This window comes from Chlorocebus sabaeus, chromosome 6 (genome assembly GCF_047675955.1).
Source record: "Chlorocebus sabaeus isolate Y175 chromosome 6, mChlSab1.0.hap1, whole genome shotgun sequence".
Classification (NCBI taxonomy): Eukaryota; Metazoa; Chordata; class Mammalia; order Primates; family Cercopithecidae; genus Chlorocebus; species Chlorocebus sabaeus.
Window position 1 is genome coordinate 47,763,513 of NC_132909.1, and position 69,736 is coordinate 47,833,248.

The 69,736-nt window shown below is 50.3% G+C and overlaps 3 protein-coding genes and 1 non-coding gene across 5 annotated transcripts; 1 reads left to right on the forward strand and 3 right to left on the reverse strand.

Annotated features, from left to right (window-relative positions):
* Positions 1–410: 410 nt before the first annotated feature.
* LOC119621876 (U6 spliceosomal RNA) lies at positions 411–514 on the reverse strand. The gene has a single exon (XR_005238491.1). It is a non-coding gene; the product is annotated as a U6 spliceosomal RNA (small nuclear RNA).
* An 18,219-nt stretch (positions 515–18,733) lies between these two features.
* Positions 18,734–30,204, forward strand: ILVBL (ilvB acetolactate synthase like). Its single transcript, XM_007995566.3, is given in 17 exon segments — positions 18,734–18,854; positions 19,445–19,589; positions 20,894–21,095; positions 21,227–21,354; positions 21,441–21,579; positions 21,667–21,778; positions 25,286–25,385; positions 25,839–25,936; positions 26,052–26,188; positions 27,351–27,485; positions 28,834–28,948; positions 29,035–29,204; positions 29,285–29,355; positions 29,448–29,519; positions 29,698–29,803; positions 29,915–29,967; positions 29,969–30,204. Coding segments are annotated over 16 exon segments (1,899 nt in total). The 5' UTR covers positions 18,734–18,854; positions 19,445–19,454; the 3' UTR covers positions 30,095–30,204.
* A 161-nt stretch (positions 30,205–30,365) lies between these two features.
* SYDE1 (synapse defective Rho GTPase homolog 1) lies at positions 30,366–38,641 on the reverse strand. 2 transcript variants are annotated; one of them, XM_073016849.1, is made up of 8 exons: positions 38,485–38,641; positions 36,615–36,755; positions 35,135–35,779; positions 34,751–34,965; positions 34,046–34,172; positions 33,692–33,852; positions 32,913–33,138; positions 30,366–31,779 (listed from the first exon to the last, which is right to left on the reverse strand). In XM_073016849.1, exons 1-8 carry the CDS (start codon positions 38,570–38,572, stop codon positions 31,376–31,378), a joined length of 2,007 nt encoding a protein of 668 aa, XP_072872950.1. In that variant the 5' UTR covers positions 38,573–38,641; the 3' UTR covers positions 30,366–31,375. The 2 variants fall into 2 exon arrangements, with proteins under 2 accessions (XP_072872950.1, XP_007993756.1); XM_007995565.3 differs by having other exon boundaries at positions 36,615–36,956.
* A 20,163-nt stretch (positions 38,642–58,804) lies between these two features.
* OR1I1 (olfactory receptor family 1 subfamily I member 1) lies at positions 58,805–60,113 on the reverse strand. The gene has a single exon (XM_007995564.3). The coding sequence runs from the start codon at positions 59,996–59,998 to the stop codon at positions 58,805–58,807; it is 1,194 nt and encodes a 397-aa protein (XP_007993755.3). The 5' UTR covers positions 59,999–60,113.
* Between the last annotated feature and the right edge of the window lie 9,623 nt (positions 60,114–69,736).

The following is a 69,736-nucleotide window of genomic DNA, read 5'->3' on the forward strand; positions in this document are numbered from 1 at the left end:
ATTCTTTTTGTTTCTCCCTCTTTTACTGTTTTTCTTAGTGCTTAAATGATTTCTTCTAGTGGTATGTTTTGATTTCTTCCTTTTAAAACAAGCTTTATGTTGGGATGCTTCAAGAATGTGCATGTCAGCTGGGTGCGGTGGCTCATGCCTGTAATCCCAGCACTTTGGGAGGCTGAGGTGGGCGGATCACGAGGTCAGGAGATCGAGACCATCCTGGCTAACACAGTGAAACCCCGTCTCTATTAAAAATACAAAAAAATTAGCCAGCGTGATGGTGGGCGCCTGTAGTTCCAGCTACTCGGGAGGCTGAGGCAGGAGAATGGCGTGAACCCAGGAGGCAGCGCTTGCAGTGAGCTGAGATCACGCCACTGCACTCTAGCCTGGGCGACAGAACGAGACTCCACCTCAAAAAAAAAAAAAAAAAAAAAAAGAATGTGCATGTCATCTTTGTGCAGGGGCCACGATCATCCCTGTATCATTCCAGTTCTAGTTTATGTGCTGCCAAAGCGAACACTGATTTTTGACTTCTTCCTTTTGATTTGTTGTGTATGTTATAGGCCTTTGCTTTGTGTGTGCCACAAGGCTTGCAAAATACATCTTATAGTGTTAAAAGATTATTTTAAGATGATAACCACTTAACTTTGATCACAGAAATAAAATATCTCTACACTCTTACTCCTACTTTGTATCAAACTTTTCATTTAGGTTATTATGGTTTTTCTTTCTAGGACTTCTATTTGTGGTTCTAATTGTTTGTACTTCTTTGCCAAACTTCTAATTTTGTTTATAGAGTTTTTTCAAATTTCATTTAATTTTCTATCTGTATTTTCTTTTAGACTCCTGAACTTTTAGAGAATCATTGTGAATTCATTTTCAGGCATTTTATAGATTTCCTTTTCTTCTAGGTCTGTTATTGGAGCTTTATTATTTTTTTCTAGCAGTGTCATTTTTTTTTTAAACATAAACCTGTGTCCTACGTAGTTGCTTTTATATTTGAGGAGATAGCCGTCCTTTCCAGCCTTTGCAGGTGTAATTTGGTTGTGGTAGACCTTTATTATTTAGTTTAGGAATTCTAGATGGGCTGGCTGGTTGAAACTCTGGACAGGCAGACTGTGCTGTGGGGTTCTCTCACTGGGCTGAGTTGCTTCCTGTTCTCTGAGGTTGAGTGGTTTTTCTGAATGTGCTCCACAGTCTTGTAAGGGCACTGGCTGGACTCTGCCATCATGTGTGGCTGCTGGCTGGGCTCTTCAGTTGTCTCTGATCAGGCATGGTTGGATGTTGTTTTCCCTGGCTGGGTGGTAATGTTATTAGGAACAACAACATGCACCGTGTTTCCTGCACATGATGCTGTTTGCTAGTTTCTATGGTGTGGCAAGTGTAGTAAGCCATTCTTGGCATTGCTATCAAGAAATACCTGAGACTGAGGAATTCATCAGGAAAAGAGGTTAAATTGGCTCTTTAACAGTGCTGCAGGCTGTACGGGAAGCATGGTGCCAGCATGCTTCATGGCGTCATCTGCTTTGCTTCCGGGGAGGCCTCAGGAAGCATTACTCATGGTGAAAGGCAGAATGAAAGCAGGCAATTCACATCACAAAAGCAGGAGCAAGGGAGAGTGGGGTGGGATTGCTCCACACTTTTAAATGACCAGATCTTGCAAGAACTCACTCACTATTGTGAGGACAGCAGCAAGCCATGAGGGATCTGCCTCCATGACCCAAACATCTCTCACTAAGCCCCACCTCCAACATTAGGGATTATAATTCAATGTGAGAGTTGGGTGGGTACAAATATCCTAACCATATTGGCACCTCTGTTGGTGGGGATGCAGAGCAAGCACCAAAACCCATGAACTGGTTCCTGTGAGCCCCTCGTCCGCTGTTCTTTGACCCAACTGACCCCTGGTGTCCAGCCATGCTGGCATTCCCAACATTTCAAGTGGGACGAGATAGGAGCAAGCTACCCGTGAAGCATCCCAGAATGGTAGAGAAGCTGAATGTTCACTTCCAACTCATCCCTTCTACTGCAAAAACCATGGGTCCAGGAGAACTCTTAGCACATGGTGTCCTGCTGGCCCCAGGGAGGGACAGTGTTGTCAGAGAGAACCATTCCTCTTACTGTTTCACCATGACTGTTTTTTTTTTGTTGTTGTTCTTCAGTATGAGGGGGCATCTCAGCCTCACTCCCAAGGTCTTGATATTAATGATAGAATTCTTGACTTTGAAGAGTTGCCAGCGGATTTCCGGTAGGTGAAGTAAGTAAAGGCAGAAAACTTCTATTCCACAATCTTGCCGACCTCACTCTCCTGAAAGTGTTATTTGGTTCATTTGAGGTATCAATTTTGCAGTCTTTGCCTTTGCCTTCCTAAGGTTTTTCATTTTTTTGAGACAGAGTCTTGCTTTGTTGTCCAAGCTGCAGTGTAGTGGCATGATCCTAGCTCACTGCAACCTCCACCTCCTGGGTTCAAGCAATTCTCTTGCCTCAGCCTCCTGAGTAGCTGGGATTACAGGCACACACAACCACACCTGACTAATTTTTGTATTTTTAGTAGAGACGGGGTTTTACCATGTTTGTCTGGCTGGTCTTGAACTCCTGGCCTCAAGTGATCCAACTGCCTTGGCTTCCCAAAGTGTTGGGATTACAGGCATGAGCCACTGTGCCTGGCCAGATATTCTTTTTCATATGGAACTATAGCAGACCCTGTAAAATTCTCACCTACATCCCCATGGCTCTTAGTTTTCTTGCTCAGCAGCCAGACTTTGAATTTTCTGTAGACATGGCCAGCGGCATGTGCTGGCACTTTAATGCCTCCTGAGAGAAACTTTCAACCAGTGGCTAATGGGACTGAGTGGATATATTCCCAAGCTCCCTCCTACCTCAGGTAGAAAAACACAGAAGTATATATTCCTAAACACGTCCCAGGGTTCTGCACGTAAGATTAAATTCCAGTGGCCCACGGCAGTACCTTCCTTGGTGATGTGCATTGAATTGGCTGTTTACCTTGCTTGTTTCACTTCCCACTTCCCTACGCATGTCATTTGAAATCATCTTCTACATAAAATGTTTTCTCTTGAATCCTTATCAAGCATCTGTTTCTTGGGAAATTCAGACTTACCATTTTCCTTCCACACACCAAATATCATTTTCTCATACATTCCTCTGATTTTCTTATCTGTGGAAGAGTCACTTGCTAGTTGTGTGACTCTTAGGAAAACAAAGGACTTATTGTTTCTGAGTGTCCCTTTTAGTTTTTGCAAAACAGGAATTACTACTATTATTATTTTTCTGAGATGGAGTTTTACTCAGTCACCCAGGCTGGAGTGCAGTGGCATGATCTCAGCTCACTGCAACCTCCGCCTCCTGGGTTCAAGCGATTCTCCTGCTTCAACCTCCCAAGTAGCTGGGATTACAGGTGCCCACCACCACACCCAGCTAAGTTTTTTGTATTTTTAGTAGAGATGAGATTCCACCATGTTGGCCAGGCTGGTCTTGAACTCCTGACCTTGGGCGATCCACCCACCTGGGCCTCCCAAAGTGCTGGGATTGCAGGCGTGAGCCACTGTGCCTGGCCAGGAATGATTTTCTTTCCCCACTGCTACCTGATGCATCGCAGACCCTTATGAATCACTCTGTTTTACCCATTCTGTTGTCTCCTCTCTGTCTCTTTATAAGCAGCAGGAAAATGGGACCCAGCTGGTGACAGAATTTCTGCTGGTGGGATTCTCCAGCCTCCCACACCTGAAGACCACACTCTTCACCCTATTCTTCCTCACCTACCTGGTCACCCTCGGTGGCAACGTCACCATTGTCATCATCATCCATACGGACAGGTTGCTCCACACTCCCATGTACCGCTTCCTGGCAGTGCTGTCCCTTTCAGAGACCTGCTACACGCTGGTCACCATCCCCAACATGCTGGCTCATCTGCTGATGGAGAGCCAGGCCATCTCCATCCTTGGCTGTCGGGCTCAGATGTTTTTCTTCCTGGGTCTGGGATGCAGTCAATGCTTCCTCCTTACCCTGATGGGTTATGATCGCTATGTGGCCATCTGCCACCCGCTGCGCTACTCTATGATCATGAGACCCACCGTTTGCCTCTGCCTGGGAACCTTGGTTTTCTGCTCTGGGTTCTTGGTGGCCTTGATCGAGACCAGCATGATCTTCTCATCCCCCTTTTGCCGCGGAGACCGCGTGGAGCACTTCTTCTGCGATATTGCCCCGGTGCTGAAGCTCAGCTGCGCCCAGAGCACCCACAAGGCGCTGGGCATCTTTTTCCTGAGCATCCTGGTGGTGCTGATCTCCTTCGTCCTCATCCTCCTCTCCTATGCCTTCATCGTGGCAGCCATCGTGAGGATTCCCTCCGCAGCTGGCCGGCGCAAGGCCTTTTCTACCTGCGCGGCCCACGTCACTGTGGTTGTGGTACATTTTGGCTGCGCCTCCATCGTCTACCTGCGTCGGGAGTCCGGGGCCAACCCCGACCAGGACCGCCTGGTGGCCGTGTTCTACACGGTGGTGAAGCCACTGCTGAACCCTGTGGTATACACTCTGAGGAACAAGGAAGTGAGGGTGGCTCTGAGGAGGACCCTGGCATGGAGCCGCGGTGTTTTTAAATAAGAACCTGCTTGGCAGGGCACAGTGGCTCACGCCTGTAATCCCAGCACTTTGGGAGGCCGAGGCAGGTAGATTACCTGAGGTCAGGAGTTGGAGACGAACCTGGCGAACGTGGTGAAACGCTGTCTCTAATAAAAATACAAAAATTAGCCGGGCGTGATGACGTGCGCCTGTAATTCCGCCTACTGGGGAGGCTGAGGCAGAAGAATCGCTTGAACTCGGGAGGTGGAAGTTGCAGTGAGCTGAGATCGCGCCATTGCACTCCAGCCTGGGAGACAAGAGTGAAATTCCGTCTCAAAACAAAACAAAACAAAACAAAAAACAAACAAACAAACAAACAAAAACCTGGTCTACGTTTCATGCTATTCTAGTTTTTTTTTCTTTTGGAGATAGGTTCTTGCTCTGTTGCCAAGGCTGGGGTGCCGTGGCACAATGATGGCTCACTGTAGCCTCCAACTCCTGGGCTTAAGTGATCCTCCCTCTTCAGCCTCACACATGGTTGGGACTACAGGTGTTCACCACTGTGCCCGATTAATTTTGAAAATTCGAATTTTGTACAGATAGGGGCTCACTCTGTTGCCCAGGCTGATCTCAGACTCTTGGCCCCAAGTGAGCCTCCTGTCTTGGCTTCCCTAAATGCTGGGATTACAGATGTGAGCCACTGAGCCCAGCCACTCTAGGGTTTTATTAGCATGTGTACCTCCACAGACTCAGTTGTCCCATCTAGTAAACAGGGTTCACTCCCATGCCTTAAATGAGATAGACTTTGTCAACTAATAGTGCCTGAGACTTGGCCTAAGCTCAGCAATGGATGCTTTTTCTTTTGTCTCAATTCCTGGACTTGACTGCAATGCATGGTGGTCTGCAGTGTCTGATGTGCACCAGTGGAGGGTGCTATTAAGGCAGCTCCTTGAGGGTGGACTGTGGAAGGTTGTGTCTAGTAGCATTGATCTGGACTGACACTATCCTCAGCATTCTTTTATTTTGTCACACTAATAAGTAGTTATTTTTTTTTTTTTTTTTTTTTTTTTAATTTTTTGAGACAGAGCCTTGTTTTTTTGCCCAGGCTGCAGTGCAGTGGCACAATCTTGGCTCACTGCAGGGTCCACCTCCCAGGTTCAAGTGATTCTCCTCCCTCAGCCTCCTGAGTAGCGAGACTACAGGTGCGTGCCACCACACCCGACTAATTTTTGTATTTTTAGTAGAGATGGGGTTTCACCATGTTGGCCAGAATCGTCTTGAACTCCTGATCTCATGATCTGCCATCTTGGCCTCCCAAAGTGCTGGGATTGCAGGCGTGAACCACTGTGCCTGGCCTATTTTATGTTTTCAAAAATCATATCAATCCTAATAGATGTAAAGTGGTGTCTCATTGTGCTTTAGTGGTTCACTTTTGTTTGATTAGATGCTGGTGTTGGATTGAAATAATCCAAAGTATCTTTGACTACAATGGAATAAAATAAGAAATCAGTAACAGAACAAAACTTTACAAATATGCAGAAATGAAACAACACGCTCTTAACCAGGAGGTCAAAGAAGAAATTATGTTAGATTGGAAAGTACGTTGAGATGAATGAAAATGAAAACAAAGCATACTAAAACTTATGAGATGCAGCAAAAGCAGGGCTCAGAGGGCAATTCATAGCTGTGAATGCTTACATTGAAAAAGAAGAAAGATCCTAAATCAATAACCTACCTTTATACTTTGTGGAATTAGAAAAAGGAAAGTTTGCTGAACACTGGTGATGAAGCTGACACCATAAAATTCTCCAGGAAAATATGATATGGGCAGTGCTTTATGTGCTGTGTTTTCTATTTGTCCCAAAAGGTCTACTTTGCTTGCTGTCTCGGGAGACAACCTATATGGACCACACTGATGGGCTTGGCACCCTCTGGTTTTCTGGTTGGGTTTGGCCAATTGGAGGCACTATCAGGAGATGGAGGTCAGAAGGAAAGAAATGTCAGGGAGACTATAGAGATACCAGATGCCTGGTTGCTGTAGTTGGCTGCTGTCTTCACTAGGGGCCATAGGCCCTTCTACAAAGCCATTTTCTCTGGGCATCTGTAAGCATTCTCTTACCTGCACCATTAGGCATTAGTAAGTGTTAACAGCTCCCCAGTGTTGCTAGCTCTGGGGTGCTGCACCAGCCCTTAACTTTGTGCACATTGTTACAAAGAGCCCCTTTGAAAAACTTCCCCCAAATTATCCAGGAGCAGTGTGTCTTCCACTTCCTGTTGAATCCAGTTGATACACTTACAAGTAGAATTGCCTAAGAAGAAAATAGGCCAAGCCTAAGGGAAACTCTCCCCATCGATACTCTTCTGATCATGCTGGGGAAACTGAGTCATTATCTCATATAACTCTAACTTTTCTTTTTTTTTTTTTTTTTTTTGAGACGGAGTCTCGCTCTGTCGCCCAGGCTGGAGTGCAGTGGCGCAATCTCAGCTCACTGCAAGCTCCGCCTCCCGGGTTCACGCCATTCTCCTGCCTCAGCCTCCCAAGTAGCTGGGACTACAGGCGCCCACCACCTCACCCGGCTAATTTTTTCTGTTTTTAGTAGAGACGGGGTTTCACCATGGTCTCGATCTCCTGACCTTGTGATCCGCCCGCCTCGGCCTCCCAAAGTGCTGGGATTACAGGCGTGAGCCACCGTGCCCGGCCCCAACTCTAACTTTTCATGTAGACATCTGTGCCTTGCCTTTATAATGTTTCTCCTTGCATCTCTGTTTTCCATTTCTGCTGCTCATTCTGCATATTTAAACATATACATAATTATACGACTCTCACAGGATACTATTTTGAAAATTCTAAACAGATTTTTTTTTTTAAGAGACAGGGTCTCACTCTGTCAACCAGCCTGGAGTGCAGTGAAGCATTCATAGCTCACTGCAGCACTCCTGGGTTGAAGGGCTCCTCCTGCTTCAACTTCCTGGGTAGTTAGTTGGGACTACAGGCACACAACACAACACCTGGCTAATTTTTTTTTTAAAAAAGATGGCATCTCACTACATTGCCCAGGCTGATCTGGAACTCTTGGGCTCAAGTAATTCTCCTGCCTTGGCCTCCCAAAGCACTGGGATTACAGGGATGTGCCACTGCACCCAGCCTAAACAGATGTGTGTGTTGAAATCGTTGCCACTTTCCCATAAATCACATTCCCTTGAAATGATTCTGTCATCATGGTCACATGGAAAGTGAGGGTAAAGCTTACTATAAGGATAAGGTGGGAAGAGAATGCCTTTCTAGTACTAGAAGGAGATAAGGTGATGCTAGAAGTTGGGGAAGCAAGTGGTCAGGCACTGGAGCCCTAAAATACAGAAGAGGAGACAGTATGGCAGGGAACCTCTAAGATGGCCCCCAATGATCCCACCTCCTGGTAGTCATGACTTCATATAATTCCCTCCTCTTGAGTAACTTGCTTCTGACTAGTAGAATATCAAAATGTTGAGTGGATGCCATTTCCATGATTGTATTACAAAGATCCTGGCATCTTTCTTGGCAGCAAAATCTCTCTCTTGCTGGCTTTGATGAAGCCAACAGCCTATTTGGAGAGGCAAGAAACTGAGTGTAGCCTACAGCCAACATCCAGTGAGGAAGTGGCCCTTAGTCCACCAGTTTTCAAGTAACTTAATTCATGCTAAAACCACAAAAGTAAACTAGAAAAAGGGTCCTTACCCACTTGAACCTTCAGATAAGACCACAGCTCTGGCCAACCTTTTGATTGCAGCCTGTGAGTAGCTGTGCCCCAACTAAGATTCCTGATCTATAGACACTTTGAGATAATAAACCTGTGTGGGTTTTTTTTTTTTTTTTTTGGAGTCTCACTCTCTATCACTCATGCTAGAGTACAGTGGCACCATCTTGGCTCACTACAACCACCACCTCCTGGTTCAAGCAATTCTCCTGCCTCAGCCTACCGAGTAGCTGGGATTACAGGTATGTGCCACCACATCCAGCTAATTTTTGTATTTTTAGTAAAGACGGGGTTTTAAATAGTAGCTGGGATTACAGGTATGTGCCACCACATCCAGCTAATTTTTGTATTTTTAGTAAAGACGGGGTTTTATCAGGAGTTTCCACTTTTGTGTCTTCCTCATTGTCTCTTGCCGTTGCCAAGTAAGAAGTGCCTTTTGTCTCCTGTTGTGATTCTGAGACCTCCCCAGCCACTGGAACCGTAAGTCCAATTAAACCTCTTTTTCTTCCCAGTCTCAGGTATGTCTTTATCAGTAGCATGAGAATGGACGAATACAGGTGGTTCCTCAAAAAGTTAAAAATGGATTTAGCATATGATTTAGCAATTATACTTCTGGGTATACATCCAAAAAACCTGAAAGCAAGATCTTGAAGAGGTATTTGTACACCCATATTCAGAGCAACATTATTCACAACAGCCAAAAAAGTTGGAAGCAACCCCACTGCCCTTCAGTGGATGGATGAATAAATAAACCATGGTGTAGCACATACCACCATACAACGGAATAGTATTCATTCTTTTTTTTTTTTTTTTGAGACGGAGTCTCGCTCTGTCTCCCAGGCTGGAGTGCAGTGGCCGGATCTCAGCTCACTGCAAGCTCCGCCTCCCGGGTTTACGCCATTCTCCTGCCTCAGCTTCCCGAGTAGCTGGGACTACAGGCGCCCGCCACCTCGCCCGGCTAGTTTTTTGCATTTTTTTAGTAGAGACGGGGTTTCACCGTGTTAGCCAGGATGGTCTCGATCTCCTGACCTCGTGATCCGCCCACCTCGGCCTCCCAAAGTGCTGAGATTACAGGCATGAGCCACTGTGACCGGCCATATTATTCATTCTTAAGAAGGAGGAAATTCTGACACGACATGGATGAGCCTGGAGGATAGTACGCTAAGTGAGATAGGCCAGTAACAAAACAAGAAGTACTGTATAATTCTACTTCTATGAGGTACCCAGATAATTCTACTTCTATGAGGTACCCAGAGCATTCAAATTCATAGAGACAGAAAGTAGAATACGAGTTACCATGGCCTGAGGGAGATAAGAATGGGGAGTGAGTGTTTAATGGGTATGGAGTTTCACTTTCGCAAGATGGAAGAGTCCTGATAATGGGTGGTGGTCATGGTTACACAACCGTGTGAATGTATTTAATGCCACTGAGACTTAAAAATGACTCTACTGGTAGTGTTTATGTTACGTGTACTTTGCCACAACTAAAAATAGAAATTAAGTTAAAAGAGATACGCAATGAAAGGCAGCCAGTTAGCAACATTGAGTTGGCAAGATAAGAGTTTATTTCTCTTTTAGATATCTTGGTTCTGAAATATCTAAATCACCTTTCTAAACAGGCAGAACTAGATGAACTAGTACCACTGCATACAATGTACGTGCACCTCCTTCTTCTCATACACAGACCATCCCTATCTAAGAGACATAGTCTAATGACTCATCCACTCACTGGTCCAGTTTGAAATATAACATTCCTCCATTGAGCTCTGGTATGGTTTCTCATGGTCTGGTGGCCTACAAACTTAGAAAGCTCCCTCTAGTCTACATGTAGTATAAATGATAAAACCATAGCCAAACAAACAAACAAACAAACCCCTCTGCCCCCAATTTCCCAAACAATAAAAAACCCCAACTTCAATGGAAGCATGGGAAATACACAAAAGTCAATGAATTGCAATATGAAATTTTCATTATGCAGAAATTAACTAGGTGTGCAGTGGTTCATGCTTGTAATCCCAGCACTTTCGAACTGAGGTTGGAGGACTGCTTGAGGCCACGAGTTTGAGACCAGCCTGGGCAACATAGTGAGACCCCATCTCTACAAAAGAAATAAAACATTATCTGGGTGTGGTGGCATGTGCCTGTGGTCCCAGCTACTCAGGAGGCTGAGATGGGAGGATTGCTTGAGCCCAGGAGATTGAGACTGCAGTGAGCTATGACTGTGCCACTGTACTCCAGCCTAGGTGCCAGTGGTTCATGCTTGTAATCCCAGCACTTTGGGACTGAGGTTGGAGGACTGCTTGAGGCCACGAGTTTGAGACCAGCCTGGGCAACATAGTGAGACCCCATCTCTACAAAAGAAATAAAACATTATCTGGGTGTGGTGGCATGTGCCTGTGGTCCCAGCTACTCAGGAGGCTGAGATGGGAGGATTGCTTGAGCTCAGGAGATTGAGACTGCAGTGAGCTATGACTGTGCCACTGTACTCCAGCCTAGGCACCAGAGAAAGACCCAGTCTGTAAAAAGCAAAACAAAACAAATACAAATTTTGTTAGGCAGAAATTGTGAAGACTCCTTGAAGGGCACTGTTGCCAGAGAGTAAGTCCTTTGTCCATTGTCCTCCATGGTCCTTGGTTTTGCCCTCTAGCAGGGCCCTTCATTGTTTTCTATGCCCAAGGCCATTTCTGAAGCTTTCTCATCTCATTTCTTGCTGGTACAATTTTGAGGGGGCTCATGACACAAATTTGGGGGATTTTTTTTTTTGAGACAGGGTCTTCCTCTCACCCAGGCTGGACTGCAGTGATGTGAATATGGCTCACTGCAGCCTCAACCTTGTGGGCTCAAGGGATCCTCCTACCTCAGGCTCCCATGTGTCTGGAACCACAGGCATACACCCCCATGCTTGGCTAATTTTTTAAATTTTTTGCAGAGATTGGGTCTCACTTTGTTGCCTAGGCCAATTCTCAGACTCCTGAGCTCAATTGATTCCCCTGCCTTGGCTTCCCAAAGTGCTGGGATTACAGGCATGAGCCATTGCTCCCGGCCAAGATTGTTTTTATTTTATTTTATTTATTTTATTTTATTTTATTTTATTTTTCTGAGATGGAGTCTCCTTTTGTCACCCAGGCTAGAGTACAGTGGTGCGATCTTGGCTCCCTGCAATATCTGCCTCCCTGGTTCAAGCAATTCTCCTGCCTCAGCCTCCCGAGTAGCTGGGATTATAGGCATGCGCCATCATGCCAGGCTAATTTTTGTATTTTTAGTAGAGATGGGCTTTCACTAGTTGGCCAGGCTGGTCTTGAACTCCTGACCTCAAGTAATCCACCCGCCTCAGCCTCCCAAAGTGCTAGGATTACAGTCACGAGCCATTGCTCCCCGCTGAGATTGTTTATTTAATGTCAAATAATCACAGTCAAAAGACTGTGCCAAAGCAGGCCAGGCTTACAGCCTCTATGCCTGGACCTTGGTATTCTCTCATCTTTTCTTTCTTTCTTTCTTTCTTTTTTTTTTTGAGACAGAATTTCGCTCTTATTGCCCAGGCTGGAGTGCTATGGTGTGATCTCGGCTCACCGCAACCTTCACCACCTGGGTTCAAGCCATTCTCCTGCCTCAGCCTCCCGAGTAGCTGGGATTATAGGCGTGGGCCACCACACCCAGCTAATTTTTGTATTTTTAGTAGAGACAGGGTTTCACCACGTTGGCCAGGATGGTCTGGATTTCCTGACCTCGTGATCCGCTCGCCTTGGCCTCCTAAAGTGCTGGGATTACAGGCATGAGCCACCGCGCCCAGCGGTATTCTCTCATCTTAGTGACAGCTACTCTTAGCTTTCTGAAAAGCAGAGTTGCGAGGGGAGGCAGTACTCTTGCTCCTGGGTTGACTCTCCGGTCTAGAAGAGAGTGCCAAGTGGGAAGCTGCTGAGAACCCGCTGCCTCAGCAGAGCCATCTTGCATGGATGCTTCATTTTGTGGGTGCAGGAGGTGTTTTGCTTTGAAGCCCTGTGAGGCCCTGAATCACCACAGTCAGTTCATTTCAACTGTAGCCTGCAGGGAGAAAGAGCCTCCCTTGATATAATTCTTTTTTTTTTTTTTGAGACAGAGTCTCACTGTCTCACCCAGGAATGGAGGGCAGTGGTGTGATCTCGGCTCACTGCTACTTCCGCCTCCCAGGTTCAAGCAATTCTCCTGCCTCAGCCTCCTGAGTAGCTGGGACTACAGGTGCCCACTGCCACGCCCTGCTAATTGTTTGTATTTCAGTAGAGACAGTGTTTCACAGTGTTGCCCAGGCTGGTCTCCAACTCCCTGAGCTCCAGGCTGGTCTCGAACTCCTGAGCTCAGGCAATCCACCAGCCTCGGCCTCCCAAAGTGCTGGGATTATAGGTGTGAGGTACCAGGCCCAGCCTCATTGATGTAATTCTATTCCTTTCCATCTCCACTTGCTACAGTACATCTCTCTCATTATTAATAGTAGCCAGAAGTAGTCAATACACACACACAAATAGTCTGAGTTCTTCCAATGACATCTCCAAAGCTTGGAGACTCCATCAGTACCTGCTCTGTTATTGAAGACATCACAGTTTTACCTAGTGGTTTTGCCATAACGTAATACTGAAAGCTATTCACTTCTCAAGGAATATTTTGTTTTTTCCAGTTTTGGGCTATTAACAAAAAGCTTCTACGGGTCAGCTCAACCCGGGATGTTGGATTTCAATTTCAATTTTTTTTTTTTTTTTTTGAGACAGAGTCTTGCTCTGTCGCCCAGGCTGGAGTGCAGTGGCGAATCTCCTGCCTCAGCCTCTTGAGTTGCTGGGATTACAGGTGCGTGCCACCAGGCCTGGCTAATTTTTGTATTTTTAGTAGAGATAGGGTTTCACCATGTTGGCCAGGTTGGTGTCGAACTCCTGACTTCAAGTGATCTGCCTGCCTCGGCTTTCCAAAGTACTGGGATTACAGGTGTGAGTCCCCGTGCCTGGCTTCAATTTTTCTTTTTTGAGAAAAGGTCTTGCTCTGTTGCCCAGGCTGGAGTGCAGTGGCATGATCATAGCTCACTACAGCCTCAAACTCCTGGGCTCAAGCAATCCTCCTATCTCAGCCTCCCAGGTAGCTGGGACTACAGGTGCACACCACCACACCTGGCTAATTTTAAAACTGTTTGTAGAAACAGAGTCTTTCTAAGCTGCTCAGGCTGGTCTCAAACTCTTAAGTAATCCTCCCGCCTTGGCCCCCCAAAGGGTTGCGATCACAGGCATGAGCACCCAGCCTCATTTTCAGTTTTAAGGGGCATGTTGAGCACATTGAAAGGTATGTAGGGTGACTCCATTTTTCTTTTAAATTTTGGGAACCTGTTCATTTATACATTACTAAGAACTCCTTTAGTAATGTTTTTGTGGTTTCTGTGGATTGTTTATTTTTTCCAGTGGCGAGAGCTTGTTGGTTTTCATTTATTTGCTTGAGTGGATGGAAATACCAGTTCCACCATTCCCTGTTACGCATTACCTGCTACAGGTGTGGAGCCAGTTATGACTCACACCTCATGACGATGGTTGGAAGCCTACGCAATGCTGTCCTTGGCCCAAGGAGATGAAAGCCAGGATTAGGGGCCTGCATCAGTTTAGAAGGAGCTCTAAGTGCCTTAGGAGCCTTCTCAAAGGCTGTAGAAGCGTTTAGAAACACAGGCATTTCATGCCCACTGGGAAGAGTCAGGAAATCTGGGAACCAGTTTAATTCTGAACCACTGGCTGGGACTTGCAGAGATCACCCGCCTCTGTGCCTCACAAGTCATCAAAGAGAGGAACTGACATTGATGATCGCTTCCCTCTGTGACATTTCCAGACTCTATACTTACTACGAAACTCATAAAAATAAGGATTGACGAGGATATGAGGGTGTGGTAAGTGCCTTGCTTCCCCAGACTTGAAACACTTAACAGTAGCGTTTCCTGCAAGTAACATCAAAGACGCCTTTGAACTGAACAGGCAGAAATTGAGTCCCTCTTCCAGTTCTCTTTCAAACCTTCTGGTTACTTCAAGGGACCACTTTGGTTTGGCACCAGTGTGTCTTTAAACAATATTATTTATTTATGGACGTTGTGTGTGTGCATATAATTATTTATTTACACATATATGTATAAAATTATATGCATGTAATTTTAGTTTTTACAGAATCATGCAATAAAATTGAACAGTTTCAGAGTTCAGTTCAATAAAAATTTTAACATAGGTAACCACTATCATAATTAGAATTGTAACACAAGCAACCACCACAATACAAAACAGTTCTATCACCCCCAAAACCTTCTATGCTGCCCCTTTTATTCTAACACCCTTCCCTAACCCCTGGCAACACTGATCTCTCCTCCCACAGCATGGTTTTGTCACTCTTGGAGAATATCATATAAATGGATCATATTAGTGGTACCTTTGAAATTGGCTTCTTTCTTTTTTGTTTTGAGATAGAGTTTCACTTTTGTTGCTCAGGCTGGAGTGCAATGGTACAATCTTGGCTCACTGCAACCTCTGTCTCCTGGGTTCAAGTGATTCTCCTGCCCCAGCCTCCTGAGTAGCTGGGATCACAGGCGCCCACCACCACACCTGGCTAATTTTTTTATATTTTTAGTAGAGACGGGGTTTCACCATGTTGGTCAGGGTGGTCTCGAACTCCTGACCTCAGGTCATTCACCCACCTCAGCCTCCCAAAGTGCTGGGATTATAGGCATGAGCCCCACACCCGGCCAAGATTGGCTTCTTTCAATCAGGCTACTTATGTTGAGATTCATCCAAAGTGTTGTGTGCTTCTCTGCTTTTCTGTTTTGTTGTATTTTATGTTTTTAGCAAGACAGAGGGTCTTGCTCTGTCTCCCAGACTGGAGTGCAGTAGCACAATCATGGCTTACTGCGGCCTCGAACTCCTGGGCTCAAGGGATCTTCCCGCCTCAGCCTCCAGTATCTGGGACTACAGCCGCATGCCACCATGCCTGGCTAGTTTTATATATATATTCATTTATTTGAGATGGAGTCTCGCTTTGTCACCCAGGCACGATCTCAGCTCACTGCAACCTCTGCCTCCCAGGTTCAAGCGATTCTCCTCCCTCAGCCTCCTGAGTAGCTGGGATTACAGGCACCCACCACCACGCCTGGCTAATTTTTGGTATTTTTAATAGAGCGGGGTTTCGCCATGTTGATCCGGTTGGTCTCGAACTCCTGACTTCAGGTGATCCACCCGCCTAGGCCTCCCAGAGTGCTGGGATTACAAGCGTGAGCCACTGCATCTGGCCTGTCATGTTTCAGTAGTTTGCCCTCTTTATTGCTGAGCAGTGTTTCATGGTATGGGTGAATCACAGTTTATTCCTTTCTTAAGGGATTTTTTTTTTCCCCCAGTGTTCAGCTATTGCAAATAAAGCTCCTGTGAATAAGCACGTGCAGATTGTGTGTGGGGTTGCATATTGTTCAAAATCCTCTCTGGCTTTCCAATTCCCTTAGAATAACATTTGCGGTCCTCCTGCAGTCTGTAAAATCACACCTGTCCGGCCTTTGTCCAGCCTTTGATAGCATTTCCTCCCTGCCTCCTCTGCTCTCTTTCTTCCAGCGATCCTGGCTTTCCTGATTTTCTCTGCACATGCAAAGCCCAATCCATTTGTAATGAGTTGAATGGTAGACCCTAAAATGTACATTCAGAACCTGCGAATGTGACTTAATTTAGAAAACGGTTTTGCAGAAGTGAGGGGTCTCAAGATGAGGCTATCCTGGATTAGGGTGGTACCTAAATGCAACATCAAGTGTCCTCATAAGACATAGAGGAGGAGGGCTGGGTGTGGTGGCGCTTGCCTGTAATCCCAGTGCTTTGGGAGGCTGAGGCAGGTGGATTGCCCAATGTCAGGAGTTTGAGACCACTCTGGTCTACCTGGTGAAACCCCGTCTCTACTAAAAATACAAAAAAATTTAGCTGGGTGTTGTGGTGTGTTCCTGTAAGCCCAGTTACTCAGGAGGCTGAGGCAGGAGAACTGCTTGAACCCAGGAGGTGGAGGTTGCCATGAGCCGAGATCGCGCCACTGTACTCCAGCCTGGGAGACGGAGTGAGACTCCGCTTCAAAAAAAAAAAAAAAAAAAAATACAGAGGTTGATGCAGGCACAGGGAATAAGGCCATCTGAAGATACTGCAGAAACTGGAGTGACGCAGCCACAAGCCAAAGAATGCCTGGAGCCTCTGGAAGTTGGAGGAGGTAAGGATCCTCCCCTAGAGATCTTCAGAGAATGTATGGCCCAGCTGATGCCTCCACACTGAACTTCTGGCCTCCAGAGTGTAAGAAAATTAATTCCTGTTGTTTCAAGCCACCCAATTTGTAGTAATGTATTATGGCTGTCAAAGGAAATTAATAAACCATCTCAGGGCCTTTATACGTGCCATCTCCTCTACCTGGATTACTCTTTCCCCAGATTCTTGTGGGGCCCATGTCCTCACTTCCTCCTGGTCTCTGTGCTCAACTGTCACCTACTTAGAGAGTCCTCCTGCTCGTCTTAAGAGAGGCCCTTACTGTATCCCTCTAACTCTATAATTTGTTGCACTTCTCTTTAAATATCAATCAATTTCGATACATGGTATTTGTTCCCTCTCCTGCCCCACCCCCGCCCCTTTTTTTAAGAGACAGGGTCTTGTTCTGTTGCCCAAGCTGGAGTGCAGTGGCATGATCACAGCTCACTGTAGCCAGGACCTCTTGGGCTCAAGCAATCCTCCCTTCTCAGCCTCCCAAGCAGCTAGGATAACAAGCACCTGCCACCATGCTCAGCTAATTTTGTTTGCTTTTTTTTTTTTTTTTTTTAAAGTTTTTAGACAGAGTCTTGCTCTGTTGCCCAGGCTGGAGTGCAATGGCGTGATCTCAGCTCATCGCAACCTCCGCCTCCTGGGTTCAAGCGATTCTCCTGGCTAAGTTTATTTACTTATTTATTTTTATTTTTTTGAGATGGAGTCTCACTCTGTCGCCCAGGCTGGAGTGCAGTCGTGTGATCTCGGCTCACTGCAAGCTCCGCCTCCCGGGTTCAGGCCATTCTGCTGCCTCAGCCTCCCAAGTAGCTGGGACTACAGGCACCTGCCACCACACCCAGCTAATTTTTTGTATTTTTAGTACAGACGGGGTTTCACCGTGGTCTCCATCTCCTGACCTTGTGATCCGCCCGCCTCAGCCTCCCAAAGTGCTGGTATTACAGGCGTGAGATACCACGCCCGGCCTGTTTTTTTTTTTTTTTTTTTTGAGAGACAGGGTCTCACTTTTTGGTCCTGGCTGGTCTCAAATTCCTGGCCTCAAGCGATCCTCCTGCCTTGGCCTCCCAAAGTGCTGGGATTACAGGCATGGGCCACCGTGCCAGGCTTGTTTCCCTTTTTAAAAAAATCACTTGTCCTCTGTGTATATTTGTTTCAGCGACTGTTGATTTGTTTCAGCCTTTGGCTGAGAAGGTTTTTGGACATTTCTCTAGCAACAATCTTTCTTTATCTGGGGAGAGATAGGACAGATAATTAGTCTTGGAGCATGTTAAAGCTTTGTCTCCCAAGAAAGAATTTACATCTATTACAATATCTTTCTCTCTCTCTCTGGAAAACTGTATCCTTGGTACTAAGGCTTTTTTTTTTTTTTTTTTTTAGCTTTACAGAAAAGCTGTAAAGATAGCAAGATAATTTTTATCTACTCTTTATCCAGCTTCCCTGAATGTTGACATCTTATATAACCATAATACATTTACTGAAACAAAAAGATTAACACTGGTTCATTACTGTTAACTCAATTCCAGACTTTATTTGGATTTCACTAGCTTTATCCGCAAATTTGTCCTTTTCTTGATTCCTGGATCCAGTCCAGGGTACTATATTGAATTTACTTGTCACATCTCCTTTCCTGCCTCTGGTCTGTGGCAGTGCCTCAGTCTTTCTTTGTTTTTCATGACCTTGACAGTTTTGGAGAGGCCTGGTTAGGCATTTTACAGAATGTGACTCAATTTGAGTTCCTTTGCTTGCTACTATATTATACAAAAAATATACACATATATATGCATAAATATTCATTTATAGTGTGGAAAATATACATAACATAAAATTTACCATTTTAAGTATTATTATTTTGTGAGACACGGTTTGCTCTGTTGCCCAGGCTAGAGTGCAGGGGTACAGCCCCGCTGGTGTGGAAAGCGAGCTGTGTTCGGACGGCCTGAACCTACGGGCTTGCATTATTTGACCAATTGACGGCTGCGGAAGGTGGGCCCCCAAAGGTCTGGGCTCCTGAAGCCGCCGGGGGGCGTGGCCTCCAGGTTTAAAAAAAATAAAATGGGTGTGAGGCCTGCAGTGCGAGCCAATGAAAGGCGAGGGGAGGCGGGGTCTGTGCGCCAGGCGGCCAGTAGAGGCAAGGCTCTTTCGGGTGGCCCTGGAGCGTGGCTCCGACTGTGCGCATGCGCATCGGGCCGGACTACGGGGCGCCGCTGAGCCAAGTGGGCGACCCGGGCAAGGACGGGCTCCCGGGTCACGTGACACGGAGGGGGCCGAATTCTACAGGAGGCAACGCCATAGCCTGGAGGTGAAAGTGCATAGCCTCGGGGGTCGAGCTGGTGTGGGAGAACCACATCCTGATGCGTTGTGACCTCGACCCGTGGCCCGGGGTCTGGGTCCAGGCTCGGGCCCGTGCGCTCTCTAAGGGAGAGGCGTGGCTTGCGTGGAGGGTCGCGCCAGCTAACCTGGGGGCGTGACCTCGTGCCTCTTGGTGACGTACCGTGGGGCGGGCTCACTCCTGGGGCTGAGATTTGGGGTCCCGTTGTGGAAAGAGAGGACGGGCTTCTGCCTGTCCATTGACAGGTAGGTAAGTGGAAGATAACTCTGTGGTGCTGTTGTCGCCGCTTTGACCTGTGGTGGCTAGTTTGGGTGGGAATGGTGGTGACATACAGGATTGGGGCTAGCCCCGCGAGGGGCGTGGCCTTGTCACAGAGAGGCGTGGCTTCACTCCGAGCCTAGGCGCACAAAGGGCGTGGGCTGGCAGGGTTGGGGGCGTGGCCGCACAGAAACTGGCGGCAAGGGGCGTGGTCCTGAATCCGGGCTGGGAGAGGGGGCGCGATTTCTTCCGGATAGGTTCCCTGTCGCGCCCAAATCTGGGAAGTGCCGTTTCTCTCTTAGGTGCCACCTCATGGAGACCCCCGCGGCCGCCGCCCCTGCCGGGAGCTTATTCCCCTCCTTCCTGCTCCTGGCCTGCGGGACGCTGGTGGCCGCCTTGCTGGGCGCCGCGCACCGCCTGGGGCTCTTCTATCAGCTGCTGCACAAGGTGCGGGACACAGAATGGGAGGTGGGCTGGGGGCAGTCAAAGAGGGAGGGACCTCGTGGTGCTGCTTCCAGCTCACTCATTGTGCAGGGTGGGAAAGTGAGCCCCGACTAGTCCAGAGGGACTGGTAAGAGGCTGTGTCCAGGGCCCTGTCTCCATTGCCACGCTGCGTATGGGGGCCTGGACTTTGCCACTAGTGAGAGAGAACATGGAAGCTGCCGCTGCCCGGGCACTTGCACCCCACCTACCTCCTTCCCCAGTGACTCTTTTCACAGAACAGATGGACAGCACCCCTAAACTGGATGGGATAAATGCGGCAGAGGGCAGGCACCAGCAAGGGGGTGGCAGTGAGTTTCATAACAGTTGCCCTCTGCTGACAGTACTGTAGACTTTCTTACCTACCCGTTAACCTTTTCCTTGAAAGTAGGTGCTGTTCTTTCTGCCTTATTTTCTGCAAGTGGAAGCTGAGGCTCAGAGAGATTGTGTGGTGGTTTGCCCTAGGTGACATGTTTGGAAAGAGCCGACCCCACAGGCTTCCCCCGAACTCCTTGCACCTGTTTGAAATTTACCCCTTCCCCAGACTTCCTTCTTAACCCTTTCTCTCCTAGCAGGGACCAAGCTTGACCTCTCCCTCCCCAAACCCTTCTCTGATCCTTCCTCTGCTAGCCAAGAGTCATGCCACTGACCTTCAGGACTTGCAGAGATTTAAAGCAAGCCTTGGATGTGTAGGGCTGTGAGGCAGCTGGAGTTGGGAGGCCTCGGCACAGTCTATGCCAGCAGTTCACTCCTATGCCAGGCACATGGTGGCTGGCAGCCTGTCAGCTAAGCCCTGGGGCCTGTTTAGCATCTATCAGGAGGGTATCAGGGAGGCTGGAATCAGGAGCCCAGCTGCCAGGCCCTGCAGGGATACTGGAGGACAGTCGGGAGTCACAGCAGATGGCTCCCTGCCAAACTGCCTGGGTTATATAACCGTCTCCTCTCTCCCTGATTGCCCTGCCATCCTGGAGACAGGCAGTGTAACAGTGGGGCACTTAAGAGCGTGGGTTCTATTGGACTTTCAATCTTACTTGGGCAGGTCTTGATGTCCTCAGCTGTAAGAGGGATGTAATGACAAGAGGATCTGATAAGATGTTAAGCCTTGCTTTGAGCCTGGTGTGTAGTATAATATATGCCTAACCAAGACCAAGCTTCTCTTGACCTCTCACCCTGCTCCTGCCCCCTTACCTGGGGCAGGGGGATTGCCCCCTTTCCCAGCTGCCCTCTGCCCCGACCTTTAACTTTATTGCTCCACCTGTCCTTGGGCCCAGGTGGACAAGGCAAGCGTCCGGCATGGCGGAGAGAACGTGGCCGCTGTGCTGAGGGCCCATGGCGTGCGGTTCATCTTCACGCTGGTCGGTGGGCACATTTCCCCGCTGCTGGTGGCCTGTGAGAAACTGGGCATCCGTGTGGTGGACACACGCCATGAAGTCACGGCTGTCTTTGCTGCTGATGCTGCGGCCCGCCTGTCCGGTGAGAGCATTGCGGAGAGGGCTGGGGAGTGGTTGGACTGTGGGATACAGTGTCTGTGAGGGTTGGGGTTTTTCAGAGGTGGGAGAATGGCCAAGAGAGTAGGCATGGCCGTGATGGGCTCTGTGTTCCAGGAACGGTGGGCGTGGCGGCAGTGACAGCAGGCCCTGGCCTCACCAACACGGTGACGGCGGTGAAGAATGCTCAGATGGCTCAGTCCCCAGTCCTGCTTCTGGGTGGGGCCGCCAGTACTCTGCTGCAGGTAGCCAGTCCTTGGGGGCTGGTGGGGGCCTAGGTGGGGCTTGAAGGGCTCATGTGATAACCCTACCACACCCCTGTCTTTGCCAGAACCGGGGTGCGCTCCAGGCCATTGATCAGCTGTCCCTTTTCCGGCCACTCTGTAAGTTCTGTGCGTCTGTGCGGAGGGTGCGGGACATCGTGCCCACCCTGAGGGCCGCGATGGCTGCCGCCCAGTCGGGCACCCCAGGTAGGTGGAGGATGGTGATGCTGAGCAGTGCTGGGGCCGAGGGGCTGGGGACATGTTGTGGACTCAGCGTCCTCCCTGCCCCTGCAGGTCCGGTGTTTGTGGAGCTGCCCATTGACGTGCTGTACCCCTACTTCATGGTCCAGAAGGAGATGGTGCCAGCCAAGCCACGCAAGGGCCTCGTGGGCCGAGTGGTCTCCTGGTGAATAGCCCCACCACTGCCATTCCCTCCTCTATCCCCCGCCCTCTCCTGCAGCTTCCAGCCTGTGTCCATCCTCCTTAGATTCAGTTGTGGAGTGGGAGGAGACAGATGTGGGGAGAGCATTCCTGGTAGAAGGAACAGCATGTGCAAAGGTCCTGGGGCAGGAATGAATTGGGTAGGTGGGGAAAGCAAGGTGGCCCTCATGGAGGCAGCAGAGGGGAGAGGCTCAGTACAGCTCTTCTCCTCCATCATCTCTTCTTCCTCCTCCCGCTTCCTTCCTCTTCTCCTCCCTTTCCTCCCCCCCTTTCTCCTCGTCTTCTCCATTTTCCTCCTCCTTAAGGATGATTTGAACCTCAGAAAGGAGGTTCATTCTTACATTTACAGAGGAGGAAGCTCAGAAAGGTGAAGTCACTTGCCCAAAGTCACACAGCTAAGAAGTAGCAGAGCCCAGGCCGGGAGCGGTGGCTCACACCTGTAATCCCAGCACTTTGGGAGGCCGAGGTGGGTGGATCACGAGGTCAGGAGATCGAGACCATCCTGGCTAATACGGTGAAACCCCGTCTCTACTAAAAGTACAAAAAAAAAAAAAAAAAAAAAAAACAAGCTGCGCATGGTGGCGGGCGCCTGTAGTCCCAGTTACTCGGGAGGCTGAGGCAGGAGAATGGCGTGAACCCGGGAGGTGAAGCTTGCAGTGAGCAAAGATCACGCCATGGCACTCCAGCCTGGGAGCCTGGGTGACAGCGCGAGACTCTGTCTCAAAAAAAAAAAAAAAAAAAGTGGCAGAGCCCAGACTCGAGCCCTCTCCTTTCCTCCTCCTTCCCTCACATCTTTGTCCTTTCCTTTTTTTTTTTTTTTTTTTTTTTTGAGACAGAGTCTTTGTTCTGTTGCTCAGGCTGGAGTGCAGTGGCGCAATCTTGGCTCACTGCAATCTCCACCTCCCGGGTTCAAGTGATTCTCCTGCCTCAGCCTCTGGAGTAGCTGGGACTACAGCTGCCCGCCACCACGCTTGGCTAATATTTGTATTTTTTGTAGAGACGAGGTTTCATCATGTTGGCCAGGCTGGTCTTGAACTCTTAACCTCAAATGATCCACCCTCCTCTGAAGGGGTGACCTGCCCCTCCACACCTGTGGGCGTTTCTCATTAGATGGAACGAGAGACTTGAGAAAAGAAATGAGACACAGAGACAAAGTATAGAGAAAGAAAAAGTGGGCCCAGGGGACCGGCGCGCAGCATACAGAGGACCCACACCCGCACCGGTCTCTGAGTTCCCTCAGTATTTATTGATCGTTATCTTTACCATCTTGGAAAAGGGGAAGTGGCAGGATGATAGGATCATTGTAGGGAGAAGGTCAGCAGAAAGACATGTGAATAAAGATCTCTGTGACATGAGTAAGGAAAAGTGCTGTGCCTTGATATGCATATGCGAATATCTCCATAAACCTTTTTAGTGCATAGAGAGCAGCATTTCCGCTAGCATGTCACACCTTCAGCCCTAAGGCAGTTTTCTCCTTTCTCAGTAAATAGAACATATAATCGGGTTTTACACTGAGATGTTCCATTGCCCAGGGATGGGCAGGAGACAGATGCTTTTCTCTATCTCAACTGCCAAGAGGCCTTCTTTCCTCTTATACTAGTCCTCCTCAGCACACCCGGGTGTCAGGCTGGGGGACGATTAGGTCTTTCCCTTCCCACGAGGCCATATTTCAGACTGTCACATGGGGAGAAACCTTGGACAATACCTAGCTTTCCTAGGCAGAGGTCCCTGCGACCTTCCGCAGTCTATGTGTCCCTGGGTACTTGAGATTAACAGAATGGTGATGACTTAACAAGCATACTGCCTTCAGGCACTAGTTTAACAAAGCACACCCTGCATAGCCCCAAATCCGTTAAACCTTGAGTCACCACAGCACATGTCTCTTGCAAGGACAGGGTTGGGGGTAGGGTTACAGATTAACAGCATCTCAAATACAGAACAAAATGGAGTCTCTTATGTCTACTTCTTTCCATATAGACACAGTAACAGTCTGATCTCTCTTTCTTTTCCCCACACTCCTCAGCCTCCCAAAGTGTTGGGATTACAGACATAAGCCACTACGAGTGGCCTGTTCTCCTCTTTTTCCTCCTTTCTCCTCCTCCTCTTCCTCTATCTTCCTACTTCTCTCCCTTCCCCTCAGTCCCTTCCCTTTGCCTGTCCTCGGCCCTTCCTTTCCATACATTTAGCGAGCAGCAGCCATGTGCCAGGTTCCCGGACAGGCACGGGGCATCACCAGTGGACACGGTAGTCAGGTACTCTGGATGTGTGTGAAGCCCCTGAGGGTCAGCTCAGGCAGTAGTGATTTTGTTCTATGGCCTCATTCTTTATTTTTTTGAGACGGAGTCTTTGTCCCCCAGGTTGGAGCGCAGTAGTGCGATCTCGGCTCACTGCAACCTCCACCTGCTGGGTTCAAGCGATTCAGCTCCCCGAGTAGCTGGGATTGCAGGTGCAGTCCACCATGCCCAGCTAATTTTTGTATTTTTAGTAGAGATGAGGTTTCAATTCCCAGTCAGTCCCCCCCCTTCTCCTCCTCCTTGCCCCTTTCTCGGGCTGCCTCTCACAAGGCTATCTCTTATCTTGCCTTTTTTTGTTTTGTTTTGAGACAGGGTCTCGCTCTATCACCCAGGCTGAAGTGCAGTGGTATGATCATAGCTCACCACAGCCTTGAACTCCTGGCCTCGAGCAGTCCTCCCGCCTTAGCCTCCCTTGCCTTTTCTTTACTTGCAGGGTTTCCCACGGTTCCATCCTTGGCTGCTTCTGTGCTGTCTCAGCCTGTCCTTGACAGTGAAAGCAGAGGCTTCTGGCTCTGAGCTCCGACTGTTTCCTGCCAATGCCCGTGCGTCTCTCTCTGGCTGGATAGAGCGTCCCCTGAGGGCAGGGCTGGGCAGGATCTATCTTTGTGTCTCCAGGGCCCTGCACAGGTCCTTCAGGAAAGTTGGGGCCCTGGGGCCCAATGAGCAAGGAGACCAGAAGGTCCTGTTTAAAGCAGGAGAGGATAGTGTTCAGAACTCCCATGGATCGAGTGTTACGCAAAGTGCCTCATGACCTAAATGGACAAATCCTTGAACCTGGAGAGGGAGGTTCATATTTACATTGACAGAGGCAAGAAGCTCAGAAGGGTGAAGTCACTTGCCCTAAGTCGCACAGCTAGGAAGTGACAGAGCCAGGACTTGAGTGCACATCTGTTGGACCCACAGGCTTAATCCTGGCATGCTGAGCCTGCTTTCCTTGCTTCTGAGGGTCTACGTGGAGTTAGGGTGGACCCCAGAGGCTACCGAGGGGAAACAGGCCGCTGGAGACCTGGCCACCAGGGTTCGTCTGCCCCTGAGGTTTCTTACTCCCTATCCCTGTCCCCATGTCACTTTGCTCCTGGCTTTTCTCCTGGCCCTTTTCCCGGCCCCTCTCCTCCCTCAGATCCTGGAATCCTTGTAGTTCATTCTGGAAACTTGGTTCTTTCCCCTCCCTCTTGCAGGTATTTAGAGAATTACCTGGCCAACCTCTTTGCGGGGGCATGGGAGCCTCAGCCCGAGGGACCGCTGCCCCTGGACATCCCCCAGGCTTCCCCGCAGCAGGTGAATTACCTCTCTTTTTTTGTCTGAGGACCCTACCCAGCAGGGCCCCCTGACCCTCTCCCTGAGTCAGTATTGGGGCCTTGATCTTGGGTCGTTCATGGCGACTCAAGGGTGGCCCTTTGGTCGGACGCGGTGGCTCACAGTGGTAATCCCAGCACTTAGGGAGGCCGAGGTGGGCGAATCACTTGAGGCCAGGAGTTCAAACTAGCCTGGCCAACATGGTGAAACCCTCTCTACTGAAAATACAAAAGTTAGCCAGGCATGGTGGCATGTGCCTGTAATCCCAGCTACTCTGGAGGCTGAGGCAGGAGAATCATTTGAACCTGGGATCTCAGCAATGAGCTGAGATCACGCCACTGCACTCCATCCTGAGCAACAGAGTGAAACTGTGTCTCAAAAAAAAAAAAAACCAACATAAAAAGACAATCCTTTGAGCCCCACCTCTCGCCCCAGGTTCAGCGCTGTGTGGAGATCCTGAGCCGGGCCAAGAGGCCCCTAATGGTGCTAGGGAGTCAGGCCCTGCTCACCCCGAAGTCTGCCGACAAGCTTCGGTGAGAAGCCCCAGCCCTGCCCTTGTTTTCACGTTCCCAGTTCCCGGTCCTTGGGTGCTCTTGGGGAGGCGGGAGGCCCCGGCCACACTGACTTCTGCTCTGCCTGGACTCCTAGGGCTGCCGTGGAGACCCTGGGTGTTCCCTGCTTCCTCGGGGGGATGGCACGGGGGCTGTTAGGCCGCAACCACCCCCTCCACATCCGGGAGAACCGCAGTGCGGCCCTGAAGAAGGCAGATGTCATTGTTCTAGCAGGTGGGCCTGAGCCTCTTCCTTTCCCTCCTTCCCCCATGAACCCCCTCACCCTGTTACCCAGCTTCACACAAAGGAGGATGAACATCTAGTGGGCACCTACTGTACTTGATACACATTTTCACATAGAGTGCTTTGAACCCTACCAGACACATAATAGGTGTGTCAGTTAGCTACTGCCCTGTAACAACCATCCCCAAACTCAATGGCTAAAAATGCATTTCTGATTTCTCAAGACCCACCTATAAGGTAGGTGGTAGCTGTGGTTTTGACTGGGCTCAATTGTGAGTCTGCTCTTGGGTTAGGCAGGAAGGCAGCTGTGCTGATCCAGGCTGGGCTCACTCACCTGTATGGGGATTGGCTGGCCCTGCAGCTGGTCTGGGATGGCTTCAGCTGGGGTCATAGAGTTCTTCATCCCTGTCTCCATGGCCCCCTTGTTTCTCATCCTCCAGTAGGCTAGCCTGGGCCAGCCGACTTGGTGAAGGATGAGAAAACTATGGGGCTGGGAGAGTGTGGTTATTCGAGAGAGAGAGTGGAGGCTGTGTGGCTTCTTGAAGTAGAGTCTGCAGGAATGGGGGAGGGGGTCCTGAGTCATCTGGAGGTGTCTTCACTCAGAAGTCTTGCAATTGATGCCAACTGTTGCTGGGGCTGTGGACTAGGGCAACTACACAGGCCTCTCCTTGTGGTTCGGGTTTCCTCCCAGCATGATGGCCTCGGGGTAATCAGACTTCGCAGACAGAGCACATTCCTTGGCCCCACCCAGGCCTCTAAGAGTGAACAAGAAACTGCATCTCTTCTGACCCAGCCTCGGGTGTCATGCTATGTCACTTCTGCCACCTGATTCAAGGAAAGGGGACCCAGGCTGCACCTCTCTCCATGGGAGGCATGTCAAGGTGACCTTGTACAAGTGGATGTAGGGTGGGAGATATTGTGGCCATTCTGGGAAAATACAACCCGCCTCTGCCCTATCCTGTTGGCCAAAGCATGTCATGAGGCCAGCCCAGATTCAGGGGGTGTGGGGAACTGCAAGGTCACTGCAGGTGGCACAGGTGCAAGGAGACTCGGTGAGGAACAGGGAGTCTTCTGCATCCAGTCCACCACAATGGATCAAGTAAGGTAGAGGACATGGGGCCTCTACCCACTGCATTCCTGTCCTCCACCCCAGGGACCGTGTGCGACTTTCGCCTATCGTATGGCCGTGTCCTCAGCCACAGCAGCAAGATCATCATTGTCAATCGTAACCGGGAAGATATGTTGCTCAACTCAGACGTCTTCTGGAAGCCCCAGGAGGCTGTGCAGGGTGAGCCCCCTAATCCCCCTGTACACATATGTGCTCCTCCCGGTCCCTCTCCTCCTGGTTTCTGCTGCAGCTGGCTTGAACCTGGTATGGTGATCGAGGCCCAGACCTTGCCCTAGGGCGCAGCCTATCAACCAGAGATAAATAATTGGCCCTCAAACTGATGAATGCTTCTTTTTTAAAATTTTTTTATTTTTATTTTTTAGAGATGAGGTCTTGCTCTGTCACCTAGGCTGGCATGCAGTAGTGCGATCACAGCTCACTGCAGCCTCCAACTCCCAGGTTCAAAGCAATCCTCCCACCTGAACCTCCTGAGTAGCTGGGACTACAAGTGTGCACCACCACGCCAGGCTAATTTTTAATTTTTTTTTTTTTTTGTGGAATCAGCATCTCACTATATTGCCCAGGCTGGTGTCGAACTCCTGGCCTCAAGTGATCCTCCTGCCTCGGCCTCTCAAAGTGCTGAGATTACAGACCAGAGCTACTGCGCCCAGCCTAATCGATGCTTCTGTAGGAACAGATGGTGGGGTGGACACAGAGGGAAGCTTGAAAACATGCATGTGATTACGTTCCCTCCCACACTGCCCACTGCCCTCAGGACAGAGCACACTCTTTGGCCCCTTAGCCTCTCTGTCTTCCTGCTGTATCTATGCCCTCTCCTTATTTGAGTCCCCTTGGACTTGAACTTGTTCATTGTTCTGAGGATGTTGACTCCTCTGCAGCCTAGGCCACAGGACGCTCTTGTGTTAAGCAGAGAAGTGGCACCGTTGCATCTGTGTTGGGAAGGTCCCCTCAGCAGCCGTGGACGGCAGGCCGGAAGGGGGCCGGGTGGAGGCCAGGGGGTCTGCTAAAAATGGCCAGGACAGAAACGAGGAGGCCTGAACTGGAGATGAACAGCGGGAGAACCTCACCTTCTCGGAGCCTCTATTTGATCATTTGAAAAATGGGGTGGTGAAAAATACATCACGGGCTATTTGTTAGTTCACTTCAGTAACGTTTGCCGTGCGCTTCCACGTGCCTGGAATTGACAGATGTGCTTGGTGGATGTAGCTCTTTCCATTGTTTCCCAGGCAGAAGGAGGTAGAGGGAGGGGACGAGGCCAGCTTGGGTTTGTCACCTGCCTTGTGCTCCTTAACTCTTGTTTCTTGGGTCTTGTCCTCCCTTTTCACCTGGACTGCCTTCCCCTGGTTCTGGGGTGTTTCACCTGTTTTTTTTCCTAGGAGCACCCCTGGCCTGCTTCCCATCTGCCTGCTCCGGTGCTGCTGCTGGCTTCCTGCTGTTTTGAGGCTTCTGGTGCTGGAAGAACAGGAGGAAGCCAGCTCCCCACAGCTGTGTCCTCTTCCTTCCCCAGGAGATGTGGGTTCCTTCGTGCTGAAGCTGGTGGAGGGCCTTCAGGGCCAGACATGGGCCCCAGACTGGGTGGAGGAGCTGCGGGAAGCTGACCGGCAGAAGGAGCAGACCTTTCGGTGGGGCCTGGGTGGAGTGGATGTGGGCAGGGGGTTCCCGGCAGACACTGCTGCCAACGCTGGTGACCTTCGCTGTCCTGTTGCAGGGAGAAGGCAGCGATGCCTGTGGCCCAGCACCTGAACCCAGTGCGGGTGCTGCAGCTGGTGGAGGAAACGCTACCTGACAACTCAATTCTGGTGGTGGATGGCGGGGACTTTGTGGGCACTGCCGCCCATCTGGTACAGCCCCGTGGCCCCCTGCGCTGGCTTGATCCTGGTAAGGAAGGGCTCCCGCCAGGGGCAGTGGGCACCATCCATCTGGACGCCTTCACACCCACTTGCTCTTGGTCCTCTTAGGGGCCTTTGGGACTCTGGGAGTTGGCGCAGGATTTGCACTTGGGGCCAAGCTGTGCCGGCCGGATGCCGAGGTGAGACACTGGAGTTGAGCACTGGAGTTGGGAGACTTGCTGCTCTCTGGGCCCTGATCCACCCTAACCACCCTGGGTCCCCTCCCCACCAGGTCTGGTGCCTGTTTGGGGATGGAGCTTTTGGCTATAGCCTCATCGAATTTGATACGTTCGTCAGACACAAGGTGACTGGGCTGGCCTGAGGGAAGCTTAGGGCCTGGGATTCTGGGAGATGTCACCAGGGGTGGGCTGAAGTGGGGAGGGAGCCTCCTGTCTGGCAGAGGCCCTGTCCCTGTCTCTGTCCTCTCGCTGGTCAAGTCATGGGGCTGAAGGCTGCAGCCTGCCTTCATCTTCTTCCTGTAGATCCCAGTGATGGCCCTCGTAGGGAATGATGCTGGCTGGACGCAGATTTCTCGGGAGCAGGTGCCGTCTCTGGGCAGCAACGTGGCCTGTGGCCTGGCCTACACTGGTGAGGGGGCCTCAGCAAGGCTGGGAGGACAGGAGGCTGTTTCAGTCCCGGCTGGCTGCACGTGCGCTGGGCTGAATCCTTGCCACCATCTGACTTAATCTCCTCTTTCAGAATATCACAAGGCAGCCATGGGTCTGGGGGCCCGGGGCTTGCTGCTCTCACGGGGAGAACGAGGATCAGGTGGTCAAGGTGCTGCACGATGCCCAGCAGCAGTGCCGAGACGGCCACCCGGTGGTGGTGAACATCCTCATTGGGAGGACGGACTTCCGCGATGGCTCCATTGCTGTATAGGGCCTTGTGGGGTCAGGATGCTTGGCTGCCTTCCTGCCGCCGGACTGTGTCCAGCTGGTTTGGAGTCTCATCATTGCTTGCCCTGGGCCTATCCCATGAGGCCCGATGATTCCACAACCTCCCTGAGGAGGGGATGGAGGGGTCAAAGCTCAGAGAGGCTCCCTTGTGAGCTCTTCAACCCTCCTCTCCATGGACCCAACTGTGCCCTTTGTCCCCTCTCTTACGGAGACTGAATAAACCACCTCTGGCCCACGTGGGCCCACACACTCAATCTCAGAACCTGTGCATATTGATTTATTATCCACAAAGATGGAGGTGCGGAAAAGAAGAGGGAGACAGGAGGGAACCGTACTCTCCCACTGGAACTCTGGGGCCCACTGAGGCACCATTACTGGGGATTTCAGGGTGGCTGGGCACTGCCAATTGCACCCTCCTCTGTGATCCCTGAAAGAGCCCCACACGCCTGCTCCAGACGTGTCCACGCACACCAGTCCTCACAGACACACACACACATGCATGGAGGCAATAAATATGTTCCGTACCAGACTGCCCCCAGCCTGACGCTTTGGGGGGCCCCCTCCAAAAGAGAGGGGTTTAAGTGCTCAATTTTTTTTCAGGGGTGGGGACGAGGGCATGGGGATTGGAAAGGCCAGACTCTGTTATCTCCATTTGCTGACTAGAGGCCAATCGTGGGGTCTTCCCGGGGAAAGGGTGGGGGGAAACCAGCTGTTTCTCCATAAGCCCCAGGCTGCCCCTGTGTCCATGCTGGAACCCAGGATAGGGGCTGCCTCCCACAAACAGTGCCTCATGCTAGTCCTTGTGTCGTCCAAGGGAGGGAGAAACAAGAGTGCAGTGCTCAAAGCTAATACTGATTTGGTTGGCAGCAGCAAGAGGGCCGACTAGAGGTGACTCACCACTCCAGAGCAATGCACACCGTAACTGGTGTTGACCCGGCCAAGGGGAGGCAAGAGAGGCCAGCCTAGCAAGCGCGAGAACTGCCTTTTTGGCAACAAAAGGGGAAGCCCTTGGTGCTCAGGGAAGATGGTCACAACCTCTGGTCCCTAAAATCCCCAGTACCCAGACTTCGCAACTAGTGTCCAAATACTGGGCCCTGGAAACGGGGAATGAGCCTCAGCCATACATGCGACTGGTCCCATGGTAACTCCCTAACAACCAGGAGCTCGGCCTGAGCAACAGGTCTGACTCTCCTTGGTCACCAGGGAACCGCATTCGCCACCGGGCACCCAGTTTTGTAACCGGGGTCCCGCCCTGTCCTCTGGCTCAGAGGCACACGTTGATTTGCTTGGAAAGCTCTCTCTCCAGATCCAGGATGAGGGCGTCGAAGTCTTTGAGATTCAGGTGCGGGTTGAAGGGTGCATCGAAGTCATCTTCGAAGTCAGCGGCGACCCTCCGCTCACCGATCTCCTCGTCCTCGTCCTCGCTGTCACTGCCCGTCACGTGGTCGTAGTCTGGCCCGGACAGGAAGTCCCGCCCACAAGACAGGAAGTCCCGCCCGCAAACGCTCCAGTCGCCGGCATAGCGGTTGCTCGGGGGGCTCTCAGGGCCTCCTCGGCCGCGGGGCCGAGTCACCACTTCGGGGTCTGCCAGCGGCAAGTGCAGAGGTGGTTGTCGTTTGGGTCGTAAGTACGGCGCGACATCTGGAGCTTCTCCGGGCAGGCGGGGATCTGAAGGGAGACAGGGCGGGTCATACACAGAGGCGACAGCCGACCTCTGATTGGCTGCTTAGGGAGCTAGGCTCCTGATTGGCCTGTGGAAAGAGGCCTTCGACCGTTTCAGGGTTTCACCGGTGGAGCTAGAACTGGTTGCTTAGGCGACTAGACCTCTGATTTGCATGTCAAGAGGCAGGGCCTCTGACTGCATCAAAGATGGATAGCGGCAGGTGCCCTGGATCATGCCTGTAATCCCAGCACTTTGGGAGGCCTGAGGCAGGCGGATCACTTGAGGTCAGGAGTTCAAGACCAGCTGGCCAACACCGTGAAACCCCGTCTCTACTAAAAATACAAAAAAAATTAGCTAGGACTGGTAGTGCGTGCCTGTAATCCTAGCACTTTGGGAGGACTGAAGTGGGTGGATCACTTGAGGTCAGGAGTTCAAGACCAGCCTGGCTAACACAGTGAAACCCCCTCTCTACTTAAAATATAAAAATTAGCCAGGACTGGCCGGGCGCGGTGGCTCACGCCTGTAATCCCAGCACTCTGGGAGGCCGAGGTGGGTGGATCACGAGGTCAGGAGATCAAGACCATCCTGGCTAACACGGTGAAACCCTGTCTCTACTAAAAAAAAAAATACAAAAAATTAGCCGGGCGTGGTGGCGGGCGCCCGTAGTCCCAGCTACTCGGGAGGCTGAGGCAGGAGAATGGCATGAACCCTGGAGGCAGAGCTTGCAGTGAGCCGAGATCGCACCACTGCACTGCAGCCTCGGTGACAGAGAGAGATCTCAAAAAAAATAAAAATAAATAAATAAAGATGAATCAGCTCCATGGGGCAAAGTGATTCAGTTTATAATCCCAGTACTTTGGGAGGCTGAGGCAGGAGGAGGGCTTGAGATCATGAGTTTGAGACCAGCTTGGGCAGTATAGAGAAACCCTGTCTTTACAAAATAATAATAATAATTAAAAAAAGACAAAACAGATAGATTGGTTGGATCTGAACTGGTTGCTGAGGCAACCAGGTACCAGTTTACTCCATGAGGGGACGTAGCCTGCTTCAAGCCCAAGACACTGATTGGTCCCCTAAGGTGGCATCACTGCAGCACCCTGGCTCAGATTGGTGGTGCAGGCCCTGGGCATGAGCTCACCTGGCCAAGACTGCAGCAGGTAGTGCAGCACTTCGATGTGGCGCTTGAAGTCCACTGCACTGGCGAGGCCTGGGCCGGAGCTGCGGGCACGAGGCCTTGTGGGTGCCTGGCGTGCCGGCAGCAGCACAGGCCCAAAGCACACGGCCAGATTCTGTGGGGTCATGCGGTTGTAGGCATGGAAGGAGGAGACAAGGCGCAGGTGGTCCAGGAGAAGCGTCAGCGTGGCCTGGGAGAGGGTTGAGAGGATTTAAGTCAGACAAAGTCAGGTCCCTGTGGCACCTACCTGCAAGAGACTAAGGTGGCTGGAGTAAGGAAGCAGGTTCAGTCTCATAGCTGGGATGTGGTCGGGTTCAGACTATTAATCATTAGGTATTAGTATTATGAGCCTATTTCGTTGGAGGGAAGACTGAAGCCAAAGGCAACTAAGCATTGGAAAGGCAAAGCTGCCATGAATCCCATTTTAAAGAGGAAGGTATTGAAGCACAGAGAGGGATGGAACTTGTCTAGGTTCCCTCAGCCAGGAACCTCCCTTGTAGGTTGAAAGACCAGCATTCAGCGTGCATTTTTGACACATCCTGGCTGTGTGACCTTGGGTAGCTCACTCACCTGCTTTGGGCCTCAGTTTCCAAATCTATGAAGTGGGATGCTAATAGCACCTATTTCTTGGGGATATGATGCTGCTGCCGGCTCATGCCCATCGCAGGCCCAGCCATGGGTGAAACATTCTATTGGAATGAGCCCACTCTCAGGTCCCATCATGCCCACCAGGCCCAACTCACTCTTTCCACATCCGGCAGGCAGCTGAGAAGCCCTCGGGTGCCCTCAGTGGTGGGGGGAGCTCTGTTTGGGGGGTCCCGAGCCATGGCCTCCAGTACCACCTGATACAGGGGCTGGGTGATGAGCGGAGTGGGCAACTCTCGAAGATAATCCTTGAGGATGCCTGTGAACACAGGGCCCCCTCTGGTCAGGGCACCACTGGCTTCTAGGGCCAAGGAGGGGCACAGACAAGGGGGAAGACGAGGTGGGTGAAAGCAAGGTCAGATAGGAGGAGTGAGGTCCCAGAGGAGCCCCAAGGCCTTGAAGTGAGGCATTGAATGGGGGTGAGCAGGCAGAGGAGAGGGGGCCATGCTGACCAGTGATGACATTGATATCGGGGTACAGGTCCTCAGATAGGCAGACCGCTGCACTGTCCCGCTCAAAGGCATCCCGAAGCTCTTTCTTCACTGCCGCTGAGCCACATAGACGGTATAGTCCCACTACCTGGGGGCAGGAAGAGAGAGTGAATGTCTTCCTGCTGGGACCACAGACTAATCAGGGCCCAGTGGGGTGAGCACTGGAATTCTGGGCCACGGCAGCAATGGACACTGTGGGCTGGGAGGTTGGAACTACCTTGACAACCTGGCCTTGTAAACCCTCTGCTTGGACTACTTGTCTTGGCTCCCACCTCCTCTGACTTAGGAAACTCTGATGCTTCTTCCAGGAAGCTTTCCATGACTACCCCAGGTTTTGTTTTAAGCTCTCCCAGACCCTAGGTACACCCCCGCCCCACTCTAGTCCCAGTTAGTTTTACATTTGTGAATGACTCGAGTTGTATCTTTTCCCCCATCAGACTCTGAGCCCCAGGAGGGCTTGGATCCTGTTATTAAATCGATGGATGACCCATGGGTTCTGCCCAGGGTACTATAGTCAAGGGGGGGCCTTCTGCCCTTGTCTAGGCTGGGATTGGAGCTAGGAGTGGCTCAGGCCTGGGGTAGGGGTCTGGCATCTGTACATAGGGTGTCCTGAAGAGTGGGTCTGAGGTCTGGGGGCCAGAGGGGTGGAGTGGGGTGGGTGCTCACCCGCAGCCCTCGGCGCTCGATCTGCCCAACGCACTTCTGGATGATGAGGGGCACCTGGCCGGGGGACCGCTCCCGCTCCACCAGCAGTGGCAGGGGCAGCCCGAAGACGCGGGGCTCAGCTGTGGCAGGGGCTTCCTGCTGCTCCGACAGGGTCAGCTTGGCATAGAGCAGCCCCTGGGGCTCCAGGCGCACGGCCAGCTGTTGGGCCTGGCACCCTGAGGACACAAGGGCCTGAGCCGGGTACTCTGAAGCTTCATGTACCCCCCAGCCTCCCCACTCCAGGTCACACCTTCTGCCCGGAGCCTAGCCCCCTAGGCACCTGCGGGGGGTGGCGGTGGGGTTTGGGGGTCCCTGCCCCTCCTCCCCTGCAGCCACATGTCCTACCTCGGAAGACCGTGGGCAGCAGCACGGTGCCCTGGGCACAGGGCCGGTGCCTTCTCACGCCAGGGTCCCATGCAAGCACCAGGGCGCGCAGGAGCCTGGCGGCCTCCAGCTCCAGGTGGAACGTGTGGTCCAGCCGCAGGAAGTCCGGCCCCCCTCGCAGCGGCCCTGTTCGGGCCCGGGCCTCCCCATCCACTTGTAGTAGGCAGCAGAGGTCTCTGGGGGTGGCCCCTGGCGCTGGCCGCAGCCCTCCGAGACCGTACAGGTGCAGGCTGAGGCGGCCCCAGAGTGCGGCCGGGGGTGCCCGGGCTGTGGGACCCACCTCGTAGGGCCGGAAGGAGGTGGGCGACGGGGGCCCAGCTGGGCGCTCCGGTGAGTCTCCGTCGCTGAGGTAACCGGCCCTCGGGCTCCGGGTTCCCCCGGGCCCTGCTGCCCGCCCGGGGCCCCCCACGCTGCTGTCCAGGTGGTAGCGGCTGATGACGGAGCCCGCAGGGGCAGCCCTCTCGCGCTCCCTGCCAGCCCGGGGACCTCGCAGGCTCAGGCGGCGCCGCAGTTCCGGCAGCTTCTTCATCTTTATGGAGAGGCGCCTGGCGGGGCCCGGGGACTTGGTGCGGGAGGCTTTGGCTGGGGGGCTGGCAGGGGCTGCACCTGTGTGGAGAGCAGACCTCAGGGTCCAGGAACCTGGGCTTAGGGGAGGAGGGTGAGGCTGGCGTTTCCCTGTGGGGAGGGGCTGTGAGGCTGGTGTTTCCCTGAAGGGAAGGGGTGTGAAGCTGGTGCTCCCCTGTGGGGAGGGGGCATGAGCCTGGTGCTCCTCTGCAGGGCAAGGGTGTGAGGCTGTCGCTCCCTTGTTGGGGGGGTGTGAGGTTAGTGCTCCCATATGGGGAAGGGGCATGAGACTAGTGCTCCCCTGTAGGGAGAGGGTGTGAGGCTGGTGCTCCCCTGTGGGGGGTGTGAGGCTGACGCTCCCCTGTGGGGTAGAGGTATGAGCCTGGTGTTCCCCTACAGGGCAAGGATGTGAGGCTGGTGCTTCCCTGTGGGGAGAGGGTGTAAGGCTAGTGCTCCCCTGAAGGGAAGAAGTGTGAGGCTGGTGCTCCCCTGAAGGGAAGGAATTTGAGGCTGGTGCTCCCCTGGGGGGGAGGAGGGTGTGAGGCTGATGCTTCCCTGAGGGGGAGGGGGTGTGAGGCTGGTGCTCCCCTGAAGGGAAGGAGTGTGATGCTGGTGCTCCCCTGGGGGGAGGGGGTGTGAGGCTGGTGCTCCCCTGAAGGGAAGGAGTGTGATGCTGGTGCTCCCCTGGGGGGAGGGAGTGTGAGGCTGGTGCTCCCCTGAAGGGAAGGAGTGTGATGCTGGTGCTCCCCTGGGGGGAGGGAGTGTGAGGCTGGTGCTCCCCTGAAGGGAAGGAGTGTGATGCTGGTGCTCCCCTGAGGGGGAGGGGGTGTGAGGCTGGTGCTCACCTGGGGGAAGGAGATGTGAAGCTTGTTCTTACCTTGGGGGGCCAGGCCCTCTGGCTCAACTGAGCCTGGCTGTGGCCCTGGGGGCTCAGGTGCTGGAGGTCTGGGGTCTTCCTCGGGGATGGGGTTGTACCAGATCTCGCCGGCGGGCTCTCCACTGCCAGGTACCCCAGGTCCTAAAGAGGTGTCCTCAGCTGGCTTGGCCCCACCCAGCACCCATCGGCGGCTGCTGGGCTCCAGGCTTTGCAGGTAGGCCCCCCGTGCAGGGCTCCTTGATGCCTCAGGGCTGGGGGGCCCCTCTGCTCTGGCCTGGGACCCTTCGGGAGCCTGGGGCTCTGGCTCTGGAGGGCTGGGCTCTGGGCGCTGGGCTGGGCGGCCTGGTGGAGAGCAAGGGGAGTGAGACCCAGCCCCTCACTTCCTGCAGAGCAGCCCTGTGCAATTGATCAGTGGGTGGGATGTTGTGTACAGCCCTGGCCCGCCCCTGATAAGTCACTGTTCCTTGGATCCTGCTGTTTTGTTGGAATAGGCAGCCACAGGCTAGCGATCTCGGTTATCATCTTAGAGCGCCCCCTACTCAGTCCCTGACATCCCAAAAGGGGACTCCATCCCTGCCGCCTCAGGGTTCTAAGTCAGGCTTCCTGGGGCCCGTAGGTACTGCGTTCCAGTCTCCACTTCCTCTCCCCTCTCAATAACTGGCATGGAGCTTTGCACTTGTGTGGCCTTGGGCAAGTCGCTTCCCTCTCTGAGGCTCAGTATCCTCCTGTGAAATGGGGGGATGTGATTTCCATGTCCAGGGAGGCTTCCAGGAGCCTTCTGGAAAAGTACACAGCCCACAGCAGGCACTACGTGCTCAGGAGTGAGGAGCGGGGTTCTCTATTCCCTGCAGCACAGTCACTCCCAGTCCCCTGCCCTTTTTACCCTCCCTCCTGTCTTCCAAACTCTGTCGCCATCCTGGGATGGGCCCTTGTCCTTCAGCCCAGGCCAGGCCCCCCAGGCTTAATGCCTTGGGACTTCCCCTTCCCTCCCTCCTCTCCTCTCTCATGTCCTGGGCTGTTTCCTGTGTGTGTTTGTGTTTGGGCATCCCTGTCCCTTCTCCCTGCCCTGGGAACCTTGGGAATCTTTGGGAAGGCCTGGGGGGAAGGGGCACGTCCATGGAATGGTCTGGCCTTCCTCCTTTAACTCCTTCCTTCCTGGGTCCCCCTATCCCACGCAGCTGTTTCTCTAAGGACTTTACTTGCTACCCTGCTGAACTCCTCCTCTGGTCACCTCCGATGTCTACCCTCTAGGGTCTCTATTGGTAGCAAAGCCCAAAGAGCTGTTTAAGTCACTGGCCCTGGGCACATTACCCCATTGCTCCATGCCTCAGTTTCCCCATCTGTATAAAGGGCACAGTTTCCTGGGGCTAAGGCAGGCGCAGTTGCAGTCACCGCTTAGTAGGTGGGAGGTAGAGGGCGGCAGCTACTCTGATTGACGGGCCGCCCCTCTCTCCTTTGCAGGAGTGCACCCCTCATCTCCCATCCTGCGCCTCCAGGGCTTCCGATGCCCCTTGCCCAGCCTGACTGGGCCCCAGTGTCCCGGCCTCCCAGCCCCTCCTCCCCTCCACCCTCCAGGCCCTCAGTCGCGGCCCCATTTCCTGTCGTGGGCGAGGCCCCCTCCCGGGCCTCCCAAGGAGCCCGCAGCGCTGGCATCCTCGGCCAGCTGCACATAACGGTCCGCGCCCCCCTCCCTCCCAGTCCCTTCCTTCCAGGACCCCTACCCTCCCCTGGCTGGAGGCACCGCAGTCTGCAGCGGGGTGCGGGGGGCTCCCCCTGATCCCCCCCACCGTCTGTCCTCGGGGCCCTGGGACCCCGCTCCTAGGCCGGGCGGGGCTCGGCGCCCTCTTTTCCCCCACGGATCTCCGCTCACCGCGCTCCTTGGCGTCCGACTTTTTCCGGGGAAGTTTCTCCCGGCCCCGCAGGCGGGAGAAGGTTTTCCTGAGTAGCGGCTCGGCCATGCTGCGGCCCGGGCCGGGCCGAGCCGAGTGCGCGCCCCGGGCTCCGGCCGCGCCGCCCCGCGCCCTCCCCGCCCCGCCCGGGCCTCCCCGCCCGCCCCCCACCCCGAGCCAGCAGGAAGCACATTCCGGGAATGCTTGGCCCAAACTTTTTTTTTTTTCTTTCCCTTTCCCGCGGCCCGAGCGGGCGATGCTGGGAGATGTAGTTGCCTGGGGCCGGGAGGGGATGGAATGGGGGCTCCGGGTGCCCGGATCCGCTCCAGCTTCGATGGGACGTGATGATCCCTGGTCTTCCTCCTCACCCACCCTCCCTGGATAGGACTCTGGGTGATGACATCCAGGAAGTTCTCTTGCGTCTGTCTCCAAATCGCAGCTTGCGCGTGTCCCCTCTCTCCTTCCCAGGTACTGCTTCAACCTGGTGCAAGCCGTAGTGTCATTCGTTTCAATGACTGTCCCCACTACCCACCCCACCCCAAGCCTCTTCCTTGGTCTCCCCATGCCACTCTTTCCCCACTCAATTCTCTCACCTCCAAATTCCAATTACTCCTGCTGTTTGACAAACCATCCCCAAACGTGATAATGTAAAACAACCATGTCGTGATTGTGAAAGGAAAATAAATCTTGAGACCCCCAAAGCACTAAGCCAAAGGGAAAATGTAAAACTGATAACTGTGTAGGGCAAACCTGCCTCCCATTCTATTCCTAAGATAGCTACAAGATTGAAAAAGCTATCTGGGTGTGGTGGCTCACTCCTGTGATCCTAGCACTTTGGGAGGCTGAGGCGACGGATCACTTGAGGTCAGGAGTTCAAAACCAGGCTGGCCAACATGGTGAAACCCCATCTCTACTAAAAATACAAAAAAAAAAAAAAAAAAAAGAAAAAGAAAAAGAAAAAGAAAAGAAAAAAAAATTAGCCAGGCATGGTGGGTGGGCTCCAGTAATCCCAGCTACTTGGGAGGCTGGGGCAGGGGAATTGCTTGAACACGGGAGGTGGAGGTTGCAGTGAATCAAAATTGTGCCACTGCACTCTAGCCTGGTCATTAGAGCAAGATGCGGTCTAAAAAACAGAAGAAGAAAAGAGAAAAAAAAAGAGCTACACACTTCCCTCACAATTTGCCCACAAGGAAATTCCTTATGGACAAAGGACAGGCAGAACTCAAAACTCCCTCTGCTCACATGAGACAAACACATATCTGATCGCTTCCTTACTTATTTGTTTCACTAAGCCAGACTAAGGCATATCTTAGTCTTATCATAAGTGACTGTCTCTGTAAATTGCATATTCAGAAAGGCTAGTCAGAAACTCAAAAGAATGCAATTGTTTCTCTCTTATCTACCTTTAACCTGGAAGCCCTCTCCCTACGTTTGAGTTGTCCCGCCTTCCCAGACCAAACCCATGTACATCTTACATATGTCGATTGCTGTCTCATGTCTCCCTAAAATATATAAAACTAGACCAAGCTGGTCTAGCTGGTACCACCACAGCTCACTGCAGTCTCAACCTCTTGGGCTCAAGTGATGCTCCTGCCTCAGTCTCCCCAGCAAGTGGGACTATAGGCACATGTCACCATACCTGGCCAATTTTCCTACTTTTTGTACAGATGGAGTCTCATTATGTTGCCCAGACTGGTCTCAAACTCCTGGGCTTGGCTGGGTGTGGTGGCTCACGCCTGTAATCCCAGCACTTTGGGAGGCCAAGGCGGGTGGATTGTAGGAACCTAGTTTTTAGATTCCTTCCTGGGCAGGGGTCGTCGCGAGAGACCACTCGACACGGAAGTCACAGCGGAGAGATTTATTGCTAGCGCGCTAGGGTCCCATGTCCGAAGTTGGCCACAGGACCCCGAATGCTTGTTACAGACAGTTTATAAAGGCAAAAACCACAAAAATTCACAAAGCTTGAGGCGCAAGATGATTGGAGCAGGTTATGGCCTGAGCAAGGTGTCTTACTCTGATTGGTTGGTTTGAACCTGGTTTGAACCCGCTCGGGGTATTTCCCGGACTTGTTCTTCTGTTTGAGTTCCAGGAATTTGGGTGGGTGTTTTAGATAGCCACATGGACATCGGGCGGGTGCTTTAGATGGCCACCTGGTCATTGGGTGGGTGCTTTAGATGGCCACCTGGTCATTGGGCGGGGGCTTTTAGATGGCCACCTGGTGTGGCTTTTCTAAGCTTCTAAGTTTCTAAGTCTCTAAGTCTCTAAGTCTAACAGTCTAAAGGTTTCTAAGTTTCTAAGTCTATAGGTCTCTAAGTTTCTAAAGGTTTCTAAGTTTCTAAATCTATTTTCAGGATCACCTGAGGTTGGGAGTTCGAGACCAGCCTGGCCAACATGGGGAAACCCGTCTCTACTAAAAATACAAAATTAACTGGGGGTGGTGGCATAGCCTATAATCCCAGCTACTTGGGAGGCTGAGGCAGGAGAATTGCTTGAACCCAGGAGGCGGAGGTTGTGGTGAGCTGATACTGTGCCATTGCATTCCAGCCTGGGCAACAAGAATGAAACTCCGTCTCAAAAAACAAAACAAAACACAAAAAACTCCTGGGCTCAAGTGGTCTGCCCACCTTGGCCCCCCAAGTAGCTAGGATTACAGACGTGAATTAAGGTAGTGGTTCTGACTACCCTGGGCTTATATTGTCAGGAGCTTCTAAGTCTGTGTCACAGGCGTGTCCTTAACCTTGGCAAAATAAACTTTCTAAATTTGTTGAGACTTGTCTCAGATACCCTTTTACATGATGCTCACAGATGCTGTGGTTCAGTTTGGACAGGGGAGATTTGACAGTGCCTGTCCCTGTACCTCAGTTGGAAAGGCTCCAAGGCTAGGGGGTGACTGAAAAATGGTGGAGGGTGGGGTCCTGCATCATCTGGAGGTGTCTTCACTCGGAGGTCTTGCAATTGACATCAGCTGTTGCTGGGGCTGTGGACTAGGGCAACTACATAGTCTCTCCGTGTGGCTCGGGTTTCCTTCCAGCAATGGTGGCCTTGGGGTAGTCAGACTTCTTAGACAGCCACCCAGGCCTCTGAAAGTGAACAAGGAAGAAGTTGCATCTCTTCTGACCCAGCCTCGGGTGTCATGCTGTGTCACTTCTGCCACCAGATTCAAGGAAAGTGGACACAGGCTATACCTCTCTACATGGGAGGCAAGTCAAGGTGACCTTGTACAAATGGATGTAGGGTGGAAGATATTGTGGCCATCTGGGAAAATATAACCTGCCTTAGCCCTACATTTCATTCTCCATATATTACCCACAGTGGACTTAAAACTGAAATCAGATTATGGCACCATCCTGCTGAATAGTGTTCCTGTGACTGCTCACCCCACCTAGATTCCCACCATGGTCTAACAAGACTTCCAGCCTTGTCTCTTTGGCTGCCCATTCACTCACCATGGCCTCCTTTCTGGTTCTCCTTCACATCAAGCTGTTTCTGCCTCAGGTCCTTTGCACACACGGTTCCTTCTGCCTGGGAAGCCCTTGTTCTTCTGAGGCTACCTCTGTCTCATCCTGTAGGTCCAATGGCACCTTCTAGGGAGGCCCTTTCTGTCCACCACCTCTGTATAGTCAGTATCACATCACTCAGTTTCCTTTCTTCTAACACTTGCTACAACTTGAATTTAACAGTCCCAGTGGTTTGTTCTAGTTTATCTGCCTCCTTGTCCAGACTGGGGCTCCACCAAGTGATCAGGTGATGCTTATCTATGTTGTTCACTGCTGAATATTCAGGTAGGAGATCAGATGTCAGGTGATGGAGGTCTGTATAGGAGGGGGTGTCCAAGAGGCCTGGACCAGTAGGCTATGTGTGTTTGGTTTTAATGTGTCTTGGTGTGAAGTTTTTGGCCATTGTTTCATCAAATATTATTATTATTATTATTCGAGATGGAGTCTCACTGTGTCACCCAGGCTGGAGTGCAGAGGCGTGATCTTGGCTCACTGCAACTTCTGCCTTCTGGGTTCAAGTGATTGTCCTGCCTGCCTCAACCTACCAAGTAGGTGGGGTTACAGGTGCCTGCCACCATGCCCGGCTAATTTTTGTATTTTTAGTAGAGATGGTTTTTCGCCATGTTGGCCAGGCTGGTCTCAAACTTCTGACCTCAGGTGATCTGCCCGCCTCAGCCTCTCAAAGTGCTGGGATTACAGGCATGAACCACCATTCCTGGCCTCATCAAATATTCTTTCTGCTCCTTTCACTTCTCTCCTTCTGGGACTCTCATTATGCATATATTGGTATACTGCTTATACTACTGTTGACATACAGTTCTCCTAGGTGCTGTTCACTTCTCTTGGATGTGTGTGTTTGGGGGGCATCAGTCTGTAAAAGGGTGGAGTGCACCCTCCTCCCTAAGAGATCCCTGTGCGGATGCCTTTGAGGCAGCTGTTGACAGTGGGGAAAGAAGTCAGGGGTCAAGACAATACCTCTTTATAAGTTGAGGGCAGAGGCTGCAGGACTAAGGTCCCAATGGGGTACTTCAGAGTCTCAGAGGAGCTGGGGTCTGACATGGGAGTGAGAGCAACCCTTAGCCCCACCCATGTGACACCCACATACCACATAAATATTTATTATTATTATTTTTTGTAAATCTTTTTGCGTTTTGTACTTTTCCTGTTGTCTTTATTTGCCTGCATGTAGCCTATTTAATTCACCATTGGCTCTGATTCTTTCTTAGCAATCAGAAATCTTCATAAGTGAGAACAGATTATCTGCAAATTGTATGTAATGAAATGGTTATGAATTTTAAGTTTCACAATGATGTTTGTACGCTTATTCTTGTGGATTTTGCTAGTTGCTGTACAGATTTTAGAGCCTGTATGTGTACCTCTTCCCTTCCCTTCTTTTCCCTTCCTTTCCCTTTTTTTGAGACACAGTCTTGCTTTGTCACCCAGGCTGGAATGCAGTGGCACGATCTGGGCTCACTGCAACCTCTGACTCCCTGGTTTAAATGATGCTCCTGCCTCAGCCTCCTGAGTAGCTGGGATTACAGGCATGCACCACTACGCCCAGCTAATTTTTGTATTTTTAGTAGAGACGGGGTTTCACCCTGTTGGCCAGGATGGTCTCGATTTCCTGACCTTGTGATCCATCCACCTTGGCCTCCCAAAGTGCTGAGATTACAGGGGTGAGCCACTGTGCCTAGCCCATTTTCTTTTCTTTTAAAAAAATTTATTTTCATGACTGGGCACAGTGGCTCATGCCTGTAATCCCAGCACTTTAGGAGGCCAAGGCGGGTGGATCATGAGGTCAGGAGTTCAAGACTAGTCTGGCCAAGATGGTGAAACCCTGTCTCTACTAAAAATATAAAAATTAGCTAGGCATGGTGGCAGGCACCTGTAATCCCAGCTACTCAGGAGGCTGAGGCAGGAGAATCGCTTGAACCTGGAGGGTCAAGGTTGGAGTGAGCCGAGATCATGCCACTGCACTGCAGCCTGGGCGACTGAGTAAGACTCTGTCTCAAATTTTTTAAAAAAATTATTTTCATGCTATTTTTATTTACTTTATTATTATTATTTTATTTTACTTATTTTTCTTGCTCTGTTGTTCAGGCTGGAGTGCAGTGGCACTACCACAACTCACTGGACCCTCAACCTCCTAGGCTCAAGTGATATTTCTGCCTCAGCCTCCCAAGCAACTGGAACTACAGGCATGTGCCACCATACCACGCTGATTTTTCTATTTTTTTGTGGAGATAGGGTCTCATCATGTTGCCCAGACTGTTCTCAAGCCTCTGGGTTCAAGTGATCTTCCCACTTTGGCCTCCCAAGTGGCTGGGATTATAGGTGTGAGCCACCATGCTTGGCCTTATTATTTTTAGAGACATGATCTCCCTCTGTCACCTAGGCTGGGGTGCATTGGTGTGATCATAGCTCACTGCAGACTTGAACTTCTGGGTTCAAGCAATCCTCTTGCCTCAGCCTCCTGAGTAGCTAGGCCTATAGGCATGCACTGCCATACCCAGCTAACTTAAAAAATTTTTTTTTTTGTAGAGACAGGATCTTGCTCTATTGCCCAGGCTGGTCTCCAACTCCTGACCTCAAGCGATCCTTCCTCCTTGACCTCTCAAAGTGCTGGGATTACAGGTATGAGCCACTGCACCTGGCCATGTGTGTATTTTCTTTCCCCTAAATGTTCTCACTGGCTGCAGGCCTGATGTGCTGTGCTTTTCGTACCTGGTGGGTTAACCAGCCCCAGATACGTATAGACCAATTAGTTGAAAGACCAAAAGACCATTTCCTGCCAGGTTTGGGCAGAGCTCAGCACCTCTGTGGTAGTCAAGGAGAGTTGATGGATAAATACCCTAGCTCCCTCACCCTTGTGTGGGATGATTGAGGTTCATGTTCTACACTGACCCCTAGTGTTCGCCTACGGGATTGAGCTCCAGCTGCCCACTGTAGAAACCTACTTATCAATATACTCTTTGCTGACTTCCTTCCCTTCCCTCTCCCACATATCCACCCCACTTACAGTATTTCCTGTTTATTTCCTAAATACTTGAATCCTTGTCTCAGGGTTGGGTTCTGGCAGACTCCAAACGCAGACATTCTCTCTAGGCCTCTGATGTGCAAAAGGAAGAATACATTAGGCTGTTTTCAAGGCTATGGGCATGGGGCGTGGTTCCGTGGGGTTACATCTCCATTCTACCAGCTCCCTGCCGTGCTCAGTTCCTGGGGAATGGGAGATAGAGAAGATTTTGGGGAGCAGGTCCCAAGCTTCCTCCACCCGCTGTGGTCATTCCCATTTGTTTCCACACCTGAGGCTTGCTTCTATCTGGCATCTTCCAGAAGAAAGTGAACACCTCAGCCTGCCTAGGCCTCCCTGGCTGGAAGTCAGACTCAGAGGAACCAGAAAAGAGGTGGCTGCCCAGAGATATCCATCAGAGTAGCATTCAGGAGCTGGAGGGAGAGGGGGATGATTGTATATAATGAAATGGTTATGAATTCTGTTACCATAAAGCAACTTCCTGAGGCAGAGCACAGTCTCACCTGGGTGACAGTGGTACAGCATTGCTTGACCAGAGCCTCCCACTGACCCTTGGAAAAGTCTGGCCAGACAGCTATAGAGCTGAAACTGAGGTGCAGGAGGGTCCCTAGTTGCTCCATGCCACCTCCAGAGTGGTCTCTGTTTATCAGCTGCAAGGCTGTGGAATTTTCCTGCTGGCTAGGCCCCTGCACAGCCTCGGGGATAGACTCAGCAACTGGCCACCTGCAGCCATGCCAAGAGCTCTCCCAGCTGGACATGGTGGTTCACACCTGTAGTCTCAGCTGTTCCAGAGGCTGAGGCAGGAATATCACTTGAGCCTAGGAGTTTGAGGCTGCAGTGAGCTATGACTGTACCACTGTCTGGGCAACAGAGTGAGACTCTCTCTCTCTCTCTCTCTCTCTTTTTTTTTCTTGAGATGGGGTTTCACTCTTGTTGCCCAGGCTGAAGTGCAGTGGCACGGTCTCGGCTCGCTGCAACCTCTGCCTCCCAGATTCAAGCGATTCTCCCGCCTCAGCCTCTTGAGTAGCTGGGATTATAGGCGCGCGCCACCACACCCGGCTAGTTTTTGTATTTTTAGTAGAACTCCTAACCTCAAGTGATCCACCCTCCTTGGCCTCCCAAAGTGTTGGGATTACAGGTGTGAGCCACCGTGCCCAGCTAAGGCCCTGTCTCTTAAAGCTTATCTGATGTCTAACTCCCAGGCCTGGGTTGCTGGTGTGGACCCTCTAGACTTTACAGGCTGGGTGTACCAGAGGAAGCAGGAGCAGCCTGCAGAGAGGTGGCTGATCAGGGGAGGACAGGTGGCTGGGTGGGCAGGGCTTTGACAGAAACCCCGCATCATCCTTAGCTCCTGCCTCTTTCCTCCCATGCTTCTGGGCTCTCCTGCACATTCCAAAGTAAAGTCTGGCCCTTGTCTGGCTCCTGAAGAGTTTGCCTTCAAGCTGGTGGAGTATCCTGTGTGATGAGAGTCTCTTTGTATACCTGGAGGTCACGCCAGAGAGTTTATGCCAAAAATGTGTTTTACAGCGGAGGCGTTGGGCCTCGCTGAATCAGTTTGACCTCTGGAGGGGCTTGAGGCTGAGTAGCGAAGGTCAGTCACACAAATGGGCAGCCATATCTATGTGGCTGTTATGGGCTAAATCAAGCTTGTTTAACCTGCCACCCACAGGCCGCATGTGGCCCAGGAAGGCTTTGAATGTGACCCAACATGAATTCGTAAACTTTCTTAAAACACTATGAGTTTTTCTTTTTCTTTTTTGCGATTTTTAACTCATCGGCTATTGTTAGTGTTAGTGTATTTTATGTGTGGCCTAAGACAATTCATCTTCCAGTGTGGTCCAGGGAAGCAGAAAGATTGGACACCCGTGGGCTAAATTATGTTCCCTTTAGTCCCTTGCCAAATTCCTATGTTGAAGTCTTAACTCCCAGTCCCTTAGAATGTGACTGTATTTGGAGCTAGAGTCTTCTCTTCCTCCTTGGCCTCCCAAAGTGCTGGGATTACAGGTGTGAGCCACTGCTCCTGGCCATGTATGTATTTTTCTTCCTTTCTTCCTTTCTCCCTTTTCCTTTCTCCCTTTCCCCTTTCTCCTTTCTCCTTTCCTTTCCTTTCCTTTATTTCTTTTTTCTATTTTTTTTTTCAGGGTCTCTCTCTGTCGCCCAGGCTGGAGTGCAGTGGTGCGATCTCAGCTCACTGCAACCTCCACCTCCCAGACTCAAGTGATTCTCCTGCCTCAGCCTCCCGGGTAGCTGTGATTACAGGCCCGTGCTACCACGCCCAGCTCATTTTTGTATTTGTGGTAGAGACAGGGTTTCACCATATTGGCCAGGCTGGTCTTGAACTCCTGACCTCAAGTGATCCCCCGACCTTGGCCTCCCAAAGTGCTGGGATTGCAGGTGTGAGCCACCACACCTAGCCCCCCATGTGTGTATTTTTCTTCTCCCAATTTTCTTTCTCGTCGACTGCAGGCCTGAAGCGCCGTGCTTTTGGTACCTGGTGGGTTAACCAGCCCCAGGCACATACAGACCAATTCGTTGAAAGACCAAATGCAGGTGCAGGGACTGGTTAGGTTTGGGCAGAGCTCAGCGCTTCTGTGGCAGTCAAGGGGAGTTGGTGGATAAACACCCCGGAGCTAGAGACAGAGGTAATTACGTTAAAATGACATCTTTAGGGTGGGTCCTAATCCAGTAGGACTGGTGCCTTACGAGTAGAGGAAGTTTGGACACAGATGTGTGCACACATAGAAGGAAGACAGTGTGAAGTCTCAGGGAATAGACAGCCACTTCCAGGGCCTGGAGAGAAGCCGCAGAACAACCCTGCCAATGATCTTGAACTTGACCTTGAACTTCCAGCCTCCAGAACTATGAGAAAATAAATTTCTGTTGTTTAAGCCTCCCAGGCTGTGGTCTTTTGTTATGGTAGTCCCAGGACACTAGTAGTCCTCCATTACCTGCAGGGAACATGTTCCAAGACGCCTGGGAGATTCCTGAAACCGTGGGTAGTACTGAACCCTAGCTATACTGTTTTGTTGATCTCATAACTGCCAAGGCTAGTAAGGGACTAACGGGTGGGGTGTTTACAGCGTAGATGGGCCAAACAAAGGGATGATTGACATCCCGGCTGGGATGGAGTGGAATAGTGCAAGATTTCATCACACTACTCAGAATGGCATGCAATTTAAAATGTATGAATTGGCCGGGCGCGGTGGCTCACGCCTGTAATCCCAGCACTTTGGGAGGCCGAGGCGGGCGGATCACAAGGTCAGGAGATCGAGACCATGGTGAAACCCCGTCTCTACTAAAAATACAAAAAATTAGCCGGGCGCAGTGGCGGGCGCCTGTAGTCCCAGCTACTCGGGAGGCTGAGGCAGGAGAATGGCGTGAGCCCGGAAGGCGGAGCTTGCAGTGAGCCGAGATTGCGCCACTGCACTCCAGCCTGGGCGACAGAGCGAGACTCCGTCTCAAAAAAAAAAAAAAAAAAAAAATGTATGAATTGTGGCTGGGCACAGTGGCTCATGCCTGTAATCCCAGCACTTGGGAGGCTGAGGTGGGCAAATCACCTGAGGTCAGGAGTGAGACCGGCCTGACCAACATGGTAAAACCCCATCTCTACTAAAAATGCAAAAATGTAGCTGGTGTGGTGGCGGGCACCTGTAGTCCCAGCTGCTCGGGAGGCTGAGGAAGGAGAATTGCTTGAACCCAGGAGGCGGAGGTTGCAGTGAGCCAAGATCGTGCCAGTACACTCCCGCCTGGGCGACAGAGTGAGACTGTCTCAAAACCCAAAACCAAAAACTTACGAATTGCTAGCACAACAGGGTGACTGTAGTCAAAAGTAATTTAATTGTACATTTGAAAATAACTTACAGAGTATAATCAGATTGTTTGTAACACAAAGGATAAATGCTTGAGGGGATGGATACCCAATTTACCCTGATGTGTGCATGCCTGTATCAAAATATGACATGTTATTCATAAATATGTACACCTACTATTTACCCACAAAAAAACTTACACATTGTTTTTTTCTTTCTCTCTCTCTCTCTCTTTTATTTTTTTTTTTGAGACGGAGTCTCGCTCTGTCGCCCAGGCTGGAGTGCAGTGGTGTGATCTCAGCTCACTGCAAGCTCTGCCTCCTAGGGTCATGCCATTCTCCTGCCTCAGCCTCCTGAGTAGCTGGGACTACAGGTGCCCGCCACCACGCCCAGGTAATTTTTTTTTGTGTTTTTAGTAGAAATGGGGTTTCACCATGTTAGCCAGGATGGTCTTGATCTCCTGACCTTGTCAACCGCCTGCCTTGACCTCCCAAAGTGCTGGGATTACAGGTGTGAGCCACCGCACCCGGCCCAAAGTGTTTATTTCTCAAATTTTCCATTTAGTATTTTTGAACTGCTGTTGACAGTGGGTAACTGAAACCTCACGAAGAAGGGGGAACTATTGTAATACAGTGGCCAACCTCCGATAAGAACCCAGAACACTTCCCAGCACTTTGGGAGGCCGAGGCGGGTGGATCACGAGGTCAGGAGTTCAAGATCAGCCTGGCCAAGATGGTGAAACCCCGTCTCTACTAAAAATACAAAAAATGAGCAGGGCATGGTGGTGGGTGCCTGTAATCCCAGCTACGTGGGAGGCTGAGGCAGAGAACTGCTTGAACCTGGGAGGCAGATGTTGCAGTGAGCCGAGATTGCACCACTGCACTCCAGCCTGGGTGACAGAGAGAGACCCCGTCTTAAAAAAAAAAAAAGCCCAGAACACCAAGGCTTGGGTCAGCTCCTCTGGTTAGCAACACTCTGCACCTGTTGTTACACATTGTGGCAGTGAGAATTAAGTATTGTCTGCACAACTCCACCGGGAGGAAACAGCTGGAAGCTCATGCCTGGTGTCTTCTAGATGCTGCTCTATCTGCCTTTTACCTTTGCAGATTTTTTTTTTTTTTAATGGGAGCCAGGCATGGTGGCTTACACTTGTAATCCCATTGCTTTGGGAGGCCAAGGAGGGAGGATCGCTTGAGCCCAGGAGGCAGAAATTGTAGTGAGCTGTGCTCACACCATTGCATCCCAGCCTGGGTGACAGAACCAGATGCTGTCTCAAAAAAAAAGGGGTCTTGCTCTGCTGCCCCATCTGGAGTGCAGTGGTGCAATTCTAGCTCACTGTAGCCTTGAACTCCTAGGTTTGAGTGATCCTCTGACTTCAGCCTCCCAAGTAGCTGGGACTACAGGTATGCATCACCATGCCTGGCTAATTTTTTAAATTTTTTGTAGAGACAGGGTCTGGCCATGTTGCCCAGGCTGGTCTCGAACTTCTGGTTTCAAGTGATCCTCCCGCCTCAGCCTCTTAGGTGTTGGAATTATAGGCATAAGCCACTGTGGCTGGTCCTTTGCAGATTTTAATCGATATCTGTTTACTGCAGTAAACCATGAGTATAACACAGTTGCTGAGTTCTGTCAGTCTTTCTAGCAAATCATTAGAGGTGAGGGATGCCTTTGGGACCCCAACCACAAAGGTTTACATGAACAAAACCACCTCCATTTCCTGCCAAGTTCCTGGCAAATGGACAATTGGGAGGATTGTCCCAATCCGTCTCTGGGACCTTCAGCCCAAATCTTAGTGAATCTTTCTTACACTTTCCTGGAAGTGGCCACTCCTGCTGGCTTGTCCACCTTTCACTCCCCAGAGTCCCATACCGGGTTGCTCCCTCCTCCTGGTACAGGCTTTGAGTTGCTCCAAACTGCAGCGTGACCTTGGGCAAGTCACCAACCTGGGAGGCTACCAGCATCATGAGGGAGGGAGTGGTGGGTTTTGAGGTCACACCAGCCCGAGCTGGATTCCCCCACTCTGCCCCTGATCTGGCATGTGGCCTTGGGGTGGTCACTTTTCCTTTCTGAGCCTCAGTTCCTGAATCTCAAGATTTGCTTTGAATCATCCAATAAAATTTCACATGGAGACATGGAAGTGTTCTTGTACTTTTTTTTTTTTTTTTTGAGACAGAATCTTGTTCTGTCACCCAGGCTGGAGTGCAGTGGCACAGTCTTGGCTCACTGCAACCTCCACCTCCCAGGTTCAAGCGATTCTCCTGCCTCAGCCTTGCGTAGCTGGAACTACAGGTGCGTGCCATCACCCCTGGCTGCTTTTTGTATTTTTAGTAGAGATGGGATTTCACCATGTTGGTCAGGCTGGTCTCGAACTCCTGACCTCAGGTAATCTACCCACCTTGGCCTCCCGTAGTGCTGGGATTACAGGCGTGAGCCACTGCTCTCAGTCTGTTCTTGTACTCTTAATGCAGGCCAGGGCCGGGTACAGTGGCTCACACCTGTAATCCCAGCGCTTTGGGAGCGAAGGTGAGAGGATAGCTTGAGGCTAGGAGTTCAAGACCAGCATAGGCCACATAGTGAACCCTCGTCTGTATATATATAAAAAAAAAAATCAGTCATGTGTGGTGGTGTGTGCCTATAATTCCAGCTACTCAGGGGGGTGAGGTGGGAGGATTGCTTGAGCCCAGGAGGTCGAGGCTGTAATGAGCCATGGTCACACTACTGCACTCCAGCCTGGGCGACAGAGTGAGACCCTATCTCAAAAAAAAAAAAAAAAAAAAAATATATATATATATATATATATATAGTAAGATTGGCTCAAGCCTCTTCTAGCAAACTTGCTACGATTTCAGAGAATCTCCAGATTATTTTCTGTCTCTTGTTGCTAAATTAAGGAGTCCCACCATCTTGCTGGCGTTGCTCTGTGGGATGAGGCACTTGGCTTCTTTGATTTCAGCAGAGTCCCCAGTCCCACAGGCACCTGAGTGTGGGACAGGCATAACTGAAGGCTGGGGGTGTCAAAGGAGGAGGGCACCTCTCACTTAATCTTGACTGTAGGTATCTTTGTTCCAACCCAGTCTACTTCGGCTGCCCCATCCGGTATTCCTAAAGCCTTCCCATCACACTGCCTCCTCATTCATTCATTCAGAAAATATATTTTGTGGCTGGGTGCGGTGGCTCATGCCTATAATCCCAGCAATTTGGGAGGCCGAGGTGGGTGGATTATTTGAGGTCAAGAGTTCGAGACCAGCCTGGCCAACATGGCGAAACCCCGTCTCTACTAAAAAATAGAAAAATTAACCGGGCATGGTGGCGGGCACCTGTAGTCCCAGCCACTTGGGAGGCTGAGGCAGGAGAATCACTTGAACCCGGGAGGCGGAGGTTGCAGTGAACCGAGATCGCACTACTACACTTTAGCCTAGGCGACAGAGTGAGACTTCGTCTCAAAAAAGAAAATAAAATAGAATAAAAAAGGTTTTTGTTTGTTTGTTTGTTTTTCTGAGACAGGGTCTTGCTCTGTCACCCAGGCTGGAGTGCAGTGTCATGATTGTGGGTCACTGCAACCTTTGCCTCCCGGGTTCAAGCGATTCTCCTGCCTCAGCCTCCTGAGTAGCTGGGATTACAGGCGCGTGCCACCATGCCTGGCTGATTTTTGTATTTTTAGTAGGGATGGGGTTTCACCATGTTGGCCAGGCTGGTCTTGAACTCCCGACTTCAGGTGATTGCCCGCTTTGACCTCCCAAAGTGCTGGGATTACAGGGGTGAGGCACCGTGCCCAGCCAGAAAATATACGTTGAGTGACTACCATACTAATCATAGGGGCACAGAGGTGCAAAGATAAACAAGATAACAGTTTCAGCCCCCAGTTCCCAGCTCAGTCAAATGGGTGAAACAGACATTAATCAAAGGACTACATAAACTAATATAAAACCACTGCAGTGATGAGGCTGGGTACAGCAGCTGACACCTATAATCCCAGCACTTTGGGAGGCTGAGGCAGGTGGATCACTTGAGGCCAGGAATTTGAGACCAGCCTGGCAAACATGATGAACCCCGTTTCTACTAAAAATACAAAAAATCAGCCGGGCGTGGTGGCGCGTGCCTGTAATCCCAACTACTCGGGAGGCTGAGGCAGGAGAATCATTTGAACCCAGGAGGTGGGGGTTACAATGAGCTGAGATCGCTCCGCTGTACTCCAGATTGGGACACAGAGCAAGACTCTGTCTCAAAACAAAACAAAACACCCCAAGAAACCACTGCAGTGATAAAGAGGTCACTGTTGATGAGAGTGACGTTGAGAGAGGGGATAGTGAGTGTAACATTAGGGCAACTGATGTAGCTGGACAAGCGATGGGGGTTAGGGGAGGCTTCCTTGAGGAAGTGAAGTTTGTGCTGAAATCTCAATGCCAAGCAGGAATTTACTCGGAGGGGTTGGGAAAAGGGAACAGCATTTGCAAAGGTCCTGTGGCACCTCATCTTCTGATGGTTTTCAGCCCACTTCACCTCTCACTTTTTGGTCTTTCTTTGTCCCCTTAACTCTTGTCACTTCCATCCATCTATACCAGGGTTGGCAACCTATGACCCATAGGCCAAATTCAGCCCTTGAGATAATAACAGTTTTGCATTTATTTTTATTTTATTGTATTTGTTAGTGTTTTAGAGATAGTGGTCTTACTCTGTCCCCCAGGCTGGAGTGCAGTGGTGCAATCATAGCTCACTGCAGCCTTGATCTCCTGGGCTTAAGTGATCCTCCTTCCTCAGCCTCCTGAGTAGCTGAGACTACAGGCATGCACCACCACGTCCAGCTAATTTTAAAATTTTTGTAGAGATGGGGGTCTCACTATGTTGCCCAGTCCGGCCTCAAACTCCTGGCTTCAAGCAATCCTCCTTCTTTGACCTCTCAAAGTGCTGGGATTACAGGCATGAGTGAATGCACCTGGCCTAGAGTAGTTTTAAAACTAGTTTTAAAAAAAGTAGTTTAACATTTTTTTTTTTTTTTTTTTTTTTTTTTTTTGAGACGGAGTCTTGCTCTGTAGCCCGGGCTGGAGTGCGGTGGCCGGATCTCAGCTCACTGCAAGCTCCGCCTCCCGGGTTCACGCCATTCTCCTGCCTCAGCCTCCGGAGTAGCTGGGACTACAGGCGCCCGCCACCTCGCCCGGCTAGTTTTTTGTATTTTTAGTAGAGACGGGGTTTCACCGTGTTAGCCAGGATGGTCTCGATCTCCTGACCTCGTGATCCACCCGTCTCGGCCTCCCTAAGTGCTGGGATTACAGGCTTGAGCCACCGCGCCCGGCCAGTTTAACATTTTTAAAGTGGTTGAAAACAAGCCCAAAGGTACATTGTATGACATGTACTAGGATATGAAATGGAAGCTTCTGTGTTTATAAATAAAGTTTTATTGGAACACAGCCAAGCCCATTCCTTGATGTCTCATCTATGGCTGCTTTCACCAGACAGCAGCAGAGTTCAGTCATTGCAACGGAGATGGTAAGGTCCCTAAAGCTGACGATATTGACGACCTGGACTTTGACAGAAAAAGTTTGTTGACTCCAGATCTATGGCGTGGATCTCTGGCGGGTTCGTTCTGAAGCACAGTCCCCCCTCCCCCATCCTCCTTAAACCTTGTCATGGTCCCACTCGCCGTGGTCCACAGACCGTGTGACTCCCAGTGCCCTCCACGGGCCCCCTGCAAACCCGGCTCCCCTGTCACTCTGGGCTCAGGTCACACCAGTCTCCGTGATTTCTTTGAACGACACAGGATCCTTCTCATCATGGAAACGTTCCTCCTGTTGTTCCCTTCCAGGGGGAGAGTAAACCTACGGGCCATGGAACTGGGCCAGTTCACAGCTAGAATACAAGTTTCTGGGGCGGAGGGGGGCGGGGGAAGTTTTAAATCCAATTTGTGAAATGGCATTATTGCCACCTAGTGGCCACTTCTATAACTGTAGTTTTCAGAGCTTTTAGGGTTGTTGGGAAGGTTCCCTCCTGGACATAGTGGCTAGAGCGTCACCCCAGATCTGGATCTCCTGTATCTCTGAACCTAAAGCCTATTTGGGTCCCGGTTATCTACAGGAGATCCCCATCTAGCCCAGTGATGCTCAAACTTTTAAATTACATTTTTCTTTTTTTCTTTTTTGAGACGGAGTCTCGCTCTGTCACCCAGGCTAGAGTACAGTGGCGCCATCTCGGCTCACTGCAAGCTCCGCCTCCCGGGTTCACGCCATTCTCCCGCCTCAGCCTCCCGTGTAGCTGGGACTACAGGCGCCCGCCACCTCGCCCGGCTAATTTTTTGTATTTTTAGTAGAGACGGGGTTTCACCGTGTTAGCCAGGATGTTCTCGATGTCCTGACCTCGTGATCCGCCCACCTCGGCCTCCCAAAGTGCTCGGATTACAGGCTTGAGCCACCGCACCCAGCCTAATTTGTGTATTTTTGGTAGAGATGGAGTTTCACCATGTTGGCCAGGATAGTCTCGATTTCCTGACCTTGTGCTCTGCCTGCCTCGGCCTCCCAAAGTACTGGGAATATAGGCGTGAGCCACCGTGCCCGGCCTGCCATTACCTTCAATGTCAAAACCGCAATTTCTTCTGCACCTACCTTGTAGGGCTGTTGTTTAACATTTATTGAGATTGTGCACATAAAGAAGTTAGCATTGTTCAGATAATAAATCTCGGTTGTCATCATCATTATTGTCATCATGCTGAAATCCATGCAATTTAAATCCTTCATCCTTTTCTCCAGTTCTAGCCCAGGGTCCCTTGACCAGAACACATGGTGAATCGTAAACTTGAGAGGATGTACTGGGTCACAGTCTTTGTAGGCTGCTGACATTTCTTAAACTAACGGTATTTGTTTTCTAGGGTTTTTTTTTTTTTGAGACAGAGTCTGGCTCTGTCGCCCAGGCTGGAGTGCAGTGGCCGGATCTCAGCTCACAGCAAGCTCCGCCTCCCGGGTTCACGCCATTCTCCTGCCTCAGCCTCCCGAGTAGCTGGGACTACAGGCGCCCGCCACCTTGCCGGGCTAGTTTTTTGTAGTTTTAGTAGAGACGGGGTTTCACTGTGTTCGCCAGGATGGTCTCGATCTCCTGACCTCGTGATCCACCCCTCTCGGCCTCCCAAAGTGCTGGGATTACAGACTTGAGTCACCGCGCCCGGCCTTGTTTTCTAGGGATGTTTTAACAAAGTACCACAAATCAGGCCGAGTGTAGTGGTTCACACCTGCAATCCCAACACTTTGGGAAGGCGAGGAGGGCAGATCGCTTGAGGCCAGGAGTTTGAGACCAGCCTGGGCAACATAGTGAGACCGTTTCTCTGCAAATATATATATATAGCTGGTTGCAGTGGCATGGGCCTGTAGTCCCAACTGCTCAGGAGGAGAGGCAGGAGGATTGCTTGAGCCCAGGAGTTTGAGGTGAGGTTGCACTTTAGATATGATTGCACCACTGTACTCCAGCCTGGGTGACACAGTAGATCCTGTCTGTCTCTAAAAGAAAAAAAAAAAAAATTAAAAAAGTACAATCAACTAGGTGACTTAAACAATAGAAATTTATTGTCTTACAGTTCTGGAGGTTAGGAGTCCAAGATCAAGGTGTCAGGCCGGTTGCAGTGGCTCACGCCTGTAATCCCAGCACTTTGGGAGGCCGAGGCGGGCAGATCACTGCAGTCCAGCAGTTTGAGACCATTCTGGCCAACATGGTGAAATCCCATCTCTACTAAAAATACAAAATTAGCTGGGCGTGGTGGTGGGCGCCTGTAATCCCAGCTACTTGGGAGGCTGAGGCAGGAGAATTGCTTGAACCTGGGAGGTGGAGGTTGCAGTGAGCCAAGATGGTGCCACTGCATCCAGTCGGGATGACAGAGCAAGACTCCATCTCAAAAAAAAAAAAAAAAAGAAAAGAAAAGTAAAAGATCAGGTGTCAGCGGCTTCGATTCGATTCCTTGGTTGCTTCTGAGGGCTGAGAGGCAGAGCCTGTTCCACACCTCTCCTGGCTTCTGGTGGTTTGCAGGCAGTCCCTGGCATTCGTTGGCTTGTAGGAGCATCACCACAATCTCTGCCTCCATCTTCACATGGCATTCTCCCTGTGTGTGGGTGCCCATGGCCAAATCTCCTCTTTTCATAAGGACACCAGTCATATCGGATTAGGGACGACCCTAATGACCTTACTGTAATATAATGACCTCTGTAAACACCCTATCTTCAAATATGGTCACATTCTGAGGTCCTTGGGGTTAGGACTTCAACATATCTTTTTTTATTTTACTATTATCATTACTTTTACAGGCAGGGCCTCGCTCTGTTGCCCAGGCTGGAGTGCAGTGGCAGGAACATAGCTCACTGCAGCCTCGAAGTCCTTGGCTCAAGAGATCCTCCTGCCTCAGCCCCCCAAGCAACTAAGACGACAGGTGCACACCACCACACCCAGGTAATTTTTTCCTTTTTCCTTTTTATTTTTTGTAATGATGAGATCTCACTATGTTGTTCAGGCTGGTCCTGAACTCCTGGCTTCAAGTGATTCTCCCTGCTCAACCTCCCAAAGGGCTAGGGTTTACAGGTGTGAGCCACTGTGCCTGGCCTCCCCTGTATCTTTTTTGGGAGCCACAGTTCGACCCATAACACTAACTTTTTAAGTGACCTGGGCCACCTGATCTGCTGTGGCTGACCCTGTGTGTAGAATCGTACTGGATTCAGGGTCAGGTGATGGATGTCACAGGAAACACATAGATTTTGGAGCTAGGCTAGGGTCTGTGTTCCCAAACTACGACTGATGGAGCGTCTGCATCAGAGTCCTCTTGACTGGGGGTTGTGGGGAGACAGGAAGCCCGTTGAGAATTGAGAAAGCAAGCCCCAACCATAGTCATAGCTACAAGTGGAGGTCTCAAGATCCCCCAGGAGGCTGAGGCTTGCTGGCCAACTAAGCGAACAGCACGTGAGCTAATCTCACTTGCAAATATTTTCATAGTTCTTCCACAACACTTAGGAGACACTGGCTAATACATGGGCTATCTGTGTCTATCTATCTATCTATCTATCTATTTTTCCACCTATCTACCTACCTATCTCCTCTATATCTATCTCTCTGTCTATCTATCTATCTACCTTTCTATTATCTCTCTATCGATCAATTGATTGATCTATCGATCAGTCAACCAACCTACCTACCTACTTACCTATCTCATCTGTCTATCTATCTATCTATCTATCTATCTATCTATCTATCTAATCTATCTATCAATCAATCATCTATCTGTCTATCGATTGACTGATCTATCGATCGGTTGACCTACCTACCTACCTACTTACCTACCTATCTCATCTATCTATCTATCTATCTATCTATCTATCTATCTATCTATCTATCTATCTATCTTCTATCTATCTTCTATCATCTATCTATCTATCTATCTATCTATCTATCTATCTATCTATCTATCTATGAATGATAGATCTTGCTCAGTTTCCCAAGCTGCTGAAGTGCAATGGTGCATTCATAGCTCACTGCAACCTTGAACTCCTGCGCTCAAATGATCCGCCTGCCTCAGCCTCCTGAATAGCTGAGACTACAGGTGTGCACCACCATGGCTTGCTAAAGTGATTTTTTTGTGTGTGTGTGAAGATAGGGTCTCTGTATGTTGCCCAGGCTGGTCTCAAATTCCTGGCCTCAAGCGATCCTTCCACCTTGGCCTCCCAAAATGCTGGGATCACAGGCTTGAGCCTCCACACCTGGCCTTTGTCAATACTAAAATGAGTGTAGCTACAACTCTTGTTTTCAATACTCTTATCCACATAGCAATCCTAAAAGCCTGATCCCCCGGGGGGGGGGCGCTAATTTCAGGTCACTTTGATCCTTCCTATTCTGATCTTTATGGGGAAGATAAATCCTGGGGAAAATGCACACCTTTCCTTTGGGTGCTCGTACACTTTGTTCATCTCTTTATGACACATTTACCATGTTGTACTGGAAGGGTTTATTCCGTGTCTCTATTCCCAGCTAGACTCTGAACTCCTCGAGGGTAGGGGATGGGATGCATCTCTCGGTCCCTAGCACCCAGCAGTGATCCTGGAACATGATAAACATCCAAAAACTGTTCTGGCCTAGGACAGGGGATGGCCACTTTGCCGATGAGCTTCCCCAGGGCTGCCTTCACGTCCTTGTTCTGTAGGCTGTAGATAAAGGGGTTGAGCATGGGGATGACTACCCCACACATTAGGGTGGCTGCCTTGTCCTTCTGGGAGGAGCTGGGGGATGTGGGCTGTAAGTACATAGCAAAGATGGTCCCATAGAACAGTGACACCACAGTGAGATGTGAGCCACACGTGGAGAAGGCTTTCCACTTGCCCCGAGCCGAAGGGATCTTAAAGACTGTCCAGAAAATGCGGATGTACGAGAGGAGGATGCAGGAGAGTGGGCTGGTGCCCATGACAATGCCGGAAGCAAAGATCATCAGCTCGTTGGTGTGTGTGTCCGAGCAGGAGAGCTTCAGCAGGGGCATGAGGTCACAGAAGTGGGAGATTTCGGAGCCGGCGCAGAAGGTCAGTTGAACCATGAGGCAGGTGTGTATGAGAGACTGGAGGTTGGTGATCACCCACGATACCCCCAGCAGCAACCCACAGACACGAGGGCACATGAGAACCAAGTAACGCAGCAGATGGACAATGGCCACGAAGCGGTCGATGGCCATTACTGCCAGGAGAAAGCTGTCCATGGTCCCAAACAGGTGGAAGGCGTACATCTGGGTGAGGCAGCCCGCAAAGGTGATGGCTCTGCTCTGAGTCTGGATGTTCACTAGCATCTTGGGGATGGTGGTGGAGGATAATAGGATGTCAACAAGTGAGAGGTTGAAGAGGAAGAAGTACATGGGCGTGTGGAGGTGAGAGTCTGTGATGATGGCCAGGATAATGAGGACATTTCCAATGATGGTGACCAGGTATGTGGAGAGGAACATTGTGAAGAGGAGGGTCTGATGCTCTGGCTTTTCTGAGAGTCCCTGAAGAAAGAATTCTGAGATTTCGGTTTGGTTTTCTGGTTCCATGTATGGTCGTTGTCTAGTGGGAACAAAAAGGGAGAAAAACCACACAGAGCCGGGGGTCAGAGATGCCAATTCTGGTCCCAGCTTCCCACGGAAACCTATACTGTTCTGTGAAAATGCCATCAAATCCATCCAATTCCTTTGTGTTCGTTTATCCTCAAGCCATCTTCAGTGGGCTTCTGTTGCTCCTCAAGCCAAGTCCTTCATGCCTGAGACAGTCAGGGTGTCAAGGATCCAACAGAGTCGCTCATAGTCAACGTGGATGTTCTCTATAAACACTTTTGCTTCCTTCAGTGGAGCAAAGCTTCATAGAAAACAAAACGAAATGGCCCACGCCTGTAATCCCAGCACTTTGGGAGGCTGAGGCGGGCAGATTGCTTGAGGTCAGGAGTTCGAGACCAGCCTGGCCAACATGGTGAATCCCCGTCTCTATAAAAATACAAAAAAATTACTCAGGCGTGGTGGTGGGCGCCTGTAATACCAGCTACTCTAGAGGCTGAGGCAGGTGAATAGCTTGAACCCGGGAGGCAAAGTTTGCAGTGAGCCAAGATTGTGCCACTGCGCTCTAGCCTGGGCTACAGAACAAGACTCTGTCTCAAACAAAACACAAAAAACAAAAAGAAAAAAAAAAAAAAAGAAAGAATCAAGCAGAATCAAACCTCAACAAAAACACTATACAGTAAAGGGAACCTGACCATCTTCTGTTTTTCCTTCTCTTCCTTTCCTGTTATTTCTCCCTCTTTTCTTTTTCCTTTTTCTTTTTCTTGAGACAGAGTCTTGCTCTGTCACCCAGGCTGGAGAGCAGTGGCACGATCTCAGCTCACTGCAACCTCTGCCTCCCAGGTTCAAGTGATTCTCGTGCCTCAGCCTCCCGAGTAGCAGGGATTATAGGCACGCACCACCCCGCCTGGCTACTTTTGTATTTTTAGTAGAGACGGGGTTTCACCATGTTGGCCAGACTGGTCTCAACTCCCATCCTCAAGTGATCTGCCTGCCGTGGGCTCTCAAAATGCTGGGATTACAGGCGTAAGTCACCGCACTTGGCCATCTCCTTCTTTTCTTTCCTCCCTCCCACTCTCCTTCCCTTTCATACTTCCAGCAACGATATATAATTTTAACATCAGTTTTGTGTTAAAAACCGATGAATGGGTGAGTAAAATGTGGTAGGAATATACAATGGAATACTATTTATTTAACCATGAGAAAAAGAGGAAATTCTATCATTTACGACTATATAGGTGAAGTTGGAGGACATTATGTTACGTGAAATAGCCAGGTACAGAAAGACAGATTCCACGTGGTCTCACTTATATGTGGAATTGAAAATGGTGAATCTCATAGAAGTAGAGTAGAATGGTGGTTACCAGGGGCTGGGGGAGGGAGGTGGGTGTTAGGGAGATACAGATCAAAGGATACAAAATTTCAATTAGATGGGAGGCATAAATTCAAGAGATCTATTTTACAGCATAGTGACTATAGTTAATAACAATGCATTGTATACTTGAGAAACTCAGAGTCCTTTATGTGTTCTCACTACCAAGAAATGATAAGTAACAGATGTTCTGAGGCTGATAATGGGGTCATACATTGAAAATGTCATGTCAGTTCTGGCACGGTGGCTCACGCCTGTAATCCCAGTACTTTGGGAGGCTGAGGCAGGTGGATCACCTGCGATCAGGAGTTCGAGAACAGCCTGGCTAACATGGTGAAATCCCGTCTCTACTGAAAATACAAAATTATCTAGGTGTTGTGGTGCATGCCTGTAATCCCAGCTACTTGGGGGGCTGAGGCAGGAGACTCACTTGAACTTGGGAGGCAGAGGTTGCAGTGGGCTGAGATTGTGCCACTGCACTCCAGCCTTGGCAATGAGAGTGAAACTCTGTCTCCAAAAAAAAAAAAAAAAAAAAAAAAAAAAAAGAAATATATATATATATCAATATCATAAGTCAAAAATGCATTGAACATACCTAACCTACCAAACATCACAGCTTAGCCTAGCCCACCTTAAATGTGCTCAGAACACTTACGTTAGCCTACAGTTAGGCAAAATCGTCTAATACAAGATCTATTTAATTTAATTTAATTTATTTTGAGAGAGGGTCTCACTCTGTCACCCAGGCTGCAGTGCAGTGGCACAATCACGGCTCACTGCAGCCTATATCTCGTGGGCTCAGGTGTTTCTCCCACCTCAGCCTGCCTAGTAGCTGGGACAGGTGTTTTTATTTTGCTCTCAGCAATGATGATATCTGTAATGGGTTAAACCTTCTTAGGAGCCAGTTTCTTTCTTTTTTTCCCCTGCTATTGGCTGTCAGCATGATTTTCATTTTATTTCATTTTATAATTTTATTTTAAGTTCCAGGATACATGTGCAGGACATGCAGGTTTGTTACATAGGTAAATGTGTGCCATGGTGGTTTGCTGCACCCGTCAACCCATCACCTGGTATTAAGCCCAGCACGCATTAGCTATTTATCCTGATGAGGAGCCAGTTCCGTTCCTTTCCTTTCCTTTCCTTTCCTTTCCCTCCCCTCCCCTCCCCTCCCCTCCCCCTCCCCTCCCCTCCCCTCCCCTCCCCTCCCCTCCCCTCCCCTCCCCTCCCCTCCCCTCCCCTCCCCTCCCCTCCCCTCCCCTCCCCTCCCCTCCCTTCACATTCCCTTCACATTCCATTCCCTTTCTTTTCTTTCTTTCTTTCTTTCTTTCTTTCTTTCTTTCTTTCTTTCTTTCTTTCTTTCTTTCTTTCTTTCTTTCTTTCTTTCTTTCTTTCTTTCTTTCTTTCTTTCTCTCTCTCTCTCTCTCTCTCTCTCTCTTTCTTTCTTTCTTTCTTTCTTTTCTTTCTTTCTTTCTTTTTGAGATGAAGTCTCACTCTGTCACTCAGGCTGGAGTGCAGTGGCCTGATCTTGGCTCACTGCAACCTCCGCCTCCTGGGTTCAAGCGATTCTCTTGCCTCAGCCTCCTGAGTAGCTGGGACGACAGGTGTGTGCCACCACGCCTGGCTAATTTTTGTATTTTTAGTAGAGATGGGGTTTCATCATATTGGCCAGACTGGTCTTGAACTCCTGACCTCGCATTCTGCCCGGCTTGGCCTCTCAAAGTGCTGGGATTACAGGTGTGAGCCACCGCGGCCGGCCAGGAGCCAGTTTCTTAATGCATAGGTCTCACAATAACTGCCACAGGGAGACTGTGTGAGCTACAATTTATAGTGAGCAGACTGGGGCTGAGCGAGCTGCCAGGGGCACTCAGTTTGCAAGTGCCTGATCTCGCCTTTGAATTTAGATTTATTTTCACTCTCTCATACTCCCTTTCCTCCCTAAGAATGGCCACTCTCACCTCTTTATGAGGCATTTCGAAGCTAAACTCTGTGCTATCAACACGTGCAAGGGAAAAATATTCAACTACAAGCATTTACACGTGTTTCTTTTTGAGACAGAGTCTCACTGTGTCACCCAGGCTAGTGTACAGTGGCACCATCTGGGCTCACTGCAACCTCTGTCTCCTGGGCTCAAGTGATTCTTGTGCCTCAGCCACCCGAATAGCTGGGATTACAGGTGCGCACCACCACACCTGACTAATTTTTGTATTTTTAGTAGAGACGGGGTTTCGCCATGTTGGCCAGGCTGGTCTTGAACTCCTGACCTCGTGATCTGCCTGCCTTGGCCTCCCAAAGTGCTGAGATTACAGGTGTGAGCCATTGCGCCCGGCCAATGAAAGGGGTTTTTAAGGAAGGTTAGCAGCATAATCTCCTTGGTAACCCCAAGAGACCTTCAGCAAAGCCCTATGTTACTTTTTGAGGTTTTTTGTGTTGGATTTGAGGTTTTTGCAGTGCGATGCTTGGTTTTCCCTAGGCTGGATAGAATACTGCGATTCCCTTCCTGGCAACATATTTGTAACAGTTCTCAGTTGTTGACCTGGGTTGCATAGAGCAAGCGGTTCTCAACCTTGAGCGTGCTTCAGGGTCACCTGGAGGGCTTGTTAAAACACAAAAAACTGACTGGGCATGGTGGCTCACACCTGTAATCCCAGCACTTTGACAGGCTGAAGTGGGAGTATTGCTTGAGGCCAGGAGTTCAAGACCAGCCTGGCCAAGAAAGTGAGGCCATTCCCCCATCCCGCCCCGGATCTACAAAAAATAAAAACAATTTGCTGGGCATGGTGGCATGCATCCATATTCCCAGCTACTCAGAAGTCTGAGGTGGGGGGATTCCTTGAGTCCAGGAGTTCGAGACCAGCCTGAGCAACACAGTGAGACCCTATCTCTACAAAATAAAAAATTAGCTGGGCATGGTGACACACACCTGTTAGTCCCAGCTACTTGGGGGGGCCAAGGCAGGAGGGTCTCTTGAGCCCGGGAGTGGGAGACCATTTTGGGCAACATAGGGAGATCCCTGCCTCTACAGAAATAAGTTAGCTAGGCATGGTGGTATGTGCCTGTTATCCCAGGTACTCGGGAGGCTGAGGTGGGAGGATCACTTGAGATTGGGAGGTCGATGCTACAATGAGCTATGATTATGCCACTGCACTCCAGGCTGGGCGACAGAGCGAGACCCTGTCTCAAAAACAAAAAGAACAAACAAATGAACAAACAAAACAATGCCCCCCCCACCCCCACCACCGCTCCCAAACTCATCACACACAAAAAACTAAACCCTTTCCCTGAAGTGTCTGGTGTAAAAACTAGCACTTCTAGACAGTTCCCAGAGGATGCTGGTGCTTCTAGCCCAGGGACCATACTTGGGGAGCTGCTGCCTTGGAGAAACCTGTTTCTCAAGACCTCTCCTATCTGTGCAGGTGTCCTGCAGCTGCAGACCCTCAGTGCTTTTCCTCCACATGTCCTACCACAAAGGTCTGCCGTCTGTGTGCTTTGTACACTCAGAGCGTCTAGACTTGATCTCAGTTTCCTCTCTCTCTCGGCATCCAGGAAGGAGACAGATTCCTCTCCCACAACCCTCCACCGCCTCCCCCAGCTCAATCCTTTCCCCATCCCTCACTTGCTTACCAGGATGGCATCACCAAGGGGAGGGTCCCAGGAAGCCTCCTTCTCCACCAACTGCTAGAGAATCCCAAGGTCAGCACTAAACCCCCAGGAAGGGAATGGGGGGTTACTCACCTGTGATTGCTGGCGTGAGCCTGATGTCTATGGGAAGGATTCATATGTGCATCCCCCCCGAGACTGGGGCAGGTGAGTAGGGGAGCCAGGGGAACAGCAGGATATTTATAGTCTGGGGACTCTAGGAGACTCCATCCCCATGGCTCCTTGTTAAGGAAGAGGATGCTAATTATTTTGTTTCTCCTCTTTGCCACATGTGACCTCTTCTTTTGGAGATGGATGTGCTTTGGGATCATGGGGTGAGTAAGAAGAGGAAACAGCCACTAGGGATTCACTCTTACTAGGACATCTCCCTAGGGTCTCCTCCCAGCTCAGGCTGAGCTTCATAGAATCTCCCAGGCAGAGAGGTCTGGGGGGTCCCAGACCCCAGTCGGGCACTCAGATGCCTGAATCTGAGAGGTTCTTTCATTCATTGCATTATGGAATAAACTGGTTCATTAAGGAAAGCTCCAGAAGAGTATCAATCAATCAATCAATCAATAGACATTGAATAAATGAATTTATCAAACACTTTTTTTTTTTTTTTTTGAGATAGAGTCTCACTCTTTCACCCAGGCTGGAGTGCAGTGGAATAATCTCGGCTCACTGCAACCTCCACCTCCTGGGTTCTAGCAATTCTCCCTCCTCATTCTCTCAAGTAGCTGGAATTACAGGTGCCCACCACCATGCCCAGCCAGTCTGTGTGTTTTTAGTAGAGACAGGGTTTCACCATGTTGGACAGGCTGGTCTCAAACCCCTGACCTCAAGTGATCTGCCCTCCTTGGCCTCCCAAAGTGCTGGGATTACAGGCGTGAGCCACCACGCCCGGCCTATCAAACACTTTTTGATCACCTGCTGTAGGTCAGGTGTTCTGCTTGGCACTGGAGTTGGACATGGCGGCTCATGCCTATAATCCTGGCTACTTGGGAGGCCGAGGTTGGAGGATCCCTTGAGCCCAGAAGTTTGAGACCAGCTTGGGCAACATGGCAAGACCATATATCTACAAAAAAATTTAAAAAATTAGCCAGGATTGGTGGCACAGCCCCGTGGTCCCAGTTACGCAGGAGGCTGAGGTGGGAGGATCACTTGAGCCCCGGAGGTCAAGGCTGCAGTGAGCTATGATCGCACCACTGCATTCCAGCCTGGACAACAGAGTGAGACCCTGTCTCTAAAAAAAAAATCCTTCCCATCAGCCACAGAGAACGCGTGTAGGATACTTGTTGAAATTCTCCTATGGGCTTTAGTAAATATTATAATTACTTTCCCTAACAATACTGGCTGTTGGACTGTTGGTTCTTGGATTGTAACTCTGTGGGGAGGTCAGCTTCAAAGCAAGAAGAAGGCAGACCAGCTTCACGTTGGACATGTGGAGATATGAGTAGATGCCAACCCTACTGTCATTATTTTTTAAAAATTAGAACTATTCGCCAGGAGCGGTGGCTCATGCCTGTAATCCCAGCACTTTGGGAGGCCGAAGCAGGCGGATCACGAGGTCAGCAGATTGAGACCATCCTGGCTAATAGGGTGAAACCCCGTCTCTACTAAAAATACAAAAAAAAAAAAAAAAAAAAAAAAAAATTAGCTGGACATGGTGGCAGATGCCTGTAGTCCCAGCTACTCGGGAGGCTGAGGCAGGACAATGGCATGAACCTGGGAGGCGGAGCTTGCAGTGAGCCGAGATCGCGCCACTGCACTCCAGCCTGGGAGACAGAGCAAGATTCCATCTCAAAAAAAAAAAAAAAGAAAACTATTTTCAGAGGCTGGACACGGTGGCTCACACCTGTAATCCTAGCACTTTGGAAGGCCGAGGCAGGTGGATTGATTTAGCTCAGCTGTTTGAGACCAGCCTGGCCAACATGGCGAAACCCTGTCTCTACTAAAAATACAAAATTAACTGGGCATGGCTATAGTCCCAGTTACTCAGAAGGCTGAGGTGAGAGGATCCCTTGAGCCCGAAGGTGAAGTTTGCAGCAAGCCGATCACGCAACTGCACTCCAGCCTAGGTGGCAGACAGAGTGAGACCTTGTCTTAAAAAAAAAAAAAAAAAAAAAAAAAAAAAAAAAAAAAATCAATTTGAGCCCAAAGATTGGGGAAAAACCCAGCTAAAAAGTCCACAAAGTGGCCGGACATGGTGGCTCATGCCTGCAATCCCAGCACTTTGGGAGGCTGAGGCAGGCGGATCACTTGAGGTCAGGAGTTCGAGACCAGCCTGGGCAACATGGTGAAATCCAGTCTCTACTAAATGTACGAAAATTAACTGGGCGTGTAATCCTAGCTGCTCGGGAGGCTGAGGCAGGAGAATCGCTTGAACCCGGGAGGCGAAGATTGCAGTGAGCCGAGATCGCGCCACTGCACTCCAGGGCAACAGAGCAAGACTACATCTCAAAAAAAAAAAAAGTCCCACAGGGTGAACAAACTTTTGCCACTGTCCATGGTCCTGAAAAAAAGTATTTCACCCAAAGTCATGTTAGGTAGGACATTGGTGTTTCCCATCCCAGCTCTCCTGGGAATTCCAAAACCAGTTATAGAAAGAAGAGTGAAGAGATAAAGAGGAATAAAAGATACGTTCAGGAAGAAAAAAGCCTTTCATTTTGATAGACTCTATAGAAAATGTTATCAAAAATAACATTTACCCCCCCTGGGAAATTAGTATGAGGCGGGACCAGTTCTATACTCCCAGAGTCCAACTTTCTAGTCATGTTGGTTTGGAGTCCAGTGGCTGACTGTGTTGGGAAAATCTTAGAGTCTTTATGTGGTAACAAGTCTGGTACCAGGAAACCATCAATGAACACTGGGAGGGAGGAGGAAGGGGGTGGTCTGCTTCATTCTATCCTCTCTAGAAGTGAAGTGCAGATTTCTTCTCTCAGCATCTTGGGCTTCAGCCACCCTCCACCCATTTTTCCAAGCACAAATGATTTTTTTAAAAAAATCCAACCCCTAAAAGTTTTTTATATAGTCCCTGATTTTCTTCCTTGATTAGAATCTAGAAGAGATGGGGATTCCTGAATTCTTGTAGGATCAAGGGCTCCTGATGTGTCAGTGGTCAAGTAGAATGGACAGTCTTCTAAATTTTTATATTTATTTATTTATTTATTTATTTATTTATTTTTTTATTATTTTACTATAAGTTCTGGGATACATGTGCTGAACGTGCAGGTTTGTTACATAAGTATACACGTGCCATGGTGGTTTGCTGCACCTATCAACCCATCATCTAGGTTTTAAGCCCTGCATGCATTAGGTATTTGTCTTAATGCTCTCCCTCCCCTTTGCCCCCCACCACCTGACAGGCCCCGGTGTATGATATTCCCTTCCCTGTGTCCACGTGTTCTCATTGTTCCACTCCCACTTACGAGTGAGAACCTGTGGATTTTGTTTTTCTGTTCCTGTGTTAGTTTGCTGAGAATGATGACTTCCAGCTTCATCTATGTCCCCACAAAGGGCATGAACTCATTCTTTTTTATGGCTGGATAGTATTCCATGGTGTCTATGTGCCACATTTTCTTTATTCAGCCTATCATTGATGGGCATTTGGGTTGGTTCTAAGTCTTTGCTATTGTGAACAGTGCTGTAATAAACATACGTGTGCAAGTGTCTTTGGAGTAGAATGATTTATAATCCCATTTATTTATTTTTTGATAGAGTTTTTTTTTTTTTTTTACAAAATATCATTATGTTTTTATGTTCCGGGGTACATGTGCAGGATATGCAGGTTTGTTACGTAGGTAAATGTGTGCCATGGTGGTTTGCTTCACCCATCAACCCATCACCTAGGTATTGAGCCCAGCATACATTAGCTCTTTTCCTTAATGCTCTCCCCACCCTGACCTCCCCCAACAGGCCCCAGTAAGTGTTCTTCCCCTCCCTGTGTCCATGTGTTCTCATTGTTCAGCCCCCACTTATAAGTGAGAACATGTGGTGTTTGGTTTATTTATTTTTGAGACAGGGTCTTGCTCTGTCACCCAGGCTGTGAGTCCCATCATAGCTCACTACTGCCTTGAACTCCTGAACTCAAGTGATCCTCCCACCTCAGCCTCCCAAGTAGCTAGGACTACAGGTGTCTGCCACCATGACAGGCTAATTGAAATATATATATATTTTTTTTGGTAGAAATGAGGTCTTACTATGTTGTCCAGGCTGGTCTCGACCTCTTGGACTCAAGCAATCCTCCTGTTTTAGCCTCTCACATTGCTGGGATTACAGGCATGAGCCACTGTGCCCAGGGGAACTGATGGTCTTGATTTGGGTCCAAACAGGCTCTAATTATAAAGCACTTGGGTGCAGATGGTTTTATTTGGTCCCAGAAGTGGGGAAAGTGAAGCAGGAAATAAAGTATGTTAATAAACACATTATATTCCCTTTGCAGGAAACAGGGCTCCGTCCTGCTGGGGGTACTCTCTGGGGTATCACATAGACCACACCTTCAGAATTATTCCATTGAGGGAAGAGGTACGTGGGTATTTACCATTGACTCCTTTATTTGTTGAGGGTGGTACGTGGGGGTGTTAAATTCCCTGCTGTGCCCGCTGCTCTGCACTGCAGACTGGCTGAGCTCACTCCCACGGTGCTGGAGAAGATGTCCAGGCAGCAAACACAGAGGCAGCAGGGCTTCCACCAGCACGTGTGAAATGCCCACTGCTGCAGTAAGGTGAAATCAGAGGTGAACGAAGGCGCTATGGGTTGGGGCATTTTCAGTATCTGCTCGGGGACCCGCTCTTAGGTGAGGAAAAGAGTGAGGTTTGTTTGTTTATTTATTTATTTTTCGATCTGTCTCCCAGGCTGGAGTG

Excerpts from the sequence above, each read along its gene's own strand:
- SYDE1 (XM_007995565.3), bottom strand. The coding sequence starts at position 38,572 with ATGGCCGAGCCGCTACTCAGGAAAACCTTCTCCCGCCTGCGGGGCCGG. Across the intron at positions 34,966-35,134 it reads GCTGCCCACGGTCTTCCGAG|GGTGCCAGGCCCAACAGCTG; the intron begins GTAGGACATGTG and ends TTGTGTCCTCAG. Across the intron at positions 33,853-34,045 it reads CGATATCAATGTCATCACTG|GCATCCTCAAGGATTATCTT; the intron begins GTCAGCATGGCC and ends CTGTGTTCACAG.
- OR1I1 (XM_007995564.3), bottom strand. The coding sequence starts at position 59,998 with ATGGATTTGATGGCATTTTCACAGAACAGTATAGGTTTCCGTGGGAAG.